Genomic DNA, 72,089 nt, shown 5'->3' with positions numbered 1-72,089 from the left:
TGGAACTGCAGGGCAGAACTATCAGTGGTCGAAGACATCATCTACAAAGGAAGTGAAATAGTTATCCCAAAGTGTCTGAGAAAAGAGATGCTAAAAAGGATCCATGGAGGACATCTGGGAATCGAAAAGTGTAAGAAAAGAGCACGAGAGGTGATGTACTGGCCACGAATCAACCAAGATGTGACAAATGAGGTGTCAAACTGCACAATATGCCTGAAATATCGAGCAAGCAATCCGGTAGAACCACTAAAGCCACACCCAGCGCCAGACAGACCTTACCAGAAGGTAGGCGCTGACCTATTTGTATGTCAAGGGAAGGACTATCTTGTAGTCACAGACTATTACTCCCTGTATCCAGAGGTTTGTAGACTGTACACCACCACTGCAGATGCTGTGATAACATGTATGAAAGCCATATTCTCCAGACATGGCGTGGCAAGCGAGGTCTTCACAGACAACGGACCCCAGTTTTACAATGCAAGTTTCCGACACTTTGCCAAAGAGTGGGACTTTGTCCACACAACGTCAAGTCCTCACTTTCCACAGTCCAATGGTCTAGTGGAAAAATCGGTCCAGACAGTGAAAAGACTGATGTACAAGGCAAAAGGCAGTGGAACTGACTTCTACCAGAGCATGCTTGTATACCACACAACGCCGCTCGAGTGTGGTATGTCACCAGCCCAACTCCTTATGGGACGTCTGCTAAGGTCAAACCTACCCATCCCGGAGAACCTCCTGAAAACAAAAGAGGGGGAGAAAGTGAGGAAGTTCAAAGAACAACAGAAAGAAAAGCAAAAGTACTACTATGACAGAGGAACACAAAACCTACCTGAACTCCACACTGGTGACCAAGTAAGGTTCAAAGACAAAACAAACATATGGACTCAGAAGGGAACTGTCCTGAGTGAAGTTCAACCAAGATCATACACCATTCAGACAGATGAGGGTGCTGTTCAGTGAATAAATCGTCGAGATCTTCTCATGGGACCAGCCACAGCAGGTCAAAAGACTGATACTGTTGAACAACCCGATCACACAGCAAGTCGAAAGACTGATACTGTTGAACAACCTGATCACACAGCTGAGAAATCATCATCTGAGGCAACAACTCAGATTCAAGGACAATCAATCAGAAAATCCTCAAGACACATGAAGCCTCCTGAGAGACTCATTGAGCAAGTTTAAGGACTCTTGTTATAGAAGGAAGTAATGTTATCTTATTCTTTCTTCAAGTTCTAGGTATTTACATATTTCATGTGAACACACAAAACAAGGTTAAAAAACCTTGATCATGATAATGATAATGTAAGTTCATTAAGTGTTACAGTTAAAATGCAGAGTAATACAAAGAAAACATGTTGTTAGATAAAAGTAAAATACTTTTGTTTTAAGAAAGGGAGATGTAATGATATCAGCAAATAGTGATGGTATTTGCCTGTTTGATTATGATGCCTTACCAGCATATTTGCCTGTTTGATTATTTATGCCTTACCAGCAGAGGGCATGTGAGAGAGGCAGAGTTTAGTTTTAGTTTCGTTTTTGATGGATCTCTAACATGGTGTCTCCTGTAATGCTGTTAACTGAGATGAACAAGCTTTAGATTAAAAGACATTCTATTTCATGATAGATCAATACATTCTCTATCACATTATACACTATTTTTCAGTGAATTTTGAAATGGGTAGCAGTCGAAGAGATGAAGGGAGGTGGAACCAACATGGATAGTAATGTGCTTCAAAAAACATAAAAAATACATTAAAAGAGAAAAAAGTACTATCCATTATAACCCCATTAAAAAATCTTACTATAATTTAAACTTTATCTTTCACCTTTTTGATAATTTATCAAATATATATGCGACAGCAGATCAAATGTTGACCAATCCATTCTGGTGATGTGTAATAATTCTTAAACAACTCCGAGTTTTTAGAGAAAATCCTGTAATATAAATTGTTAATTGTTGAGCATTTATTATTCATGGAACTTGATCTATAGGATAGTTTCAAATTCTATATTTTTATAGTAATAAGAATAATAAAATATTTGGTCAGATTGTCTTTTAAAAATATTCGAAGAATGATATAAAATAAGTTTTACAATAAAATTGAATGAATGAGCATATGATTGATTAAGTGAAACAAGTATTGAGTGATATGTATTGAACAAGTGAAATGGCTATTGAGTGATAATGTGACAGATGTGAGAGGATGACACATAGACAATTGTGATTGAGAGCTCTTACTTTTAAGTGCTCGTCAAGTTGAGGAATGTCAGTGAGGGGAACTGCAACATTTTCCACTTTTAGTATCCTGTATTAGGATGAAGCACTACTGGCAACAGCAAATATTTAGTATACAGTAGCGTTCCCACTACTAAATGAAAAATATTTGTATTTACAGAGCATCTTGTTGCACCATAACATTCCGAAATGCTTCACGCAATGGATCATTCCTGAAGTGCGCTGACTGATGTTACACACTGCTTCAACAAAGTGCCTCAACCCTAACCTCCAAAAAGCACCTCCAATGTACTGGTGGGACATTTCCCTTACCCACCCCAGGCATTTTGCAGCTACTCACAGTGAGATTGACAATTTGGTACTAATTTACTGCTGAATTAAAGGATGTTTTTCTTTTGCGGTTTCATGCCAAGCACAAATTCGGTTGAGCCTGCTCAAACTCATTTTATTTCAATTCCTTACATGCAACAGAGACAGGAGATGGTTTCAAACTCAGATTTCAAAAATGAAAGGACTATTTGCTAATCCACTGTGCCACTCAAATCCAACTATTTTGTTTTGTACAAAAACAATAGGCCTTTGGACAGAAATTGCAAGGCTCTGCTATTAGCACAGAGCCCTAGAAGTTGTGAGCATGGCACAGAATCAGGCCTGCAGTGTTCTAGCCTACCCTGCATTCATTGTCCAATATTCCACTGCTGCCATCTCTGCACATCAACAGCTTTGTTTCTGCATAATTTGGTACATCAGCCTATCTTAAAACTGTTGGTGGAGGGGAGGGGTGAAATAATCACAACATGCTGCTTAAGTTTGCTCTAGCCACTGGAACTTGATCAGGTGACAATTTGGGCTGGATTACAAAAAACTTTACTTTGACCATTGTATTATCCTATTCATTTCATTCATGTAGATTGCGTAGCTGGCAATCTCATGCTTGCATTTTAAAATGCAGTCTAATAACAATTTATATTTAACATTATTGTAGCTTCTTCCATATCAGAACACCTTCCTCAGAATAGCATAAACAACACAAATGATAACATTATCTGCTGACGCAGAGAGTGGTCTGCACAGAGTGATCTTAAATGGAATGCTTCTAAACAGAGTGTTAACTTTGGGAATTTGGAGAGAGTGGGAATTCGGAGCAGAGGGAGAAGGAGTTGCTGCTTTTTGCCTCCAATACTTGTAGTGCTTTGTGTTACAGGTAAATATTTAATTTAATCTACCTAGAACTTAAACTAGATCTAGTAATTAGTTAAAAACTAAACACTAAGCTAAGTTAATTAAATACATGGGCCTAGAAATTCAGTTGGTTGCGCCAGCCGCTAGCGCCTTAAGAGGGCGAGAAGTGGGGCGCTAAGCGGCTAGCAACAGGGCGCGGCGCGATCTGCGCCTCTCGCGAAATTCAGTAATGATTTAGCGGCGGCAATTCATGGTGCAACGCCCTTTGTGCGCCCCGAACCGGAAATTCAGTGGCGCCGGCCTATTGTGCGTCTGGCGCCCCCAGCGACTGGTAAAGGGGAATGGTTCCCAGTCGCTGCGGGGCGCGGGGGGCGCTAATTAAAGGGGACTCCTCCTGCAGTATAAATGTCAGCCATTTTGCTCCACTCCTTCTTTGTGAGACACTGATATTTGGAGAGAGACAAAGGGAGAGAGCTTTCTGGTTTGAATCAACACTCGCTCAGGTACTTCTGGCTTCAGGCTAGAGTTTTGCACTTGTAATTAACTTTCAGTGCCATAGCATTAATTCGATACATCTAATGGGGGCTGCAATGGGTGCAAATGTTGGCTTACTGCATTGCATTCAGAGCGCTCAGAGACGCCGTGAGAGACTGCCAACAGGCGTCGGCACAGGAGGCCTTACCCACCCAGGGTATACCGTCAGCAGTTCTCATATCTGAACATGTCTGAGGAGCAGTGTGCTTGGAGGCTGCAATTCAGAAGGGAGGTGGTCACAGAGATCTGCCACCTGCTTCAGAGAAATCTGCAGCCACAACTGAGGAGCAGGACGTCTCTGTCGGTGGCAGTGAAGGTGATGGTGGCTCTCAACTTCTATGCCACCGGCTCCATCCAATCCACTATTGGGGACATTTCCAACATCTCCCAGTTCACGGTACATTGCTGCATCCACCAGGTGACCAATGCCCTTTTCAGAAGGAGACGTCAGTTCATCTCCTTCACCATGACCCTCGACAAGCAGCAAGAGCGTGCAATGGGATTTGCAGCATTAGCGGACATCCCCATGGTGCAGGGCACCATTGACTGCATGCATGTGGCTTTGCGGGCACCTCTGGAGAATGCCGAGGATTACTGCAACCGGAAGGGCTACCATTCGCTCAACGTGAAGTTGGTGTGTGACCACAGGCAGCTCATACTAGCTGTCAATGCCCGCTTTCCAGGTAGCAGCCTTCATCCTGCGCCAGACTTCTGTGGCAGACCATTTCCAGGCCCAGCCTCACCCACGAGGATGGCTTCTCGGGGACAAAGGCTATCCTTTGTGCACCTGGCTGATGACCCCGCTCCGTGCGCCCAGCACCCCTGCAGAACAGAGATACAATGACAGCCATCAAGCAACCAGGAACATCATTGAGCACACAATCGGCGTGCTCAAGCAACGGTTCCGCTGTCTGGATCGTTCCGGGGGAGCCCCACAGTACTCGCCTGAGCGAGTCTCCCATTTCGTTGTCGTGTGCTGCATGCTGCACAACTTGGCTATCCGCAGGACTCAGCCACTGCCACCAGACATTGGAGGACCACCAGAGGAGGAGGAGGACCAGGATGGGAGGGAGGCAGGAAGTGCAAGGGCCGTCCGTCTGCGGCTTATTGCAACTCGGTTCTAGGCCCCCTCTCAGGGAATGGCTTGTGCCAATGAAGGAAGATGAATGTAGCCGCTCCGCAAGCCCTCAGCCGATCAAGGCAACCAATACTTCCAAAAGCAAACATGGACAGTGTGATTAAAGAACATTTTTTACTCTTATAACTCTGTGCCATTCCCGCATGACAAACTAATTCAGAGAAACCCCCCAAACAAAAACACACCAGTCTCGGCCTTTATATAAAAAACAAACACACCAGTCTCTGCCTTTATATAAAAAACAAACACACCAGTCTCGGCCTTTATATAAAAAACAAATACACCAGTCTCGGTCTTCATATAAAAAACAAATACACCAGCCTCGGCCTTCATATAAAAAACAAAAACGCCAGTCTCGGCCTTCATATAAAAAACAAAAACGCCAGTCTCGGCCTGTTTATAAAAAACAACAAAATTGGCCAGACCTTCTACTTTTTCACCTACGAGTGTGATCCGTCTCGCTTCCAGGCATGGCCCCTACTCGTCCTGCAGCTCCTCCTCAATGGGACCCCAGTGGCTGCAGCAAGGCTGCGGGAAGGCTGCTGAGGGTTAGTTGGTGAGACGGCAGATGCCCTTGGGGGTCGGCCTGGAGCAGCTCTGGGCCTGGAGGGCCCGGCTGCGGACTGCTCCAACTCAGCTTGGGCGGCAGCAGTCTGTCCTACGGGTGGTGGCAGCTGCAGTGCAGGAGTGACAGTGTTGGCTGCAGGAATGCTGCCAACCTGACAGAGCACAGGCACCCCCTGGCTGGCTGATTCACTGGCACTCGCACGGGCCAGCACTGCAGCATGCGCAGCAATCTGCTGAAGCACAGACTGCTGGGCTGCTGCGGCGTGGCGAGTGCCCGGCGATGCCTGGCCGAGCCAGCGAGGGTGGCAGCAGCTAGTGCCTGTGTGGCCCTGGTCTGTGTCTGGGTGACACCAGCCAGTGAATGCACGGCATGACTGAGCACTTGGCTGGAGGCCGCCTGTACTGCCGTGAAGTCCTGCAGACTCCTGGCCTGTGCTGCACTGAATTCTTGCCGACTCCTGGCCTGTGCTGCCCCGAATTCCTGAACACTCCTTGCCAGAGACTCTATGGAATCCGGCATCCTTGCCACTGCAGCCATGAGCTCAGTGTGCCTGCGCTCAGCCTGGGCGCCCATTTCCACAAGGAGCCGCACCTCCTCTGCGCTCACTGTAGCAGGACTGGAGGCCACACTCTCCCTCCGGGGAGAAGGCCGCCGAGCTTCCCCACCCCTCCCGCGTTGCTGCAGCCCATTTCCCCGGAGCATCATTCTCCTCCGACACTTCCCCCCTGCTCCCCTCCAAGGAAGACGTGTCCCCAGCATGGCCATGGGCTGCCTCGGCCGAGGGTGTCCCTGATGGGGCGGCTTCCTCTTCCTCCTCCTCTAGATCTGAGTCCGACACAGTGCCAGCTTGAGGGGCCGTCTCCTCACCTGGTGAGTCACCCTCTGAAAGCAGGGAGGCACAAGAGTTGCTTTAGAGTGAGGACAGGACGGCAGTGAGGGAGGCATGAGTGCTGCTATGCACTGCATTGGTTCGATAGTGGCAAAGGATGCTGGCGTGAGACGCAGGTGGAAAGAGAGAGGTCAAAAAGGTGAGGACCTTACCATTGGTGCCCAGAACAGGATCGGCATCTCCAGTCGCGACGGGGCCAATCAGCCGGCCTGCCATGATCTGCTCCACTCGCAGCTCTAGGTCACTGAGCTGCTTAATGTCAGGACGGCCTCCCCCGGTCTGGCGCTGCTTTCTCCGGTTGTGCGCCACCTTGCCCTGCAAGAGAGAGGACGGCCTCTAAGTACAGTGTGAAGCCCTGATCTTGCCTGCACAGCCTCCCATGGTAGAATAGCCCTGACAGTGTGAAGCCCTCATCTTGCCTGCACAGCCTCCCATGGTGGAATAGCCCTGACAGTGTGAAGCCCTCATCTTGCCTGCACAGCCTCCCATGGTGGAATAGCCCTGACAGTGTGAAGCCCTCATCTTGCCTGCACAGCCTCCCATGGTAGAATAGCCCTGACAGTGTGATGCCCTCACCTTGCCTGCACAGCCTCCCATGGTGGAATAGCCCTGACAGTGTGAAGCCCTCATCTTGCCTGCACAGCCTCCCATGGTGGAATAGCCCTGACAGTGTGAAGCCCTCATCTTGCCTGCACAGCCTCCCATGGTGGAATAGCCCTGACAGTGTGAAGCCCTCATCTTGCCTGCACAGCCTCCCATGGTGGAATAGCCCTGACAGTGTATAAACTCCTGAATATGCAAGTGCTTTTCATGACAGTCCCATAGCTGCTGGATGAGGGCTGGGCAGTAGGGCTTTCACATCTCTTTGGCCATCAACTGAGGAGCACATGCAGGGATGAGGAGGATACTGGAAAGGGTACTCACCCTGACAACCCGAGTGAGGTCGTTGAATTTTTTATGGCATTGGAGGGGAGTCCTGGCAACCACGCTGTTGGAGGCGACCCTGCTTGCCACCTCCCTCCAGGCTTTCCAATATTCGGAGGGCAGCAGCCTCCTGCCACTTTCAGGGAACAGAACTTGGCGCCTGCGCTCAACTGCGCCAACCAGCACCCTCAGGTCACCCTCGCCAAAGCGCTGCGCTCTCTCCCTTGGCTTCTCCATTCTCCTGGGCGTGGAGCAGTTGAATTAGCACTGTTCAGGCCTTCCCTCAGGGCTGCAGTGTGCAGGGCGTGGCAGCCAAACAATTCCATCCTCCCCCTTTAAGTGCTGACCGGCGCCTGACTGTCTGCCTTCAATCAATAACTCGCCGCACCTGCGCTGCGCCCGCCCTCGGTGGTAGAGCCCCGGATCGCCGGCTTAGCACCTTATGATACTCGTGCGTCGCCTGCTTTTGCGCTGCAGCAACCTCTTGGGGCGATGCAACTGAATATCGGCGAAGGTGGCGCTAAGTTGCGCCGGGCGCAAAGTTTTGCGACCGCCCGGCTGTAGCGCCCCAAACGCGGCTATACCGAATTTCTAGGCCATAAACTTCAATTAGCTAAATAAATAAAACAAGGTTATATAGGGATGGCAGTGCAGATGGTGTGCCGCATCGCAATCCCGGACGACCACGTCTGCAGTAAATGTCTGCATCTCAAGGAACTTCAGCTCAGAGTTGTTGAGCTGGAGTCCGATGTGCAGACATTGCGGGGCATCAGGGAGAGGGAGAGTTATCTGGATACTTTGATCCAGGAGGCAGTCACACCCGCTTAGGTTAATGACGTATGAGGAGAGATTGGGTCGATTAGGCTTATATTCGCTAGAGTTTAGAAGAATGGGAGGGGATCTCATTGAAACTTATAAAATTCTAACAGGACTAGACAGACTAGATGTTCCCGATGGCGGGGGAGTCCAGAACCAGAGTTCACAGTCTAAGGATAAGGGGCAAGCCATTTAGGACTGAGATGAGGAGGAATTTCTTCACCCAGGGAGTGGTGAACCTGTGGAATTCTCGCAGTTGAGGCCAATTCATTAAATATATTCAAGAAGGAGTTGGATATATTTCTTGAGGCTAAAGTGATCACGGGATATGTGGAGAAAGCAGGGACAGGGTACTGAATTTGGAAGATCAGCCATCTCATTAAATGGCAGAGCGGGCTCGAGGGGCCGAATGGCCTACTCCTGCTTCTATCTTCTATGTTTCTATATTTCTATGTAGTAGTACAGGTCTGGTTAGTGGTCAGGGACAGGAGGGTGTGACTGTGACTCAAGGAGGTAAGGGGACCCCAGGTGTAGTGCTGGAGGTATAGGAAGCCATTCAAATGGGGGAAGTGAAAAGGAATGCTGTAGTGTCAGGGGGATAGATACTGTTCTCTGCAGCTGCAACTGAGAGTTCCGAAGGCTGTGTTGCCTGTCCAGTGCCAGGATTAAGGATATCTTATCACGACTGGAGAAGAATTTGGAGTAAGAGGGGGCGGATCCCATTGTCATGGTCCATGTAGGAACCAACGACATAGATAGAACTAGGAATGAGCTTCTGCTGAGAGAGTTTGAGGAGCTACAGTCCAAATTAAAAAGCAGAACCTCAAAGGTAATAATCTCTGGATTGTTACCTGAGACACACACAAATTGGCATAGGGACAAACAGATTAGAGGTTTAAATACGTGGCTCAAAGAGTGGTGTGGAAGGAAGGGGTTTTAATTCATGGGGCACTGGCACCCATACTGGGAAAAGAGGGAGCTTTTCCATGGGGACGGTCTCCATTTAAACCGGGGTGGGACCAGTGCCCTGGTGAATCGAATAACTAGAGCTATAGCTAGGGCTTTAAACTAAAAAGGGGGAGGAGAGTCAGGTGAGGGGAAATTTAGAAATCTAAACAGAGAAGTGAAAGCAATGGAGCAGTGTAGCGATTTGGGTAAAAATAAGCAGAGTGTGACAGGAAGGGACAGACAGTTTAACAGTAATAGTGCATCAGTGAATAAGGTGAACGCAGGGAATAATGGTAAAATATTAAAATTAAAGCCTCATTATTTGAATGCACAAAGCATTCGTAACAAGTTAGATGAATTATTGGTACAAATAGAGGTAAATGGCTTTGATCTAATAGTTATTATAGAGATGTAATTGCAAGGTGACCAAGGTTGGGAACTAAGTATTCCAGGGTAGTGAGAAAGGATCTTGGCTTGGAAGATCACGAAGTAGAATTAGTATGGGGGGAGATAGGAAATAACAAGGGGCAGTCAACACTGGCGGGAGTAGTTTATAGGCCCCCAAACAATAGCTATACCATTGGACAGAGTATTAATCAACAAATAATTGGAGCTTGTAACAAAGGTAATACAATAGTCATAGGGGACTTTAATTTTCACATAGACTAGGCAAACCAAATTGGCAAAGGTAGTCTGGAGGACAAGTTCATGGAATGCATTCAAGACAGTTTCCTAGAACAATATATCATGGAACCAACCAGGGAACAGGCTAAAATAAAAAATAACAGAAAATGCTGGAAACACAAAGCAGGCCAAGCAGCATCCGTGGAGAGAGAAACAGAGTTAACGTTTCAGGTCTGGGACCCTTCATCAGAGCTGGAAAAAGCTGGAGATGTAACAAATTTTAAGCAGGTGCAGAGACAGGGATGGGGGGTGGGGGTCATGGGAGGAGAGGAAGGAATTGAAGGAACATTCTGTGCTAAGGTAAGAGGCAGGAAAGATAAAATGTTGCAAATGGGGATGGCAAAATCATACAGCATGAAAAATGAGAGCAGGGGTTGTGGTCTGAAATTGTTGAATTCAATGTTGAGTCCAGAAGGCTATTCCTTGAGGTGCTGTTCCTTGAGCTTATGTTGAGCTTCATTGGAACAATGTAAGAGGCCGAGGACAGAGAGATCAGTGTGGGAGTGAAGTGGAGAATTAAAGTGACAGGCGACCGAAAACTCAGGGTCACCCTTATGGACTGAATGGAGATGTTCCACAAAGCGGTCGCCCAATCTGCGTTTGGTCTCCCCAATGTAAAGGAGACCGCATCGTGAGCAGCGAATACAGTATACTAAATTGCAAGAAGTACAAGTAGATTGCTGTTTCACCCGGACGGGATGTTTGGGGCCCTGGACAATGTGAAGGGAGGAGGTAAAAGGGCAGGTGTTGCATCTCCTGCGCTTGCACGGGAAGGTGCCGAGTGAAGGGGAAGGGCTGTCGGGGGTGATTGAGGAGTGGATCAGGGTGTCGCAGAGGGAGCGGTCCCTTCAGAATGCTGAAAGGGGAGGTGAGGGGAAGATGCGATTGGTGGTGGGATCATGTTGGAGGTGGCGGAAATGGTGGAGGATGATCCGTTGAATGTGGAGGCTGGTGGGGTGAAAGGTGAGAAAAAGGGGAACCCTATCCTGGTTCTGGGAGGGAGGGGAAGGGGTGAGAGCAGAAGTGCGGGAAATGGAATGGACATGGTCAAGTGCCATGTCAAGCACAGTAGAGGGGAATCCTAGATTGAGGAAAAAGGAGTCATCGTCAGAACAGGCTATTTTAGATCTGGTATTGTGTAACGAGACAGGGTTAATTAGTAATCTCATAGTAAAGGATCCTCCGGGAAAGAGTGATCATAATATGGTAGAATTTAACATTGAGTTTGAAAGTGAAATACTTCAGTCTGAAATGAGAGTCTTAAACTTAAATAAAGCCAATTACATAGGTATGAGGGGTGAGTTGGCTAAGGTAGATTGGGAAATTAGATTAAAAGATATGATTGGTAGTGGCAAACATTTAAAGAAATATTCCAAAATTCTCAACGAATATACATTCCATTGAGAAATAAAAACTCTACGGGAAAAGTGATCCATCCATGGCTAACTAAAGAAGTTAAGGATAGTATTAGATTAAAAGAAGAGGTTTATAATGTTGCAAAGAGTAGTAGTAAGCCTGAGGATTGGGAGAGTTTTAGAAACCAGCAAAGGATGACCAAAAAATTGATAAAAAGGGAGAAAATAGAATATGAGAGTAAACTAGCAAGAAATATAAAACCAGATTGTAAAAGCTTCTACAAGTATGTAAAAAGGAAGAGAGCAGCAAAAGTAAGTGTTGGTCCCTTAGAGGCTAAGACAGGTGAAATTATAATCACAGAATCACAGAAACCCCACAGTGCAGATAGAGGCCATTTTGGCCCATCGAGCCTGCACCGACACATATCCCACCCAATCCCCGTAACCCCTACACCAACACATATCCCACCCTATCCCTGTAACCCCACGTATTTAATCCCCCTAACACTAAGGTCAATTTATCATAGCCAATCAACATAATGTGGAATAAGGAAATGGCAGAGACTTTAAACACATATTTTTTTAAATTAATTTATGGGATGGGATGCAACTCGCTAAGGCTTCTTCGGCAGCACCTCCCAAATCCGCAACCTCTTCCACCTAGAAGGACAAGGGCAGCAAACGCATGGGAATACCACCACCTCCGAGTTCCCCTCCAAGTCACACACCATCCTGACTTAGAAGTATATCGCAGATCCTTCATCGTCGCTGGGTCAAAATCCTGGAACTCCCTACCTAACAGCACTGTGGGAGTACCTTCACCACATGGTCTGCTGCGGTTCAAGAAGGTGGCTCACCATCACCTTCTCAACAGCAATTAGGGATGGGCAATAAATGCTGGCCTTGCCAGCGATACCCACATTCCATAAACAAATTAAAAAAGCATGATACTGAATCTGTGTTGTCAAATTTATAAACAACATCCTTTACAACCTACATACACTGTATCTTGATCCTTCTTAACTTCTCTTTTGCTTTTGACATTATTACACATTCCATGTTCTTCCAAAACCTTTCCTCCACCATTCATCTCTATAGCACTACTTTCTCATGGTCCCAGTCCTATCTATTGCAACAAAGACACTACATCTCCTTCAATGGTTTCTCCTCCCACACACATACCCCATAGCTATATTTTTCACTCCCTACTCTTCATCATTCAATCGCTGCCCCTTGGCACCTGCATCCATAACCTGTAGTAGTCAGCTTCCACAAACACTCCAATGTTATCCAGCTTTATCTCTCTGTTGCCATCATCAATTCCATTGTTGCTGCTACTGCTCCTCTCTCAAACTGCCTGATGGCATTAATACATGAATGGTCATAACTTCCAGCTTAATATCAATAAAACTGAAATCATTGGGGGAAAAATTCAGTATCGCCCCATTTGGGGCGCCATTATCGGCCGTGCGCAAAGTTTAGCACCTGGTGCTAATTATCGCCTCCGACAGCAAACTTGCCTTTTATCGCCCCTGGAGGTGATTGGAGCGCTATATCAGGCGCTTCACACCTGTCTTAAGGCGCAAAGGCCAAGGAGCGAGGCGCTACCTCAGAGCGCTGGCGAAGCAAGGAAGGGCAAATCAAAATGAACCTGCAAAGTGCTGCTCAGTACTCAAAACTCCTTCACACAGCGTTGGATCTCTCCAGAAGTCTCTCTCTCTCTCTCACAGAATGCGTGGTGCAAAAATGTCACCGGTAAAAAAAGGCAGGAAGCGGTCGCCTTTAAATAGTGCTCCCCCATTCCCTTTCTGACAGCAAAACGCTCCCCTCAACCTGTCATTGCTAACGGCAGGCGGTAAGGCAGGGGGCGCCACTCAATATCCGGTCTATAGTTTCCTGCTTTCTGTGTTCCTCCTTTCTTGAATAGGGGTGTTACATTTGCGGTTTTCCAATCTGCTGGGACCTCTCCAGAGTCCAGGGAATTTAGGTAGATTACAACCAATGCATCCACTATCTCTGCAGCCACTTCTTTTAAGACCCTAGGATACAGGCCATCAGGTCCAGGGGACTTGTCCACTTTTAGTCCCATAAGTTTGCCTAGTACTTTTTCTCTAGTGATGGTGATTGTTTTTAAGTTCCCCCCTCCCTATAGCCCCTTGATTATCTATTATTACTGGGATGCTTGTAGTGTCTTCTACCATGAAGACCGATACAAAATATTTGTTCAAAGTCTCTGCCATTTACCTGTTTCTTCTTCTTCTTCTTCTTCTTCTTCTTCTTCTTCCTCTTCTTTTCTTGGGTGTCTGAAATGAGCAAGGCTCTAGGGTAGGGTTGTGGTGAGTGGAGGGTGGGAAAGCAAAAGGTGCATGCATACACCATGTGCAGCTTGTACTTCAGAAGAGATTGTGGGATGAGGGGGAAGTGGGATGTGAGAAGGCGGATAATGTATGAGGATACCGGTATCTTGTATTCTTTCAGCCCCGCCGCTGGCCACGGGTTCAGCCATGCCCCTGCCAAGAATGGCCCGCACCGTCTCCTCCAAGGGGGTGAGTGTAGTGTATGTGCCTTTAAGTCAGAACTACTTTTACAGCTCCTGTATACTGTAGTACCGGCAGTGACCACACCGGTATATAAGCTTTGCGCATGCCTCTGTACCCCCAGTCTAGAGACTACCCTCCTCCAGTAAAGACCTGTTTATTGTTAATGTACAGCATCCGTGTGATTATTTAATAATAGCATATCCACTGAACCACGGATCCAACAGTGAGGTGAAGCTAGGATTCTGAGGTGTGCCGCGTGTTTGTTATAGATTTTTGGTAGGTGAGTGATTGGGGGGGTGGGGTGTTCATGTATTGAGCAGTGTGTGAAGCTAGTGCTGCAGTTGGTAGGAGATGATTTTGAAGATGCATTCACTGACCTTGACCACTTGTCTGAGGTCATGAAACTTCTTTGGGCACTGGAGCCAGATCCTGGGGGCGACGTTGTTCCCACATCTATCTTTCTGGAGGGCCTCCTCGCCCCCTGTGGGTAGAGGGCCGCTCTTCCAGTGTTGACCCTCTGCACAAAGCTGGAGTGTTGCGTGTGACACTCTGGGTGCCCTTTCCCTGGCCTCTTTAATCATTTGTGTTAGTGCTGAAGAATTCTGACCTTTTTTTTATATGCAGAAGGCAGTTCAGCTTTAAAGAGCTGCAGACTGCCTAATTTTGAATGATTTTTCATTTCTTTTCAGTGAAAAAGCAGTCTAGCTTTAAGGAAATGCACTTGGGCCTCCTGCTGAGCGCACAGCCTGTCAGCAGCATCATAGCTGTTGGGCCGTACGCTAAAATCATTTAAATTAGCAGGCAGGACCAAATTGATGTGCTGCTTGCACTTTCTAAACGGGCGTGAGCAAATTTCACCTCGCGTGCCTCTGCCTGTGCCTGTTTTTGGGCCTTATTGAATTTCCCAGCCGCTACCTTTAAATTAAAATTATCTACTTGTTGTATTTTGACAGAAGTACATCATGTATGCAAAAATAATGAGAGAAACCATATGGGCCTAGATCAACTATATATATATATATATATATATATAAACTTGAGCTTGAGCAACATTGCCTTTACTTACATTGGTCATAAAAAAGGTTAAGATAGTTTATAACAAATGTAGTCCTCTTGCAATGATACCTGTATTATAGAAACCTCCACTTACCATCGTCGAAGTTTGAACTCACAATATGCAGATATGCACAAAAGTATTCATGGATTTTAAAGTTTTCAGCTGATTAGACAATTGTGCTGTGTTGTTACTGTTACAGGGAGGGAAGAGGAGAGAATGGAATGGTATTGTGTGGTTTGCTATAGTGTGTTGTGTCTGAGTGGTCACAGTTAATTTAAATAAAAGAATATTGTGACATTGTCCAAATTAACAGCGTTCACAACATGATCCAACCAGAGATAAAGTCAGAAACAAGTAGAAAAGCCTACTTTGTTGCCCTGTACACCTGGAATCATTAATATTATACACAATAATGTCTCATATTTTCTTTTAATAATTTAATAACCACTGCCTATGTACTGTCCCATTGAACACATTTCTCCATCAAATACTCTGTTAAGTAGAAGGAAACAATATTTCATTTATTGCAGTGCCCTATAAAGCTGCTGTAGACCTTTGATAGTTAAAAAGCTTCTGAAGTGGTCTTTTGACTTAGAACATAATGTTTCTTTGTATTTCAATCTGAGATTCTTCAGCTACAAAGACATAAAATCCTTGTGAAAGTATATCTTAAACTGCCAGTCACATATCCTTTCACCTCTAGTTATAACCAGAACTTTGACCTCTGATTAGCTAATCTTGCCTTAGAGCTTTGTTGACAAAATTGTTGCCAATTACTTTATCAGGATTCCTTTGGAAGTTACAGCGACCATTATTTTCTTACCATTTCATTTGTAAATCTTAAAAAAGAAAATTCAGAGGGGTCAGCCAAAGGACAGTGCTCACAAAAACTATGAAAAGTCATAACCGTTTTATAGAAGAAATAAGAATGACTCCATCCAGCAGTTACATTGATAGGATTATAGCTAAGCAATCGTCAGAGTATATTCAGCCTTTTATTATCAAATCTCCTTTTTGAGAAAGACACCGAGTGCCTATTGATCTCCTGAATACAAATACAATGCTAAGGGTATTCTTTAAAAACAATCTCAATATTTTTTTTCTGGAAAATGGTAAAAGTTTATAACTAATAATAGCTGAGGCAAAGATCGTTATCAGAGGTGTGAATGATTAATTGCATCCTTGCATATTTGTTCCCAAGTGTAAGTAGAATATATGAAACACACTATGCCCCAAGGGTTAAAAAGGAGTGATTTATGTTCTGTTATGATACATTAAGTTAAAAGTTGAGGCCGGTATGACAGTCTATATGCCAGGGGCCACATCTATAGTGTGCACACAGGCACAATGACAACACAGGCTCTTTATGTCCCACTTTGGTGTCATAGTTCTTTGATATGGAAAAGAAGCTTACAACGTGTCCGATATTTATGCAGTTGCTTTTTACGGTTATGGTTTGCTAACAACTTACATGGCGGGATGTGAGGTTGGGCGTATTCCATTTACGAGTACTAGTTGTTAAGGGGTCAGCACTATACATTCAGTCCGTGTACTAAAGCTAAGCAGCAGAGTGCTATTTTCATCTATGATTCCTGGCAAGGTAAATTCTGCAATGAGACAGGGTACGCTCCCTCAGGGAGGTAGGCAAATTCAGAGAATGAGCTAATGTGGGCCACTCTTGCACACCACCTAGCAGCTGGTTCAGTGACTTTGACAGAAACCTGCCAAGGCATCATCATCACCTGCTGAACTAGGGATGCTGAAGCATGCATTAGACTAAAGAAAAGCTGTGGGCTTGTCCCTTGACACCCCATCACAAATTCTCCATGCTCCTAACAATCACTGAGGTCAATTTCATGGGACAGTTGTCCTTGTTGCAGTTTCCTTGATATTATGCCACCTAATTTTAAAGGCTTGGGATAAAGACACTTGTACTTTGTCTTGGTTGGTCAGTTGTGTGCCATGAAGAGAGGTAATAAAAGGCAAAGAATATTCTGCCTCTGAGCGGTTCAAATTAAACTGTAGAAAACTTGTTGAAAAGGCTCAGGTCGACTATAAAAGATAAAGTTTAAGGCCTTGACATACGGCACTTTCAGAATATACCTAAACTAAACCAGAGAGCCCTTTCTTATCATATCATTCTTGGATTTGCTGGAATACAGAGCAAGAAGAGGAAATAAATAGAAAATGAGAGCCATGTTTACACTCTGTAATGGGCTGTGTCGGCTACAATATTAGAGGCCATTTCAAATTATAGTTACTGAACCTGACTGCTTTTTACCACTATCTACATATGTATATAATATTGTATACATTCCTCCACCTAATTACAATGGAATGTTTAATCTAGCAGGGGTGGATATAAGATTTGGAAATGGAGAGGAGATGGGATTGCTCACTTCAGAAAGGTAGTAAATCAGAGGATACTTGATGTCAAGCTGTATTTTGTTTTATTCCACAAGTGTGGGATAAAATATGATAGAAGAAAATATTTTATTTTATTACTGTAACAATTTTATTTTAGTTTTGGCTAGTTTAAATGTGGAATCTGATTTAATATCTCCCATATCATTTTGTGAAGCAGCTAACATCTCTCTTAAGAAGATTATGCTTACCATCTTGAAAATCACATGACTGGAGATCAGAGGTAAAGGTGCACTGTCCTCATGAAAAAGTGTTTGGTAAAACTTTCCTTTTGTTTGGAGAGGGAGGGTAGCCGGAAGAGCTTTCTATCACACTGGCATCATTCAGATTGATATAAGGATGCTTTCTGATACATTTTATGTTGTGATTTTTGTCAAAAAATGTTAATATATTTGTCAAACACTTTTTCAGGAATACGGTGTCCCTTTGAAAATAATGTACAACCTCAGCAGCTGTATATTTTAACTTTCAGTTAATAAAGATGAAAAGGAACAATATGAACACTGGCAACCTGAGAAAAACCTGAAAATGCTAGAAATACACAGTAGGGTAATCAGTTCCCTGACTTCTTTGGCACTCACAAATGTAAATAAATGCTATCAGTGGTGATATGTGGCCTTATCACTGACTGCTGGTTTATACTTATGTGAGATTCACCAAGATAGATATTTAGACTGGCTGTAAGTTAGTTGGACTTACAAAAGACATGAAGAAATTGGCCTTGAATTTCCACAGAGTTTAAAGAAAGAGAGTCTTGCATTTATATAGTGCCTTTCACAATCTCAGCATGTCCCAAAGCCCTTTACAGACAATTAATTACTTTGGAATTGTAGTCACTGTAACTTTGGTGGAAGATTTGTGGGACCCCAGCGAAATGGTGTTAAACAGCCATTTGTGCCATTTCTCTGTGAGTTCGGCCAATCATTCGCCGAATTTGCAGCAGGAGATCGGGAGAACCCCCCACAGAAATTCAGGGCTATTTGTGTCATTGGAGAATTGAAAGTAACAATAGCTTCATTGTCCCATTGAAGGGCATGGAGAAGATTGTGATTTAATGATTCAGATTGTGTATATTGTGAGCATCTGATCTTAACATTTATGTCTGACTTGTAATCGAAGATGAAATCATTTGTTTTCCAATTATCTCCACTCCAGTCTGGAAGGCACTGTCAGCAGGTCCTCTGGAACCTTGCTAAAATGGTCATTCTTCATTTATGAGTCCAGATAATAAATGACAGTAGCCTATTTTCCATGGGGGTCCTCACAGTTATGGTGATACTGCTCTCACTCAGTATCTACACACTGATTTACCCATTGAGCCATGAGATGGGGGGAAATTAAAGGTGTAATTTTATGAGTCCATGCTGCTGACAGGGAGCCATATCCATTCTCCGCACAAATCAAAGATTCTGACACACACATCCCACCATTTTCTGACCATTAACATGAATGGCACCCAAATTTCCAACTTGCACTGCCAGTGGGTGAGGCTCCTCGCCGACAGCACAACCCCATAAGGTTACCCCCAGAAATGTTTTTTTCTTGTCAGAGAACATGAAATTTATTTTATAAATACCATTTTACATCACTCTGATATATGACAGCAGTTAATATAAGGTACCTTCTTCATGGCTTCCTAAGTAATGTGTACAACATTCTCTTTAAAATGTGCACCCCCTTTATAACATGTCTTTTATATACATTTATACACAATGACAGAATCACCACCAGTATGAGTGAATAGCATGTGCTTCCTTCATGAGGAGCTGTCTTACCATTTCAACCACATCATTCCTTTTCCTAGAATTTATAGATTTTGAAATATATATTTTATTTATTTTCATTCATTAATATTTTTACCTTTTTAAAAGTTTGATATGTACTGCAAGAATTTTTGTCCTTTCTCCAGTCAGATTTTACATCCAAAGTACAGTGGGAATTAGCACTATTGGATGGACTAATTGCGTCAGAAGGTTGTGGGTTCAAGTCCCACTCCAGAGACTTGAGCACAAAATCTAGGCTGAAACTCCAGAGCAGTACTGAGGGAGTGCTGCACTGTCAGGGGTGCCGTCTTTCAGATGAGACATCAAATCGAGGCCCCGTCTGCTCTCTCATGCGGACGTAAATTTTCCTATGGCACTGTTTTGAAGAAGAGCAGGGGAGTTATCCACAGTGAGCTGGCCAATATTTATCCCTCAATCAATATCTAAAAGCAGATTATCTGGTCATTATCACATTGCCGTTTGTGGGAGCTTGCTGTGAGCAAATTGCTGCCGCATTTCCTACATTACAACAGTGACTACACTTCAAAAAGTACTTCATTGGCTGTAAAGCGCTTAGGGACGTCTGGTGGTCATGAAAGGCGCTATATAAATGCAAGTCTTTCTTTCTTTCAATGTGACTTCATGATGGATTGTACATTCTCTTTGACCAATAAACTAGCTTTGTAGCTGGTAAGGGAAGGAAACAGCTCAAATATGGGTGCAGAATTCTGCTTGTTTTTGCATTGGGTACAAGTGCTCATTTTTTATATTTGTTATCTGGATGTATGCAATGCTTGCAAGAGGAAATTTATTGCCCACCCCTTGTTGCCTTAAGAAATTAGTGGTGGGCCTTCTCTTTGAAGCACTGCAGTCAATATGGTGATGGTGCTCCCACAATGGTGTTTGGTAGGAAATTCCAGGATATTGACCTTGTGACAATGCAGAATTGGCGATATATGTATATCCAAATCAGGGTGGTGTGTGACTTGGAGGGAAACTGAGAGTAAATGGCGTTCCCACAATACTGCTGCTCATATCCTTCTCAGTGGCAGAGGTCTCAGGGGAGGGAGGTGCTATCAAAGTACTCTGGTGAGTTGCTGCATTCCTGTAGATTGTACATACTGTAGCCAAGGTGCACCAATGATGGAGTGGATGGATATTGAGTTCAGAAGTAAGAGCTTTGTCCTGGATGGTGTTGAGCTTTTTGAGCGTGGTTGTGGCTGCATCCATCTAGGTGAGTGGTTAGTATTCCTGCACATTCCTGCCATAAGCCTTGTAAATGGTGGAGCAGGAGTTGAACCACTCATCGCAGATTTCTCAGCTTCGGCCCTCTTCTTGCAACCACAGTGTTGATATGGCTGGTGTAGTTAAGCTTCCGGTCACTGATGACTCTCAAAATCTTGATAGCTGGGAACTCAGCAACAGTGGTGCCATTGAAGGTCATGGGAAGATGGCATGTCCTTTTCCTGTTTGCGATGGTCACTACCTGACATTTATCTAGCATGAATGTTATCTGCCAGTTGTCAGCCCAAGCCTGAACGTTGCCCAAGTCCTGCTGTAGGCTGGCATGGGCTGCTACATTACTGGAGGAGTTGTGAATGGAACTGAACTCTGGAATCATCAGTGAACAGCTCTACTCCAGGAGTCTGGGTGTCCAGGATCAGGAGAAGAGGACACGGGGCTAGAGATCCAGGGGGTCAGGTGTCAGGGGTCGGGAAAGGAGGCTAGTGGTCCAGGATCGGGAGGGGGCCATGTGTCTGGAATTGGGGATCCGGGATCGGGGATCAACAGAGGAGTCCAGGGGTCCAGGAATGGGAGAGGGGGCCGTGTGTCTGGGATCAGGGATCCGGGATCGGGGGTCAGCAGAGGAGTCCAGGGGTCCAGGATCGGGAGAGGGGGCCGTGTGTCCAGATTGGGAGAGGAGGACAGGCGTCCAGCAGTCCGAGGTCGGTGGTCGGGAGAGGAGGTCGGGGTTCTAGGGGTCCGGGATCTGAAGCTGGGAGAGGGGACTGGGGGTTCAGGATCGGGGGTTGGGAGAGGAGACCAGGGGTTCAGGATCGGGGGTTGGGAGAGGAGACCAGGGGTTCAGGATCGGGGGTTGGGAGAGGAGACCAGGGGTTCAGGATCGGGGGTTGGGAGAGGAGACCAGGGGTTCAGGATCGGGGGTTGGGAGAGGATGCCGTGGGTTCGGGATCGGGAGTTGGGAGAGGGTGCCCTGGGTTCTGGATCGGGGGTTGGGAGAGGATGCTGTGGGTTCGGGATCGGGAGTTGGGAGAGGATGCCCTGGGTTCTGGATCGGGGGTTGGGAGAGGATGCCCTGGGTTCTGGATCGGGAGTTGGGAGAGGATGCCCTGGGTTCTGGATCGGGAGTTGGGAGAGGATGCCCTGGGTTCTGGATCGGGGGTTGGGAGAGGATGCCGTGGGTTCGGGATCAGGGGTTGGGAGAGGATGCCCTGGGTTCGGAATCGGGGTTGGGAGAGGATGCTGTGGTTTTGGGATCGGGGGTTGGGAGAGGATGCGGTGGGTTTGGGATCAGGGGTTGGGAGAGGATGCGGTGGGTTCGGGATCAGGGGTTGGGAGAGGATGCCCTGGGTTTGGGATCAGGGGTTGGGAGAGGATGCGGTGGGTTCGGGATCAGGGGTTGGGAGAGGATGCCCTGGGTTTGTGATCAGGGGTTGGGAGAGGATGCCCTGGGTTTGGGATCAGGGGTTGGGAGAGGATGCTGTGGTTTTGGGATCGGGGGTTGGGAGAGGATGCCGTGGGTTCGGGATCGGGGGTAAAGAGTCACAGCGTTGGGTAGGAGGGGTGAAGAGCGGCAGAGTTCAGAGAGGGTTTAAATGTGGGGTCGGGAGGAGCACTCCTCCTCCTATTGGCTCCACATTCAGGTAAGTAAATAAAAAAACTTACTTTGTAGGTCGCTGGCCATCCCAAGGTCTGGTTTCCCTGAGTGCAGCCGTCGATGGAAGTACAAATATGAAGAAAGACTTGAAAAACTGTTTCCTTTTCATTAGAACAACACAGATTATGGAGTGATATGTTAGAAGTGTGTAAAATTATGAACAGATAGGACAGGGTAGATAGAAGCAGACTGTTTCCAGTAGTTGAGGGATCAATAACAAGGAGCCATAGATACAAGAATAAATCTAAGAGAAAGGAGAAACATTTTTACACAGGGACTGTGAGGCTGTGGAACTCACTTCCAGGGTTAGTAATTGAGGCAGAAACTGATGTCAACATTTAAGATTAGATTGGACAGGTGAATGAAGGAGAAGGGGTTAAAGGGATATGGGATCAGGGTAGGTAAATGTGATCAGAACTATTTGCTTGTGGGGAGAGCAAATGCTGATTCGGACTGGTTTGAGTCAAATTACCTATTTCGATGTTGTAACTTCTATAAGTGCCAGCTGTGGCTCAGTTGGTTGCATTCTCGCCTCTGAGACAGGAGGTTGTGGGCACAATCTAGGCTGACACTCCAGTACAGTACTGAGGGAGTGCTGTACTGTTCGAGGTGCGGTCTTTTGGATAAGACATTGAACGTCTGTTCTCTCAAGTGGACGTAAAAGATCCCATGCCACTATTTGAAAAAGGTCAGCGATGTTTTCCCACTGCCCTTACCAATATTTATCCCTCAACCAACATCATTAAAAAACAGATTATCTGGTCATTTATCTCATTGGACTTTGTGGGATCTTGCTGTGTGCAAATTGTCTGCTGCATTTCCCTACATTACAGATGTGACTACACTTCAAAAGTACTTCATTGGCTGTAAAGCAGTTTAGGATGTCCTGAGTCATGTAAGGCGCTATGTAAATGCAAGTTCTTTCTTCTTTTCTATGTATTATGATGAAGGGTAGGTCAATGTTAAAGCAGCTGAAGTTGGTTGGGGTGAGAACACTTCCCTGAGGAAATTCTGCAGCGATATCCTGGGGCTTTGATGAATAACCTCTGACAACCACAACCATCTTCCTTTCTGTCAGGTATGACTCCAAACGCTGGAAGATTTTTCCTTTGATCCCCATTGACTTAAGGTTTAATAGGGCCACACTCAGTCGAATTCTGCCTTGATGTCAAGGACACTTACTCTCACCTCTCTTCTGGCATTCAGTTCTAGAAGAGCTTAACTAGGGGAGTGGCAAGCTGTGATGCACAGATCTTCAGCATTACAATCGGGGTATTGATTTGCATTGAACTGGCAATAGAATTGTTTAACATTTTTTGGCTGCTATTTATTTAAATATGAAATGTTTCAAGAAAGCAGAAAATTACTAAGTATAATTGTAAAGCCATTGAAACTATAACATTGTGGTGGTAATTGGCTCATCATGCAGCATTTGTGAAGAGATCTTTAATGGATTTCATGTTTTTATCTCATTGCAGACCTAATAAAATGAGACATTGTGTAGTTATGTATGGCAGCTTCATCATTTATGTTCTGACCAAATAAGGCAAAGAGGGAAGATTTTTGAATAGGTGGACATGTGCAAGACTCTTTAAAAGCTATAGCTTGTAAATATAGCCTATCTGCACTCCCCCTCCCTACCTTATCCAGGGAAGCATTAATCCAGCTCATTACAAAAGGTTGTCTTTGTGGTACTGGCTGTGTGCTGCTGTAATGAAAATATATAGGCCCAGAATTTGCGGTCAGCGGCAAATGACAGCACTCGCCACTGATCTCGAAGAAAGCTGCCCACAAAGATCTAGTGATCTCTGTGGTATGAATTTCAGCTCTCCTGACATTAGTTTGAAACTGGCACCAAATCAAACGAATCACCAGCATCCAGCAACCATGATGTCATCAAGCAGGCTAAGCACCCAATCACAATGAAGAATTGTCACAGAAAGCAAACCAGGAAGTAAAATGCATAGATTATAATTTACTTTTTATAAATTTTGCAGCGGGCAAAATAATCATTGGGACATACACATAGGATTAAGGTAGAAACTGAAATATCATAAACAAACTTTAAAAAAAAACCATTTTATTATATTAAAAACCACATGTAATTCTTAGCATACTAATGGAAAAATTTGACATTCCACAAATATAAAATTAGTTTCTCAGGGCCAAAACAGTTGATCAGCAGCCAATACACCATTAAAAACCCAGTTACACCTCTTTCAACAAGGCTTGATTTTTTTTGGGATGGTGCGGGGTCTGGGTTTAACAGCGATATTCCAATGTAATTGGGGAAGTTTTCATCATGTACTGTGATTTGAATTGATTCCCACTTCAGGGGAGTTCCAAAACACAATCTGTGGAGGAGCAGGGAATGACTGACAGCAACTTCTGGATTTCTGCGTTTATCTGTGCATGCGCTGATTCATGAAGTTGTTGTCACTTTCAGAGGAGTAATGATGGCGAATGCTTACAGTTTCACCGTCAATACTGCCGCAAAAGCCGGATCATAAAATTTACAGCGTTGAAACGGGCCATTCGGGAAGTCTATGCTGGTGTTTATGCTCCACGCAAGCCTCCACCCACCTTTCCTCATCTCACCCTATCAACATATCCTGCTATTCGTTTCTCCGTCATGTACTTATCTAGCTTCCCGTTAAATGCATCTATGCTATTTGCCTCAACTACTCCATGTAGTAGCAAGTTGCACATTCTAACCACTCTCTGAATGAAGATGATTCTCCTGAATACTATTTAATATAATGGAGCAGTGAAGGAGCAGCTTTGCCAGCTTCACAACCTAATGGTGGTGGACATGAGGCCCAGGGCACTAAAATTCACCTACCACTGCCATCGTGAGTAGAGCATCCAGCTGCACTGAAGTGTGCCACTTTCAGGGGAAGAAAACAAAAACTGGTATGGTAGATATATTAAATCGGTAGCCAGGAGCAGGAATAAATTATGAGGTGCCTCTTTTTTTATTCATTCATGGGATGTGGGCGTCGCTGGCAAGGCCAGCATTAATTGCCCATCCCTAATTGCCTTTGAGAAGGTGGTGGTGAGCCGCCTTCTTGAACCGCTGCAAACCGCGTGGTGAAGGTACTCCCACAGTGCTGTTAGGGAGGGAGTTCCAGGATTTTCAGATGGAATAAGCCCAGTGATGCACTAAAAAAAAGTGGAAAACTGTTTTATTTTGAAAAGGAAAGCTTGTTGCAGGTCCGGGGAAAAAAAACACTGCCATATAGCATGTACAGCATGTGTCTGTAATGTGATTATCCCATTCTGTGCAGTCAATTATAAACGATGTGGCTGAACCATAGCAAATAAATAGATCTGGAGTTTCCGCATGATTTCCGTCCAGATATCAGTGCAATCTGGGCGGAATCAAATTAAATGGCACTAATTAACCATTAAATAAAATATCACTTTTTGCCAATTGCACCCCTAGTGGAAACTTTATGCCATATAATGAATTCCCTTCCCACCGTATTGCAAGCATATGTTTGATGACCACTCACATTAGTAACATTACATGGAACACTGGGAGACTGCCAACCTTTCGCAACCGAAAATTGGTTACTCTGATTTCCGCTTGTTTACACCAATTTCTACAAGTGTATGTTAATGAGATTGGCAGGAGGTTTGGGTGCAAATAGACATTGGCAAAATGGGCACACAAATCGGCGTAGTTCACTGATTACACCCCACAGGAAATTCCAAACAATGTAAAATAAGAAACATTAGTACACAGAGTAATCTTTAAAACACTGATTTAATCTATCAGTGCTAAGTATCTAATGAACAGGCTAATTTTTCAAAATTTTTGATCTGATGCAAACATCTCTATTTATCCATGTTTTAAGGTAGATCTAATCAGCAACGAGATTGAGAAAGCACATGCTGAGACAGAGAGTAACACAGGAACACATACCTAAAGATAAAAACATTATGAACAGCAAGCACAATATATCTGTTTTTAAACATAAGTTTGTCCCACGTCCTTCATTCATTACTTACCCTTGCAAACCATTTTCATATTTTCATTTTGTTTCAGTGCAACTGAGGGCAGGATTAGTGCAAAACTTGTGTGAATCCTGAGGGTAGGATTGGAATAAAACCTTTCATTAAACTGTCTTCCCAAAAATGTTTCCATTAAACAGCATTTTTTGCTTACACAGTGTAAAACATGCCATTAAATTGATATTTATTTTTAGAAGCTGACTTTCCAGCAAAGAACCTAATTGAGGCCGTCCATTTTTGATTGATCTTGACCACACCCATGTCCCTCCCTTCCCACTATAATCCTCAATCCCATCTTTTTCCAGAAATTAATTTAAATGCTATTAAATCCACTTATCCTAGCTGTAGAAAGGGTAATACACTTGTACAATAAATAACCTTTTCTGATTACTTATTCTATAAGAGCATTACCCTTTGTGTATAATAGCTCCACCTAACTTCCCTTGTTCATGTTAACTTCTGACTTTTAAGTTTGTGTCACCTGATTTTCCACAGTGAAAATTTGTCTGAATCAACATTGGTCAACTCCCTTCTGAATTGTGATGAGTTACTGCTCTGGATTATACCACTTCCACCCCATTCATTAATTCAGGTCAGATAAGGAAGACATTTTCCTTCAAGTCTTTTCTGATAGTGTTAGAGAATAATGGATAAAATGTTCATACCTTCTATTTGCATCATCAGCAAAATATATATATTTGCATTAATTTCAAAATTAGTATTGGAACTAGAAATTTATGCCTTGGCAGAAAAATAAATATGATTCCCAAATTTGCAGGACCGGCAAAATCTGGATTACGTTTTCAGGGGATGGGTGTTCAGCGTGAGAAGGGCTAACTTTGTGGAATTTTGTGGGGGAAAACCCCTCCTCCTCATTATAATAGGCCATTGGGCAGAAAAAACAGGTATAGGGGCCTAACCAGCAGTGCTGTGAATAAAATGATGTATATTTGCTTAGATTTTGGTTTGGTGGCTGTCCCTTTAAAGCCCATCATAATACGTAACGAAATTAACTGCTAGATTTTGTCAATTGCAGAGATGAGCAAGGGAGATAATAAAATGTCCATGGTTGTTCAGTTTATATTTGACTGACAGTTACTTTTTCAATTTGAGGTGAGATATTCAAAATCCAGAGGTCCCAATAACTCTTTTGGGTTGTAAAAAAGACTGTAATATTTAATTGGGGTGGGGGCAGTTGGAAAATCCCATGAGGGGAAAATGTTTGGAATCTCAGAAATGCAACCTATCTGTATTGGTCAATTTGATATTCCTTAAAGAAAGGAAAAGTTATTTACAAGGGATAGCTTAGTTCTCAGAGTGCTGCAATCATTTTTATTATTTTGTCTATTCAAGGAGTTAGTTGGAAGGTTGTTTATTGTAAATATCTAACTATTTTTATGACTGTTTCTTACATGCTTATGCATCTTTTGTAAAATAAATTTGTATTATATTTTAAACTTATTCTCCTTTGGAAGATCACGAACAGGATCTTGTGAAGACATAAAGTAAGTCTAGTAGCTAAAATCAATTATCAAATAGGGTTTGCTGTTCTTTTCCTGGCCAAGTTACTAGAAGCTTACCCATATTTCAAAGTAAGGGTAGACACTCTCGAAGGGATGAGCAGTTGGAGCTTACCAATGAGAGAGTGGTATAAGATACGAGAACCAAAATAAGGTAAGAAGAGTGGAAAGGGTCCAAAAACAATACAAGTGCCATTAGCCTGGGGACAGGAAATCTGACCAGGCTCCAGCTCTTAAAGGGCTACTGCTTGCCATTAAAGGGAAGGGGAGGGGAACTTTTGTTGTGCCAAAACTGCCATCTGTTCACAGAGCACTTTGTGACTACTATGCAAAACATTTCCTGTCGTCGGGGTTGCAGAAAAGGATAGTGACTCCCTTTAGAGAAGAAGACCACTAGTCTGTTAAAGGAGAGGTGCAATTACACCGAGTAAGTGCAGCACATCAAGCAGGGCCAGGTGCTTGTCCTGGCCCACAAGGAACCTATTTTTAAAAAAGTTGCATTAATTTACCTGGGCCTCCTGTGGCCAGCGTGCTGATGCTGCCAGCTGGGATTGAGATTCTGTGGCCCTTGTGTGGGGCCCACAGTATTGTGTGTGTCCTGATGACATCATCACAATGCGACTTTGCCACGTAAATTAGGCCCCAGCTCCTCTGGAGTGGGCAGCCTTCCCATGACTGAATACAGGCTAGTTAATATTGTGAGGGGTGGGAAGCGAGATGTGGTAGGAACGTGGTACAAGCCCCCTTGCCATCGTGACCCCTTAACACCTCGCCCACACCGTTTCTGCCAGGCAGGGATTGGGGTTAAAATAACGCCTACTAATTCACAAATAGAAGCTACATTTAAGCACAGTCATGCAAACAACAAACCAGCTTTAAGAGGATCACTGAAGCAGGTGAGGCTTGTGAATCACTCATTTGCCCAATACATTGGGTAATGTGTACGCTGGGGGCGCAATTCAGGTAAACCATGAAATTTAGCAATGACCTAATTTGAATAATTATTTCATGGAACTGAGGCTTGCGTTTTGCAGCCTCCCTTTACCCACTAAAAATACCAATTCCAAAATCTGAACAGTGTGACTTAAGCACGCAAACATGCCCAATCTTACAAGTTCTGCATTCCCAAGTGAAACCTAATAAAATTAAGACTATGGTGTTAGCCTGCATTGTGCTTGCTCAACATAAACTTGGAAAATTGGGCTATAACTTGTCAATTATGTTATAAATCATATTGTAGGAATAGGTGTATTCCTAACCAAATAATTGAGGTCGACTCAGGAGAAACAATCCAACAGGTCTTTAATGAAGGATTTGACGAAGTACAGAAAACAACAAGGATCGATGCAGGAAAGCCGTGGAACAGGTCTTACCCAAACGGGGACGCCACGAGGACTGAGTAGGCAGTCCCATGGATTGCGTCATGATGTCATCGCGTTTTCCCGCGCTTGGGGCGGTCACGTGATGTGCGACGTGATGTCATCGCATTTGCCCGCGCTTGGGGCGGTCACGTGATGTGCGGCGTGACGTCATTGCATTTGCCCGCGCTTGGGGCGGTCACGTGATGTGCGACGTGACGTCATCACGTTTGCCCGCGCTTAGGGCGGTCACGTGATGTGCGACGTGACGTCATCGCGTTAGGTCACGTTCTTAAAGGGGCCCCGTACATGCAAACTCTATATAAACATAGTGTGGAGATGCCGGAGTTGGACTGGGGTGGACAAATGTAAGAAATCACACAACACCAGGTTATAGTCCAACAGCTTTATTTGAAATCACAAGCTTTCGGAGCGCTGCTCCTTCTTCAGGTGAAGTGGAGAAATGCATAAAGACACAGCTTTAAAGTCAGAGAATCATGTCAGATGTTTACAGGTAACCTTTCCAACTGCCATTTATCGCACCTCGGCAGAGAGATAATCACAGCAGTCAAAGGTGTGAATGGTGTCCAAACAGGTCAGTCAGGGAAACATTACATCAAAGAATAATGAGGTGGGGTCACAAGGGGTCAAATATTGCAGATGCTGGGGTCTGTATGAAAAACAAAAAAACAGACAAAAAACATTTTTTTTGGCTGGAAATCACAGCAGGTCCGGCCGCATCTGTGTAGAGAGAACAGCCCATGTCGACTCGAGTCTGGATGACCCTGCATCAGGTGGGGTTACATGTAGCGTGACATGAACCCAAGATCTCGGTTAAGGCCGTCCTCATGGGTGCGGAACTTGGCTATCAGTTTCTGCTCGACGATTTTGCGTTGTCGTGTGTCTCGAAGGCCACCTTGGAGAATGCTTAGCCGAAGATCAGAGGCTGAATGTCTCTGACTATATAAGCTGTGTCTTTATGCATTTCTCCACTTCACCTGAAGAAGGAGCAGCGCTCCGAAAGCTTGTGATTTCAAATAAAGCTGTTGGACTATAACCTGGTGTTGTGTGATTTCTTATATAAACATAGTGTAATGAAATCTGTTTGTCTTGCCTGTATTCGTTTTGCACTCATGTATATTACCCTCCCCCACACGGTGTATAGTTTCACTTCCTCTTTCCTGACTAACCTGGAAGGTTCCAGGTCTTGGCTCTTGGCTCCGCCCCTGACTTCTCTTACTTAAAGATCCAAGGATCTGTATGACTCATTCCTGCGAGCCAGTCGGTGTGTTGCGATGTTAGCTCTGATCTTAGTGATTAAAAGCCAACTTGTTAAAGTCTATAACTTCTAGTTTTGTGGTTATTGAAGGCACATCAATTTTAACCACTAAAGAATACTAGGATGGATCGACTCCTAAAACCAAAGCGTCTGGACTTGGATCCACATTCTGCTGGAGCATCAAATCAATTTGGACACTGGCTCAAATGCTTCAAACTCTTCGCGAGGGCCTCATCCGCTAGCGAGGTAGATAAACTGAGTCTACTGACTACTCGCGTTAATCATCAGATTTATTCGTTCATCCGGGGCGCCACCTCTTACACGGAGGCCATCACTATGCTGAAGGCCCAATACCAGAGGCCAGTAAACGAAGTGTACGCCAGACATCTGCTGGCTACACGCAGGCAGCGACCTGAGGAATCAATGGACGATTTCTTACAGGGCCTAAAGGACTTGGTCCGGGACTGTAACTGCAAGGCCGTGACGGCCAACGTGTACTCTGATGAATTGGTCCGCGATTCCTTCATCACGGGCCTCAAATCGAATTATATCCGGCAGAGACTGCTGGAGAAGGAGGTCCTGGACTTAAAAAAGGCAGTGGCCACTGCGCGATCGCTGTACGTGGCCCAGAAAAACTCTGACTCTTATTCGACGGCCATGCGGCCCTCACCGCCTCGTGCGCGCCGAGCGGGCCGCCATCTTGGAATCAGCCATCTTCCCCATCCAGGTCTCAGACCAGCTCTACACCGCCGGAGTCCCCACACAGAAGTTCACCCAGGAGTCCTACTACAGCGGCAATGTCTCGAGGCCCGAAATGCTACTTCTGCGGCCAGGCCAAGCACCCCAGACAACGATGCCCAGCGAAGGACGCTACATGCTTCAAATGTAAGAAAAAGGGGCATTTTAGCAAAGTCTGCAGGGGGAATCCGATTTCCAACTCCGTCACCACCTCGTGCATGCCGTGCGGGCCGCCATCTTGGGATCCGCCATCTTTTCCCGACTCAACGGCCGCCCAGGGCCCAACAGTGGCTTCGATCACGGTGGATCAATCCAGGCCACACCTGTTGACAAAATCCATGATGGACATACAGGTAAACGGGAATTTAACGAAATGTTTAATTGACTGTGGGAGTACCGAGAGTTTTATCCACCCTAGCCTGGTACGGCGGCACTCATTAACGGTAACCCCTGCACGGAGCAGAATTGCTATGGCTGCTAAGCCCCACACTTCGGACATTTTGGGCTACTGTGTGGTAACACTGACTGTAAAAGGCACGGACTACAAGGATTTTAAACTCCTCGTGATGCCAGAACTCTGTGTTAATGTAATCTTGGGCCTGGACTTCCAGTGCCACCACGAAAGTGTCACGCTAGCATATGGCGGGTCCCAGCCGCCACTCACAGTCTGTGGCCTATCAAGCTTAAAAATCAGCCCGCCCTCTTTATTCGCTAATCTCTGTAGGCCCATAGCGACCAAAAGTAGACGGTACAGTCTGGAAGACAGGCACTTTATCAAGGCGGAAGTGGACAGACTCCTGCGGGAAGGCATTATTGAATGCAGTACCAGTCCGTGGCGTGCCCAAGTAGTCATAGTTAAAAATAGCGAAAAGAAACGGATGGTAATTGACTACAGCCAGACTGTTAATATTTATACCCAGCTGGACGCCTACCCTTTACCCCGCATATCAGAAATGGTCAACCAGATTGCGCAATACCGAGTCTTCTCGACTATCGACCTCAAATCCGCGTATCACCAGCTCCCCATTAGAACGGAGGACCGCCCATACACCGCCTTTGAGGCGAACGGACGCCTCTCCCATTTTCTCAGAGTGCCCTTTGGGGTAACAAATGGGGTCTCGGTCTTCCAACGTGAGATGGACCGCATGGTTGACGAGAATAAACTACAAGCTACCTACCCCTATCTGGACAATGTCACTATCTGCGGGATCAACCAGCAAGACCAAGATCTAAATCTTGCGAGATTTTTAAAAACTGCCCTAAAGCTGAATCTAACCTACAACGAAGACAAATGTGTCTTCAACACAACCCGTCTCTGTATCCTCGGCTGTGTGGTGGAAGATGGGGTAATTGGACCGGACCCTGACCGATTACGCCCCCTAAAGGAACTGCCCCTGCCACACAATCCCAAAGCTTTAAAAAGGTGCCTGGGATTTTTTTCGTATTATGCCCAATGGGTGCCCAATTACTCTGATAAGGCCCGACCCCTCATTAAATCGACGTCCTTCCCACTATCAGCTGAAGCTCGGGAGGTTTTCACCAGTATCAAACAGGACATTGAAAGGGCTGCACTGTGTGCAGTGGACGAAAGCATTCCCTTTCAAGTCGAAAGCGATGCGTCAGACTTTGCCTTAGCTGCGACCCTCAATCAGGCTGGGAGACCTGTGGCCTTCTTCTCCCGAACCCTTCAGGGACCTGAAATCAGGCACTCTTCTGTTGAGAAGGAGGCACAGGCTATAGTGGAGGCAGTGCGGCACTGGAGACACTACCTAGCCGGCAAACGTTTCACCCTGCTCACCGACCAGCGGTCGGTGGCTTTCATGTTTAATAACAAACAAAGGGGGAAAATCAAGAATGACAAAATATTCAGGTGGAGGATCGAACTATCCACGTTCGACTATGATATTATGTACAGGCCGGGAGCCCTTAATGAACCCCCAGACGCCCTATCGCGGGGAACGTGTGTCAGCATTCATACGGACAAATTACAGGGTCTCCACAACGACATCTGTCACCCAGGGGTCACCCGACTATACCATTTTATAAAGTCCCGCAATCTGCCCCACTCCATCGAGGAGGTCAGGGCAATGACCAGAGCCTGCCGCATCTGTGCGGAATGCAAGCCTCGTTTCTACAGGCCTGACCGTGCACACCTTATCAAAGCCACACGGCCATTCGAGCGCCTAAGTTTGGACTTCAAGGGACCTCTTCCCTCTGCCGACCGTAACGTATACTTCCTCAATATCATCGATGAATATTCCCGCTTCCCCTTCGCCATTCCCTGCCCAGACATGACCAGTGCCACGGTCATCAAGTGTCTCTGTAATCTATTCTGCATGATAGCAAAATACGGCAGATGTTGGAAATCCGAAATAACAACAGAAAATCTATTCTGCATGTTTGGCATGCCGAACTACATACACAGCGATAGGGGGACGTCATTTATGAGTGACGAACTGCGCCAGTTCTTGCTCTCAAAGGGGATAGCCACTAGCAGAACCACTAGCTACGACCCCCGGGGTAATGGGCAAGTGGAAAGGGAGAATGCTACTGTTTGGAAGGCTGTCACGTTAGCCTTAAAGTCAAAAGGCCTTCCGACCTCCCGCTGGCAGGAAGTCCTCCCAGACATGCTCCACTCCATAAGGTCTCTGTTATGTACAGCCACTAACGCTACCCCTCACGAAAAGATGTTCGTTTTCCCCCGGAAATCCACCTCGGGCATATCTCTACCCGCGTGGCTGATGTCTCCGGGGACAGTACTATTGCGGAAGCACGTGAGAGGCCATAAAATGGACCCCCTTGTGGAAAAGGTACAGCTCCTCCATGCAAACCCTCAGTACGCCTATATCGAATACTCTGACGGGCGAGAGGACACTGTTTCCATAAAAGACCTCGCTCCCTCGGGGAGCGGAGAGAACGATGAGAGACTACCCGAGGAAGACCTACACCAAAAAGAGACAGGACGCCCAGAGGTATCAATACCCAACTTTAACCTGGAGGACACTGCAGATAACCTGGAAGACACTGCGGAGGCCCGGACAGCGGAGGAACCAGAATCCACTCCCCTAGAGGCACCCTAACCGGCTTTGCGCCGATCACTGAGCACCGTAAAACCTCCTGACAGACTCACTTATACCAACTTTTAAGAAACATCACCCCGATGGACTAAATCTAAAGAAGGGGTGAATGTAATGAAATCTGTTTGTCTTGCCTGTATTCGTTTTGCACTCATGTATATTACCCTCCCCTACACGGTGTATAGTTTCACTTCCTCTTTTCTGACTAACCTGGAAGGTTCCAGGTCTTGGCTCTTGGCTCCGCCCCTGACTTCTCTTACTTAAAGATCCCAGGATCTGTATGACTCATTCCTGCGAGCCAGTCGGTGTATTGAGATGTTAGCTCTGATCTTAGTGATTAAAAGCCAACTTGTTAAAGTCTATAACTTCTAGTTTTGTGGTTATTGAAGGCACATCACATAGTTAAAGGGAATTATTTACAGTAAGTAAGAGACACTAGGTGGAACCGCTACATACGCCCCCCCAGAATTCTCTTTAACGGACAAAGTCAAATGGTGAAGTGGTCTGACGAGCCTGTCCGAACGACTCCTGTAGTCTCGAGGTGGAGACTGCTGGGTGGCTGGCGGTCTGGCGGGCGGTCGTACTTGGTCTGCCGTAACGACAATGGGTGTCCAACCTCATTGCGGCGATTGTGCTGTTCCGACGGGGCGGTGGAGGTCTAAATGTGCTGGTCGTGAGCGGATCCTTACACGCATCGTGGTGAATAAAATGTATTCAACCTCGTGAAGGATCGTAGAAACGTGTGACCTCTGCAGCCCGTGGTTCGAAGCGGGCGCCGGTGCGAAAAATCTGGCCGCCTTTTAATGACTGGCAGACTGGGTAGATGCAGACCATTGCCCTGTCTGTGTTGTTAGGAAGTCCCCATTTGAACGAAATATCTGTGGGAATGCCAAAACGGGCGATCCAGGAGGAAATTAACGTGGGTTTTGCCAGTCGGGTAACTCGCCGAGCAGGCGAACGAACTCATCGAAATTCGAAAATGCACTGTAGACGGTGCGCGACATAGTGCTACAATGGTAACACTGAAGCAAGTTAACAGTTGCTGCATTGATCAGTGATCAGGTATGGTCAGCAATTGTCCTGCGTGGCCGATCGTGGCCGTGGGATGCCCGTAGACCCGTACCTCATTGGTCACTGTGGCGCTTGTTATTTCATTCTTGGGGGAAACTGTCAGGAGGGCGGCAACGCTTTGCTTTCGCGCGGAACTGCACGCAGTAGATTACACAACCCAGCAGGCTGACGAGCTGGGGCGGCATCTGCGGGGGATGAGTGTTCGTGTTTCGCGAGGGATGGGTCCTCGTGGTTTGCGAGGGAAAAGTCTTCGTGATTCGCGAAGGATGGGTCCTCGTGGTTCGCGAGGGGCAAGTCCTTGTGGGTTGCGAGGTGTGGTTTGCGAGGACATGCTCCGATCTTGTGGGCCCGAAAACCTGCAGCACCAGCGCTTGGAGGGGTTTCATACTTGCTGTTCCGTTGGGAGATGTCGAGGAGGCGGACGATCCGAGCAGCGGTAGAGCAGTCGAGTACGGAGACCGTATACAGGTACGTGGCCTGCGCCGCCTCGATGTTGCACAGGGTAAACGGGGCTTCTACCAGAATAAAGCACGAGGGCGGTTGTTGCTCCCTGAATTGTGGTAGCGACAGCGAAATGGCTGGTGCTTCCATGGCGTGCTTCTTTCGTGAAAATTGTTCACAAAAATCGGAGTCCGGATGCGCTTCTTTCGTGAAAAACATTCACGAAACTCGGGGTCACCAATGTAGGTATTGATGAGCTCCCGTCCTCACGTCGTTGGTCACCAATTGTAGGTATTCAGGTTCACCGATTGTAGGTGTTGGACGAATGCCTATCAAATAATCGAGGTCGACTCCAGGAGAACAATCAAATAGTTCTTTAATGCAAGAATAATCAAATTCCAACAGCTGGCTGAGATCGGTACAGGAGAGCCATTAAGTAGGTCTTAACCAGATGGAGATGCCACGAGGACTGACTAGTCAGTCCCGGGGATTGCGACGTGACGTCATCGCGTTTGCCCGCGCTTGGGGCGGTCACGTGATGTGCAATGTGACATCATCGCGTTTGCCTGCACTTAGGGTGGTCACGTGATGTGCGATGTGACGTCATCGCATTAGGTCACGTTCTTAAAGGGGCAACGCCCCGTACATGCAAACTCTATATAAACATAGTTAAAGGGAATTATGTACAGTAAGTAAGAGACACTAGGTGGAACCGCTACAATATTAGCCCTTAACAGCTGGGGTATTGGTTGTGCACTTAAAGTTTTGCTTTGGTGTATTTAAAACACATGGTTTGTGGTTTGATAAGAAACAATTTGGTACTACAAAATGGTTAAGCATTCAAAATAAGCAATTACAGTCAAGATGATTACAAAAAGTTCAGAGTTCAAAGATCCAAACGCCATAACTAATCCCAGTAAAGAAAGTCCAGTATTCCATTGATTTTGTGGGGTAGTATGGGACAGGCTATCACAGTTCATGCCTTGCAAAATGCCAGGAACTTAAAGTTAGTTGCCATGCCTACTGAAGTATTAGCAGTAGTGGGCCCCCGGGTTCATCTTTTTGAGGCTATAGGAAGTCCCCTGTGACCTTTTCCATGCATCCAGGCTGTTTTAAAATAGAGCTTTGACAACTTTGAACTCTCGTTTGACAGTGCAGTTTAAAAAGAATGAAATATTAGATTCTTTTTTGTATTTTTGCAAATGGCAAAATAAATTAGATCAGATTATAATTCAAACAGGAAAATTATTTATTTTACATTCCTTGTCATAGAGTCAGCCTGTATAGATCATTTAACTGTTTCATATCTAGACAGTGCACAGCACAGACGTCCAGTTATGGTAAAATGAAAAGTTGTTCTAAGTGGCAGATATATTTTGTCCAGACTTTGGCCACGATTTTGCCTTCTCTCAGAGTGCGGGTTTGGAGGCGGGTCAGCTGTTAAATTCGAATGATTGACAGCGGGTTGGGAACCCGCCATGAACCCGTCTCCATGTAAGTTTCCAAAGTGTCGGGTCTGCGATTTCAGAACAGACCCGACACCAAGTGGCGGGTGAGGCATTTAATCACAGAATCACAGAATCACAGAAACCCCACAGTGCAGATAGAGGCCATTTCGGCCCATCGAGCCTGCACCTACACATATCCCACCCGATCCCCGTAACCCCTATACCAACACATATCCCACCCTATCCCCGTAACCCCACGTATTTAATCCCCCTAACACTAATGGTCAATTTATCATAGCCAATCAACCTAACTCGCACATCTTTGGACTGTGGGAGGAAACCGGAGCACCCGGAGGAAACCCACGCAAACACGGGGAGAATGTGCTATAGTTAACTGCTTGTTTTCCCACATTTTTAATGGGGTTCCCATTGTTTGGAGATCATGTCAGCTAATAGGTCAGTTTCTCTATGTCTCCCCATTGATGTGAATAGGTGACAGCTGCAAAAGTGGTATGAAAGCTACCATTTCACAGCTGGTCACTTTCCAATGTCAGAGGCTTGAGCCTTCAGGACTTGGAAGACACTTTGGAGCTGTATGCAGTTTGGAAGTGTTTGGAGTAAACTCTCTATCCACTGTCACCTCCTTGGAGCAAGCTCTCTCACCACTGACAGATCGCTTCTGTCATCTCAACTTCAGCTGCCATCTATTCCAGCAACATCGGTGCCCTTGAAAAAATCTCACCTTGGTCCTCCGAATCCCTCCACGGTCAGCCCCAACACCAACATCACCAACAACTACACCAACCTCCTTCGCAATCACCTGATGCTGCACAGGACACAGGGCATCAGCACCCGACAACATTGCTGCCCAGGAGGCCAGTGATGGCATCACTATGGCCAGATTTATTTCACTTGACGCTGTACACCCTGGCTGCCACATGATGCACCAGGTTAACAGCACCCCACACCAGCACCATACAGTATCCCTACAATGACCAAGCCATTCCTTTCACACTCATTACCATTGCGGGGGATACCGTTATGTCTCACCATTCACTGCAACTCACTAAGACACTTCCAAAGGTGAGCACAGATCTGTACAATAAGGCAAAGTGTTGAAAATAAAGATTTCAATGTTTGACAACACATTAACAGAAAATTTACATGAACATTGCATAAGACACCCAAATGCCTACCCTTGTGTGTTGTTAGTTGGTATGATTGCAGTAGGATGAGGCTGAGTGTGAGGGGTGGCTAGTGAGTCATAGTCATAACCGCACAGAAGGAGGCCATTTGGCCCATCGAGTCCATATCAGCTCTCTGTAGAGCAATCCAGTCAGTCCCATTCCCCCGCTCTATCCCTGTAGCCCTGCAAGTTTATTTCCCTCAAGTGCCTATCCAGTCTCCCCTTGAAAACATTGAGTGTCTCCACTTCCACCACTTTCGTCGGCAGCGAATTCCATGTCATCACCACTCACTGCATAAAAATGTTTTTCCTCACGTCCCCCCTGCATCTCTTGCCCAAAACCTTAAATTGGTGTCCCCTAGTCATTGTACCATCAACAAGTGGGAACGGCCTTTCCCCGCCTAGCCTATCCAAACCCGTCATAATCTTGTACAACTCTATCAAATCACCCCTCAACCTTCTTTGCTCTAATGAAAATAAATCCAGCTTCTCCAACCTGTCCTTGTAGCTAAGATCCCCCATCACCAGAACCATTCTGGTAAATCTCCTCTGCACCCTCTCAAAGGCCTTCACACCCTTCCTAAAGTGTGGTGACCAGAACTGGACGCAATACTCCAGTTGTGGCCTAACCAGTGCTTTATAAAGGTTCAGCATAACTTCTCTACTTTTGTACTCAATACCTCTATTAATGAAGCCCAAGATCCCATATGCTTTGCTAACCACGCTCTCAATATGTCCTGCCACCTTCAGAGACCTGTGCACATTAACTCCCAGGTCCCTCTGTCCCTGCACACTCTTTAAAACTGTGCCATTAAGTGTATATTGCCTCTCCCTGTTCCTTCTGCCACGAACCCGCCTCTGCTGGGAAAATCCAGCCCTTAGTTTCTGGCTTTGTCTCAGTGATATAACAGGTGACACTCGCTAAGATAGTCATTAGACAGATTCTACAAAGTAAATTAATTTGTAAACTAAATAAGGAACAAAAGGGGTGAATTTCCTTTGAGCTTCCCCCACTCCACATAACTGCATCAGTGTGGCAGAAACCACATTTCTGCCCATAAATGGGTTTCCGCTGCAAAGTTATGGCAGCAAAGCAGGAGAAGCTCCAAGGAAATTCATCTCCAAATCTACCAGAAAGGGATCAGTTTATTTCAATTGCGCAAACTATGCAAACACAAATTAAAACGTCTGTCAGTAATCGTTTTGGCGCATGTGTGACAATAACCTCACAGAGCTTTATTGCAGGGATATGTTATCTGCACAAGTGGGGCTCAGACTGCGTTGCGATGATCATAAGAGACAAAAAATTAATTTGGAAACTACCTACAAAAAGTAATAGAAAATTGGAAATTTGTTATTCTTCAGCTATTCTATTTCTTACAAAATAGAATCATAGGGAGAGAAATTGGTCCTCGTGTAATGATCAATAACATGTCATTCTATAGTGGACACTAGGTGGAGCCGTAGAGCTGTATATAGCTGTATGTATAAGACTACACTACCCAGCTGTATAGATATTAAGACTACATTACCCATGAGGCACTAGGCTACCCACAAGGCAACAGTCAAGATGGAAGCCTCTACAGATATTGTACCAGTCCACATGTGCTCAATAAAGTAACTAGCAAAAACTAGCTGTGTTCATAATAAGAATGTCTATTTATTAATGAACATAACATGGTACCAGGGTGGTGAAGATCTGCTGAAAATTGTGTAAAGCGACATGGAGAATTTGAAGACACCAGAGCGTTTGAAACTCACAGAAAAAATCGACTACAATTGGCAGACTTTTAAACAGCAATTCGAACTCTACATTGCAGCCATCGGATTCGGTACGAAGCCAGACGCAAGGAAGATAGCGTTGCTGCTTACGGTTGCAGGCCCACAGGCGATAGAGGTATTTAATACATTTGTATTTAATCCAGCGGAGAACAGAGAAAAATTAGAAGATGTGCTAAAAAAATTTGATGCACATTACTCTCCCAAAAAGAATGAGACGTATGAAAGATACATCTTCCGTTCTCGGACACAGCAACAAAATGAGACTTTTGATAGCTTTATAACTGATCTGAAACTGAAAGCACAGACATGTAATTTCTCTGAGCTGAAATCATCCATGATTCGTGACCAGAGTGTGTTTGGTATTCATGATAAAAAAAGTCAGGGAACGTCTGTTGAGGGAAACCAAACTAAATTTGGAAAATGCAGTGAAAATATGCCAAGCCAGCGAGCTAGCTCAAAAGCACGCAAAGACTTTCAGTGAAATCAATAATGATGCGATTGTAATGAGTGAAAATGCTGCTGTCGGTGCTGTGTCCTACAAGGGGAAGAAACGTGGGCAGAACAGAAATGAAAAGCAATCGGAGGATGAAATTTTTAATTGTAAACGCTGTGGTTACAAACACCAGTTAAGACAATGCCCAGCGTTTGGAAAAATGTGCACAAAGTGTAATGGAAAGAATTACTTTGCCAAACAATGCTTTTCAAAAGTAAAAACAACGAAAGGGCAACAAGTTAATGTGATTGAGGACACTGATTTAAGTGAGACATTTTTTGTACGAATGGTGTCATGTGACGATATCAAAAAAGATACAGAAAATGTGCAGCCCTCAGAAATGGTCAATGCTAAACATAAAGTCAATGCAGTAAAAGTGGACAAATGGATGATCCCACTGCAGATAAATGGAGCATTAGTTACATTGAAACTGGACACTGGGGCAAAAGCAAACTTAATCAGTATGAGTGACATAAAAAATATGAAAGAAAAGCCCAAAATACAGAAAAAGTCAGTACTACTGAAGGACTATAATGGACAGAAAATAGATAGCTTAGGTGTATGCAGACTTAAAGTGACAGTCAAAGACAAAGTGCATCATCTCATGTTTTCTGTTGTGGCTGAAAGACTTGATTCGATACTAGGTGACAAAGCTTGTGAGGACTTAGAACTAGTCAAAAGAGTCTACCGTATAAACTGTGCCATAAGCAGACCAGATGACTCAGGTGATGAAGCAGAGAGCCCATCAAGGATGAAAAGGCCAAAGGGTATCCATGTCTTCAAAAAGCCTAGTTTCTCCAAGAAGAAAGAAAAAGACTTTAAGGTCAAAGAGAAGCCAAAGGAAGAAAAGCACAAAGAGGAAAAACACAAGGAGAAAAAGTCCAAAGATATAACCACAGCAGATGTTGTTAAGCAGTGGAAAGAGAAAAAGAAAAAGAAGAAGCCTGCACCAGAGCAGGAAGCAGTTCCGGTGGATACTCCTTCTTCCCTCAGGCCAATCTTTGGTGTTTCATTAGCCGAGGCTGCTGAGAGGACTATGCTTTATGATGGGATCCAGCTGCCAGCAGTTTTTCGAGAGTGCATTGACTACATTGAGAGTTATGGCATGAAGAGTGAAGGAAACACTGAAACCCTCTCCAAGCAAAGATCGCAAGGAGACCTCGATCTATACAAGAGCAGATTGATGACAATGCCGCAACTGCATCTTGTCATTCACCGCCAGAACAATCTCATGAAGACACATCAGACTTACCCGTGTTGAGAAGATCCACACGTGAAGTAAAAGAGCCTGATAGACTTCATCTTTGAGTACAATGTGAAGCTTTGAAAATGTGTTGACTGTTTTGAAAATGTTTATGTTTATAGAGCACTAACAAAAGTGTTACTGATATTATCTTTATTGTTTTCTTGAAAGTTGATTGATATTGATTTTGTTAAACCTCAAAGAAAGGGGGATGTAACGATCAATAACATGTCATTCTATAGTGGACACTAGGTGGAGCCGTAGAGCTGTATATAGCTGTATGTATAAGACTACACTACCCAGCTGTATAGATATTAAGACTACATTACCCATGAGGCACTAGGCTACCCACAAGGCAACAGTCAAGATGGAAGCCTCTACAGATACTGTACCAGTCCACATGTGCTCAATAAAGTAACTAGCAAAAGCTAGCTGTGTTCATAATAAGAATGTCTATTTATTAATGAACATAACACTCATTGCATACTTTTTCCAAGTGCAAAATGAGATCAATAATAACCAAGTTCATGTCCGAGCCCTAAGAATTTCTCAAAAGCATCTGACTCCATATTGGGCCAGGCGATTTGTCAGGCATCTCTGATGGCAGCTTGAGACACAGGTTATGCACCACACATATGCTAATGAATGGCCGAACATGTTAGAACCTGTTCCTGAAATTGGGCTGCCTTGGCCAGAGCAGGCATCGGGTCTACTGTGCAAGTGGCTGCCAACAAAAGGTGTATTAACAACTTTCATGTGGAGCCAGGGGGATCAGGAGTGCTCCTCTTTGCTCCACACCACTTTTGTGGGATGCTACCCGCCACAATCACTACCTTCGCATTCTCCTTCCCAGCACCACCACCATCCGCCCCACCCCAGGGACTTACCTGAGGGCTCCAGTCAGTGTCTCAGTGCATTTAAATTGATCTCTGCTTCGCCAGTGAGCTACCTGGGGACACGTTGACAACTCACTGAACTTTTTAAAGTGAGGGTCAAGGACCAATATCAATCGGGTGGCCCCAGGGATCGATCTACCCCATAGAATTTAACAGCACATAAGGAGGTCATTCAGCCCGTCATGTCTGAGTCAGTTCTCTGATAGAGCTATTCAGTTAGTCCCATTTCCTCATAACTTTTCCTATTTTTAAACAGCACGAATATTCAGCAATTACGGGGTACATTTTCCACTTTTAGCTAAAAATATTATTTTTAAAGCTTTTTTTCTGTTTTATCATAAATACCCACCAATCAAAATAGCAGCCAGCAATGATTTTCCTGGGTTGAAATTTCAGAAACTCATTATTTGAAAAGTGTTAATGGCTGCATTAAAATAGCAAATAGAGGAATTCCACCAAATATGTTAATCAATTCATTACAAATAGTGCAAAAAAAATCTACTTCTTAACAATAGGCACATTTTATATCCTGTGTACAAGCAATATTTCATCATTGTCAAGGTCCAATGATGAGCTAGCCAACTCCACGCAGCAGATTTTAGAGGCACGTTCTGAATCTTATAAACAAAACCAAAGGCTGCCAGCTGAAGTACTTCATTGAAAAGGACATTTTTACTGCACATAAATAACTGCTTGAGAAATTGATGGGAGTGAATTTCGGCGGTGGTTCTCCCACTAGTCCGCTGTAGCTTTGGCAGAAGAAAACACTGGAAAAATGGCTGTTTTTCCAGGGAGTCTGCGGCTCTTCTGCTGACATTATGGTGGAATAGAGGTAGAATCCCATGGAAATTCACCTCCTATGTAACTTATAAATGTAATCTAGATGTCTCACTAAAGCACCTTTGTAAATAAATTAAATTTTGTAGGATCTATATGATACTGAACTATCTGTCCTGGCATGTATCATAAACTAGATATAGAAATGAAAGACTTGCATTTATATAGCGCCTTTCACGACCACCGGACGTCCCAAAGAATACGTCAGCCGATGGTCTAAATCATAGAATCATAGACCTGGATTTTAGCCCGGAGGGGTGTTCCATGCGGGGGTGGGGGGTTGTTTTGAGGTTGGGAAACCCGGAAGAACGGGTTTCCCGAATGTCCTGCAGTTTTTAACTGTAGGGCTTCTTCAAATTTTTTCTGTCGGTTTCCCGCCCACAGCCAGCCTGTCGGGCGGGAAACCTGCAGCACAAGGCCGCAGCCAAGGAGAGCAGGTAGATCTATGGGGGCAGTGTTACAGACCGTGGAGGGGTCCCGATCACAGGGGGCACCCCGATTGTGGGAGGGGGTCCCGATCACCAGTGGGGGGGGGGCAATTGCGGGGGTGTCTCCCGATCGTGGCAGTGTCCCAATTGCGGGGGTTTCCTGATTGCAAGGGGGCGGGGGTCCGATGATGGTCATGGGGGAGTCCGATTGTGGGGGGGTGGGTGCAGACAGATTACGGGGGTTGCTTTACTGGTAAGCCTGTTGGGCTTGGAGGAAACACTCCTGCTCCTCCTGGTCCAAAAGGAGTGCTGTAAAAGCACTTACCTCATGGATTCAGCCCTTCTCACCTCCTTTCACCTGTCAGGTTTCCTGAGGTATGGCCGACATGAGTTGAAAATAGAATGAATGTTAAAATGAAGGCAGGCAGCCTTATTATAATATTTAACTGGCCAACCCACCTCCCATGAGTGGATTGGCCGACAGCCCCTCGACGCACCTCCGTTAAAACCAGATGTGGGCAGGTTCAAGGCGGGTTGCGTTCCTGTTTTAGATTTTTTGAATTGCAGCTTTGACACGACCCCAACCCACCTTTGATTCAGCCCATAGAATTTTGCAGCACAGAAGGAGGCCATTCGGCTCATCATGACTGTGCCGACTCTTTGACAGAGCTCATTGGAAATAGATAACAAACCAAGATTCATACTAAAAATCTTACTTTGGAAAGTGATGAAATAAAGAAAAAACAAAACATTTCTTTTCATTTATACCGTCTGATGAATCTGCATTGTTTAAAATATTTAACTTAATGGCCCAGTAATTCCTGTCACAACGCGTGAGTACGGACAGGGTACTCACGCGTGTGCCAGGAGGAATTGCCGGTTTTCAGCATGCACAGCGCATGCGCTGAAAACCGGCATTTCCTGTCCTCTGACCCAAGGGGTTAAGAGGCTGAACGCATGCGTGGTATTGGGCAGCACGTGCGACTTGGATTTCCTGTATTTTTACAGATTTGCGCATGTGTAAAGGGCTCCGGTTTTTACGCATTGAAAAACCACACGTAAGTACTTAGTTTTACAGGTAAGTGGTCTTTTAGTACAATTTATGAATTTTTTTTTCCACAGGTTTATTATTTTTAAAGAATCTACAGTAAGGTAAGTTTAGTTTTAGACCCTATTTTTTAAAAATTTATTTTTTTCAAAAATGTTATTATGTGGCGGTACCACTGGTTGTCCCTTACATTGAGATTCATAATTCCCTTTAACTTACCTTACTGTATGTGTCTGTTACTATACTCAGGCTTCTCTCCTGTACTCTGCGTCATGACGTCAGAGCTCGGAACCTTCCAACAGTAGAGCTCGGAACCTGCTGGCAGTTGAGCTCGGAACCTGCTGGCAATTGAGCTGGGAAACTTCTAGTTAGTCCTCATGGTGTCCCAGCTGGGGAAAGACCTACACCACGGTGCTCCTACAGTCAGCCATCTTACCTGCTACCTTACCTGTTGTACTTAACCTGTTCCTGTAAATAAACAACTTATTTATAGTTCGTCGAAGTCGAACTCGATTATTTAGTGGCGATGCACACGAATTGCTACATTGGTGACCCCATGACGTGAGTACGGGAGATCATCAATTCCAACGCTACAATTGGTGAACCCGTATCTGTGAACGATTTTCACGGTAGCAACGCGCGCCTGAACCTCGTCTTCACTCAAGACGACCAACGCACAACCGACGAACAACCACGGAACAACAACCGCCTAACACCGATTCCACCAAAAGCGACCCCGTCTTTGCGAATGTCTTCACAAAGGAAGCGCAGCTTGGAGGTGAGCCCGTTTTTCACGAACGATGTCACAGAGGTAGAGCACGACCAATGGCAACCGTCATCCACCAGCGCTACAATTGGTGGGTTTGTGAACGTCTTTCACAAACGAAGCACGCTATGGAAGCATCAGCCGTTCTGCTGTCGCTACCGCAATCCAGGGAGCCACGGTCTCCCTCGTGCTTTATGAAGGAAGAAGCCCTGTTCGCCGAGAACATCGATGCGGCACAGACCACGCACGTGCTCACGGTCTCCGTATTCGACTCTTCTACCGCCACACGGATCGTCCGCCTCTACATCCAAAGCAACAGCAAGTATACATCTCTCCAAGCGCGGGGTACAGCATGTTCGGTCCACAAGATCGGAGCGCGCCCTGCGGGGATACCACGAGGACTCACCCCCACGAAACACGAGGATGCACTCCTCGCGCATGAGGACTCATCCCTCACGAACCACGAGGACCCATCCCTCGTGAAAAACGACGACTCTTTCCCCGCCGACGACGCACCAGCCCATCATCCTGCTGGTTGTGTTACCTACTACACGTTTTGGCATGAACAAAAAGCGTTGCCGCCCTCACGGCTGTTTTCTCCTAAATCTACAACAGTTACAAGTATTGCCGCCCTCCAGGCAGAGTTTACCCCTCCCAAAAGCAACAACAACCTGGATCGTTGCCGCCCTTTCTCCAGTTTTCCCTTTAACAAACACAAACCTCTACTGATGCTTCAAACATCGAGGACGGGTCCAACGGGCATCCCACGGCCGCGATCAGCCAGGTGAAAATTGCTGGCCTCACCGATCACTGATCAACGCAGCAACTCTTCACCCTCTGTTGTGTTATCGTCGTAGCACTATGGCACGCACCGCTCCGTGCGTTCCAGCCTCCCGAAGGTTTCGCTCCCCTGTCGGCGAGTTCACCGACCTCGCCTGTCAAGTCCTTCTGGATTGCTCGTTTGGCGTTCCTGCAGAGTTCGTCGGAACAAGGACTTGTTTCAAATCAACAGAGACATCGCCCGCGTCCGCCCAACCTGCCCGTCACTCTGACAAGGCCTGCTGTTTCTCACGTCTCCACGGTCCTTCGCCTGACGGATACGCTTTATTCGCCAATACACACGTAAGGATCCGCTCACGAGCAGCATCTTCAGGCCTCGCCTACCAAGTCGAGACAGCACGACCACCGTGACCACCAGCTCGTCAGACCATCTCATCCTTGGACTTTCGTTAAAGCGAATTCTGGGGGGGCCTATGTGGCAGTACCACTGGTTGTCCCTTACATTGAGATTCATAATTCCCTTTAACTTACCTTACTGTATGTGTCTGTTACTATACTCAGGCCTCTCTCCTGTACTCTGCGTCATGACGTCAGAGCTCAGAACCTTCCAACAGTAGAGCTCGGAACCTGCTGGCAGTTGAGCTCGGAACCTGCTGGCAGTTGAGCTGGGAAACTTCTAGTTAGTCCTCATGGTGTCCCAGCTGGGGAAAGACCTACACCACGGTGCTCCTACAGTCAGCCATCTTACCTGCTACCTTACCTGTTGTATTTAACCTGTTCCTGTAAATAAACAACTTATTTATAGTTCGTCGAAGTCGAACTCGATTATTTAGTGGCGATGCACATGAATCGCTACAATTAATTGTTTAAAATAGTTTTTTAAAAGTTATTCATAGTTAATTTAATTATTGGGATGCTTTTTAAAATTTTATTTAAAGTTTAAGTAGTGTTTTGGGGTGCCGTACTTTTCATGAGTTTGACAGTCTTTACTATCAAACTTATGAATGAAGTTTCCCCTCCCCTGATTGGCTGAACAGTGCTCACCTGATCCCAGCCGGCACATCGCACTAACTACGCTGCTGGGTCAGGTTAGCACAGCGCGCTGAGATCAGAACCGGGCCACTGACAGGAAATCCACTGCGGGCCAGGTTTCAGATGTCGGCGCGCCGGGTAAGTGCACATCGGGGGCTTGCACGCGCGGCAAGCCCCCGACAGGAATTACTGGGCCAATAACAGATTGTAAGATATTGAAATATCAGTATATCATTTATGCCTATTTCCTCTTTTTACCCCTTAATTCTGATTGTACCACCCCACCCATAAGGTAGTCAGAATCCCCTCCAATATGCTCCATCCTTTGTAATGCTTCTTTTGTCCCTAAAAGGATTCAATTTCTTGTATTATTTCAGTTGTGATTCCTCATAATATTGGGACAAATAAGAGATTTCTGCACATTCATCATACAGTTTTAAAATAACTAAAATTAAAATGGAAGTTGTCTTCCCTTAAAATGGAGAATAAAAGCCTGGAACTGGATGGTGTGCGGGACTAGACCATGTTGCTTGATCTATAAATTAGTCAGGATACAGAGCCTTTATCTTAGAAGCTAATTAAGTATCAAAAAAAGAGAAAAACTGTAAACGACATGGGGAAAGGGTAAGGAAATTGGATTAAGAGAACAGGCTCGTGTGTAATGGATCAAATGACTTCTTTCTGTGCTGTAAGTGTCTATGGGGGAGAAATTCGGTATCGCCCTGTTTGGCGCTAATGCTTTCCAACTTTTAAAACATTTGGGGTTTGCGTTCCAGAAAGGAGCAGGCGGGGCGGTAGGTGAGCAGCGCTGCACAATGGGCCGTGCAGCACTGCTGCGTTGGAAGGCTCCTTCCCTCCCTTAAAGGGAAGGGCCATCGCTGCAGGCTCTGCAAGAGGAAAGCTTACCTGGTCCCTGACGACAGCCGTGATACAGCCCGATCAGCCCAATGCACTGCAGCAGGGTGCTGGGCTGATTGAGCACTGGCAAAGAGAAATGAAAAAAAAAGATAAAGAGCATTTCCCAATTTTTTTCACTTACCTCGACTTTAAGCATCGCCCCCGAAGTGCGCAGCCTCCCGATGAGCACTTCCTGCAGCTGCCGGTGTTTTTACCCGGCGATGCTGCAGGTGGCGGAACCGAAGTTCAGGTCCAGGGTGATGCGCACGGCGATGACATCATGATTTCCAGGTGAAGGAGATCGGGGCGCAATGCCATACCGCCACCGCAAACCTCCCACCGAATATAGCAGGAGTTGACCTTCTCGCCGTGCCCAGTCGATAAGTGCTTAGCACCCCATTATCGCCCTCCTGGATGCAGTAACGGGAGGCGCTAATGAGGCCAATTTCTATCCCTATGATTGAAAATACTTACAGGTCCTGGATAAATTGACTATAGGCGACCACCTGCTCATCAGTCATTCTAAGCAGTAGTATGCTCATGGTGTCCTTGATCTTGGTTGTTTAATAGCCCAGTCTTCAGGGTCCCTTGGTCTGAAATATATACCAGAGATTCCTCTCAATAACTTTAGTTCTGTCTAGAGATCTAAACTCCATGGACTAGTCAGTCATATCATTCATGTACAGCTTTGCACCACACCATCTACAAAGGACCAGTTCACTGCTTACCAAACTGTGATACAAATACATTCCATAATAGGTGAATGAACTATCTGTGAAATGATTCTATGTTTATTGTATTTTAAGTTACTTACTACTTCTTTGTATCCTATGTGTAAATAAATCTGACTACTAGTTTTAGCCTATGCTTTTTAGTCTGATTATGTGGTAATTGCCATCTTTTAGCAAATATGGGAAAATGTGGTGGGCAGCTCATTAATCTCACTTGGCTAATGTCAAAATAAAAGGGTAATACTTGATCTAGGAACCATTGGGGAAAATTTTTCGGGGGTCTGCGGGTGCGATCAGTGGTGGGTCGGGATGGAATTTTTTTTTGATAGTGTGTAGGGAATCCGCTGTCAACCCACCTCCATGCTAGTCTCCCAGATATCGGGTCTGTCAGTGCTGAACAGACCCGACAACAAGTGGTGGGGGAGGCAATTTAGATCATTAAGAGATTGTTAAGAGGCAGTTAAATGCTATTTTAAGCTTACCTTTCAATTTTACGAGATCCCCACAGATTATATGCTGCTTGGGGATCACGTCAGCTCAGCAGGTTGTGAATGGATTCAGCATTGAATTATCTGATTACTTGACAGCTGCAAAAGTGGTCTAAAAGCTCCCATCTCACAGCTGTTCACTTTCCAAGCACAGAAACTGGTGCTTACTGCATTTAGAAGACAGATTGAGCTTTATGTAGCTTGTAAATGTTTGGAGCCAACTCTCTATTCAGTGCCACCTCATTGGAACAACCTCTCTGACTAGTGACAGATTTGCTTCTGTCATTACAAGTTCACCTGCCATCTATTACATCAGCATCAGTGCCCTTGAAATTATCTCACCTTGGTCCTCAGAATCCCACCACAATCAGCCCCAACACCAGCAGCACCAGGCACACCAGCAGCACCAACAACAACACCAACCTTTTCTGCAAATAACTGATGCTGCACAGGACAGAGGGCATCAGCACCCAACCACATTGCTGCCTTGGCGCCAGGGATGGCCTCACCATGGCCAGATTTACTTCACTTGATGCTGTACACCCTGGATGCCACATAATGCGCCAGGTTGGCACCACCCCACACCAACACCATAAAGAATCCCTACAATGACCAAGCCATTCCTTTCACACTCATCACCATTGCAGGGTGGGAGGGGGGTACCCTTATGTCTCCCCAATCACTGCAACTCACTAAGCCACTCCCAAAGGTGCGCACAAATCTGTCCAAGAACTCAAAGTGTTGAAAATAACAACACATTAACAGAAACTTTACATGAACATTGGATAAAACACCCAAGTGCCTACCCTTGTGTGTTGTTAGTTGGTATGATTGCGCTAGGATAAGTATGAGTGTGAGGGGTGGCTAGTGAGATGGGGAAGTGATAATGTAGATAGAGAGGGATGGGTGGAGGTGCAAGATAAGTTGGTGTGAGTAAGGATGTGCAGGAGTAGGGTAGGGAAGGCAGAGTGATGGGAATGTGATGAGTGGCACAGCAGGATGAGGTTGAGTGTGGCTTTGCAGTAACGTTTCGTGATCTACTGAGATCATTGAAATGTTTGCGCCACTGCAGGCTGGTCCTGCTAATGACATCCCTGCTTCTGCCCTCCTGTGCAATGTGCAACCAGGCTGCGTTGATTTCCTGGGGATGTCTCTTCCGCCCATGGGAAGGGAAGAGAACCTCCCTGCGTGCTGTGACTCCCTCCGAGGGAGCCATGGGAGAGCCTGGGTGCAGCCCTGCACCTTTGTGCAGTACTTGTCAGTGTTTGCACCACCTCAATGCAGCAGAACACTGACAACACAACTGTCAAGATCAATTTGTGCATGGTCCCTTTAATGAAACTGTCTGATGACACGTCATCATGTGACGTCATCAGACCCGCTTCCTTCAATTGGCCGGGAAACGCGCAGGGCGGGCTTAACAAGCCCAGTCTGCGTAAAATCTTTTCACAGAGCGGGCTGGAGCCAGCAGCGGGGTCGCACCCCGCCACTGACCCCGGCCGCGCCAGATCCTCCTCAGTAGGTGAAATCATGGCCATTTCCTTAGACATGACATAAGGTTGCAAGTCTGGTTCATAGGGGATTGAGACTGCTCATGGAAACTGCCTTTTTGCTGTGAACACAAGACAAAGTGCAGAAGAAAGACTAACACACCATTCAGGACTTCTACAATGCAAGCCCCAAATCAAAACCTGAATTATGAAATCATGTGAACAGGTTTGCATACTGTCAAGATATGCTGATAATAAATTGCCATTTTCACCGTTGGCATCAAGATGGCTCCAAATTTTGTGCATATGTTCTTCTTATGCATGCATATAGTTCAAAATACTTTGTGTAATGATAATACCAAGTTAAAGCAGGTTTCTATTTAATTCCTTTTCATTTGTATGTCATTCAACCCCCTCCTCTGAATGGGAGTTCAGGAGTCAATTTTCATTTACCTCAACCCCCTCACAAAAATCTGCATGTGTTTCTTAACATGAGCCTTAAACCAGACCTTCACAGTCCTCACCAAGCCCTTTATAGCACCTTTATTTCACTGTTCTCTTTAAAACTATTTTAGACTGTGAGCAAAACTGGAACTGGCAGTAATAGCGAAAGAAATGTCTGTTACTGCTTCCACTCATGTCTATTTTCTTATTCCCGTTACCACCCACAGGAAAATAGGCCTCAAAATCTCTGCCTTCTAAAGAATTGCAGCACATTGAAATAAAGTTTGATTCCTGGGAGTATTTGTACGAGTCCATGCTGGGGGTGATAGTATACAGGTGCAGCAAGTGATTAAGAAGGCCAATGGAATGTTGGCTTTCATTGCTAGGGGGATAGAATATAAAAATAGGGAGGTACTGCTTCAGTTGTACAAGGTATTGGTGAGACCGCACCTGGAATACTGCGTACAGTTTTGGTGTCCATACTTAAGAAAGGACATACTTGCTCTCGAGTCAGTACAAAGAAGGTTCACTCGGTTAATCCCGGGGATGAGGGGATGGACATATGAGGAGAGGTTGAGTAGATTGGGACTCTACTCATTGGAGTTCAGAAGAATGAGAGGTGATCTTATTGAGACATATAAGATTGTGAAGGGGTTGGATCGGGTGGATGCGGGGAGGATGTTCCCGATGATGGGTGAAACTAGAACTAGGGGACATAGTCTTAGACTAAGGGGCTGCTCTTTCAAAACTGAGATGAGGAGGAACTACTTCACTCAGAGGGTGGTAGGTCCATGGAATATGCTGCCCCAAAAAGCTGTAGAAGCTACATCATTACATAAATTTAAAACAGAAATAGACAGTTTCCTAGAAGTAAAGGGAATTAAGGGTTACGGGGAGCGGGCAGGAATTTGGACATGAGTCTAGGTTCGGATCGGTCATGGCCCTGTGGGTAGCGGAGCGGGCCCAGGGACCGTGTAGCCTGGTTCTGCTCCTATTTCGTGTGTCTAATTCTGTTAGATTCAGGAGATGGTTCTGTGATAGTGGATTGGCGGTTAGGATCAGATCTGCCATGATCTTATTGAATGGCGGAGCAGGCTCGAGGGGCCGATTGGCCTACTCCTGCTCCTATTTCTTATGTTTTTATGTTCTTATGAACTGCTGCTACTCACAATTTTCCAAACCTAGTGAGCAGCCACCTTTCCTTCCCATCCACAGCACTTGTTAGAGTTTAACATTTATTTCTTCATATTTTAGGGAAAATGGTCAATTAGTCTACTGTATCTGTACAATTTTTATCCTGCAAGTATCAGATTTTGACCCATTTATATTGTAAAAATCTTTCTCCTTTAACACATCTTTTTTGATTACATATGGTGAAAACAAATCCAGTGTTCGGTTTCAAGACATTCCATCAGTAGGTTTGTTCTAAGGTAAATGTGAAGTGTAGGTGTTCATGACATTTTTCAAAAAGCATAGAAATAAGTATTTATTTTTCAGTGCATAATGTGTGTTTTTACTTTAATGCGCTACCAGTGCTGTGTAGTGCTTTGATGTAAAATCCAATATAAAAAGTACATTTAGAAAATAAGCAGCAAATCAGTGTTAGCTGCAAAACTCAACATAAAATGTGCATGGTAACTTTATATCGTACAATGCGATTTATATGTGCTTATAATAAGCAACAAGAATGAAACTGATTTGTATCTCTGGCAGTTGTGGTAATGTAAGAAGAAAGTTCATTGTGTCGTAATTTAAACACCATACAGTAATTTTATACAAGTGTAGAAAGTGTCATTAATAATTTGTTTATTTTTATTTACTAACATGCAATATTTTGTATTATATAAGCAGAGGGTGTAGGTGGTTACAGAGTCTCCTTTATATCTACTGTTAAAACTCAGCCAAATCTAACAACACCATACGTACTAGACAAATAATAGAAAATTTAAACGAGCAATGTCTAAAGGATTTTGTTAAATGTAAAGTGCTTAAAGTAAGATGTCATACCTATAAAAATGCTACCTCTTAAACAACAACAAAAAGCTCTTTCAGACATAATTTATAAAATGTATTACAGCAGCCTCTCGTGATGGATTAGTGATGCCACAGAAATACCCAATATCCCAACTGCCTTGTTTTACTGTGGGACTGACTAGTTGCTCTACTTTGCTGTAATTTGGGTGCCTTTTCCTACAGTTGCTCTGGACCTGTTCTAATTTTATTTTGCCCAGCTGACAGTACCTATGATTCTAATATGGTAAGTTCACTGGCTTATGTGAAATTCAAATTGGTTTAACATTAAAAAACACATAATTTGCACTGTTGACTTCCCATTACTGCAGATGGCACTGCAGCTATAGTGTTTTATGAAATAGAGTTTCAGGTATATACATAAGCAGCCAGTATTCTCAGAAATAACTTCGAATGGAAGAAAATGTGTTTTTAAGTGCCTTGTCACAGCCTTTGATAGGTATTGGCTCTGTGCTAGCACTCTTGCCTCTGAATCAGAAGGTTGTGGTTTCAAGGCCTTTTCTGAGGGAGTGCTGCACTGTTGGAGGAGCCGTCTTTCGGATGAGGTGTTAAGCTGAGGCCCATCTTCCCTCTCAGGTGGATGTAAGAGATCCAACAGCACTAATCAAAGAAGAGCAGGGGGGCTCTCTCGATCAAGCAATGCCTAAAAGCAGATGACCTGATCATTTATTTCATTGCTGTTTGTGGGACCTTGCTGTGCACAAATTGGCTGCTGTGTTTCCTACATCCAAAAGTACCTCATTGGCTGTTAAGCGCTTTGGGACATCCGGAGATCATAAAAAGCATTATATAAATGCAAGTTCTTTCTTCTTTCTTTGCCTAGGACATCCAAAAATGCATCACGTATGATATTTTTAGTAAACTGCAACCGAGCTTATTTCTACTTTGATCCAAACCTGCCACTTTAATCACAGCAAGAGTAAAGTTCCAGGTTAATAGTCCCTTTGCAAACCTAAGTGTTTGGAAATATGATCTGTGTGCATAATGTCATTTAAAAACATCAGGTAACTATAGGATTCAAGTCTTGAGGTGCTTTACGATCGTGACTATATGAAATAGATGCATGTTGCCATACTGCAGGAAGCAAAAGAATTTGCAGCCTCTAAAATGTTAATTGAAAGCCTGTTGGGCTGCAGTATAGCTGACAGTCAGCTGTCATTCATTGTACATTGTCCTGAAGGCTTCAGCCATTCAGCCAACGCTTCACTTGTTTTCCTCTTTTGGTAAGGGGGAGGGGGAAGCAGGGGGATGGGTGAGCATATCAGAGGTTTCAGGGCTGAATAGACTTTTGTTTTGCTCTTTCTTTTGCCTCCTGACTGTGTCAAATGCAGTATGTCTCTCATGCAGTTTTGTTCTTTAGAGGATCCCAGTCTGCTGAGTTAGTTAGTATGCAGAAACAAGCCAAAGCAGATGAAAGTCTTGCCTCTTGCTTGCTGAGACTGCAAATAAGTGATCAGTCTGAAAAAAACAAAGGTTGCATATGTGAAAAGAGAATCTTGCCAGCTGAGCCTATCCCTTTAGTGGCTTTCTGCTCATACAAGAGTTTTTCTTCTTTTCTCACTATCACACAGATATAAAGCAAAACTCCATTCTCCCTAATAGAGGAGATGAAGCATGCTGGTGCTTTGCCTAACTGATCGTGACTCTTTGTTACAGTTTGTACTAGTTTGTGAACTGTGGGAGTTATTTGTGCTATCTAATTTACTCATTGTTATTGCATATGAGCATGAAGCCACAACAGATTTGAAATAATGCATCTGGCACAAAAAATGAAATGCTCGGGAAACACTTGTTTTTATTGTATTTTTCCTTGTGGCGTAAAACATTATAATATTTGGATAAAAATAGCTATTAAATTACTCATAGGCAGTTCCAATGTACCCATTCTGTTTAGTGGTTTGGTTAATGCTGTATTGTGGAGCAGCTCTTAACCAACGTTCCCTCTAAGCTGTGTGGCCACGTGGCCGCTCAGCTCTCTGCTGGTCCCGTGCAGCCCGGTACCGGCTTTTCTAATGTTAAATTTTACGCATGTACAAACCTGTGAATGGGCCACGCAGATCCTTAAAGGGGCTGCGTAGCCAAAAAAAATTAGGAGGAACATTGCTCTTGACACTTCACTTTTACTGTTAATTTAAGATTCTAATCCTGGAGTTCCAACTGCCAGTATTAATTGGGACATTTTACCAAAGAGCAACAAAAAAATGTTTCAGTGTTGACATGTCCTTCTACATATTCTCTTATTCCAATGTAATTATATTGAACATTAATGCAGCATATTGCAGTAATTTCCTCATCTTGTATTCAAATCCTTCCATGAACAGCTTGATGACAGTTTTCTGCAAGGAAACCATGTCTCCATGTGTGTCAGCCATGGCTCAGTGGGTAGCACTCTCGCCTCTGAGTCAGAAGGTTGTGGGTTCAAGTCCCACTCCAGGGACTTGAGCCTATAATCTAGGCTGACACTACAGTGCAATACTGAGGGAGTGCTGCACTGTCAGAGATGCCGTCTTTAGGATTATAGAGTGTCCTCCCAGAGTCACAATGCGGATTCCGCCCTCTAAGGGGCACAATGGACATGATCTTCACCGCACGTCAATTACAAGAGAAATGCAGGGAACAGCACCAGCCACTGTACATGGCCTTCTTTGACCTCACAAAGGCCTTCGACACTGTCAACTATGAGGGATTATGGAGTGTCCTCCTCAAATTCGGCTGCCCTCAAAAGTTTGTCACCATCCTCCGCCTGCTTCACGACGACATGCAAGCCGTGACCCTGACCAATGGTTCCACCACAGACCCAATTCATGTACGAACCGGGGTCAAGCAAGGCTGTGTCATCGCACCAACGCTCTTCTTGATCTTCCTTGCTGCAATACTCCATCTCACCCTCAGTAAGCTCCCCACTGGAGTGGAGCTAATTTACAGAACAAATGGGAAACTGTTCAACCTCCGTCGCCTCCAGTCCCGATCCAAGGTCGTCCCATCCTCTGTCATCGAATTACAGTATGCAGATGATGCTTGCGTCTGCGCTCACTCGGAGGTCGAACTCCAAACCATCGTCAACACCTTCACCGAAGTGTACGAGAGCATGGGCCTTACACTAAACACCTGTAAGACAAAGGTCCTCTACCAACCTGCCCCCGCCACACAGCACTGCCCCCCGATTATCAAAATCCACGACAATGCCTTGGACAACATGGACCACTTTCCATACCTCGGGAGCCTACTGTCAACAAGGGCAGACGTTGACGACGAAGTCCAACACCGCCTTCAGTGTGCCAATGTGGCCTTCGGTCGCCTGAGGAAGAGAGTGTTTGAAGACCAGGACCTCAAACCTGGCACTAAGCTCATGGTCTACAGAGCAGCAGTGATACCCGTCCTGCTGTATGCCTCAGAGACATGGACCATGTACAGTAGGCACCTCAAAGCACTGGAGAGGTACCACCAACGCTGACTCCACGAGATCCTGCAAATCCATATGCAGGATAGGCGCACCAATGTCAGTGTTCTTGCTCAGGCCAACATCCCCAGCATCGAAGCTTTGACCACGCTCGATCAGCTCCGATGGACGGGTCACATTGTCCGCATGCCCGATACGAGACTCCCAAAACAAGCGCTCTACTCGGAGCTCCGGCACGGCAAGAGAGCCCCAGGTGGGCAGAGGAAATGCTTCAAGGACTCCCTCAAAGTCTCCTTGAAAAAGTGTAACATCCCCACCGACACCTGGGAATCCCTGGCCCAAGACTGCACAAAGTGGAGGAGAAGCGTCTGGGAAAGCGCCGAACACCTCGAGTCTCTTCGTCGGGAGCAAGCGGAAGCCAAGCGCAGGCATCGCAAGGAGCGCACATCAACCCAAGCACCCCACCCACCCGCCCCTTCAACCACCGTCTGCCCCACCTGTGACAGAGACTGTAGGTCCCGCATTGGACTCATCAGTCACCTGCCAACTCATTTTTAATGTGGAAGCAAGTCATCCTCGGTTCCGAGGGACTGTCTAAGAAGAAGAGGAGACTTTCAGATGAGATGTTAAACTGAGGCCCCATCTGCTCTCTCAGATGTGTATTGATTTCTTTGTGGGTTCAATGATGAGACATTTATGAAAGAGAATGGCCTAGAAATTGAGTGGGCTTAGCGCCCAATTAGTGGCGCTAGAGGGCCTTGCGCCGGACTTATAGCCGTTTTGCAAATTGACTTGGGCCTTACCATCGGCATTAGCCGGTAGCGCTGCGCCGGCACCGATGACGTCATCGGTGTGCGCAGCGTCCCGGTTGCCGTGGTAACCCGGCCCCAAGCCCAAATTCAGTTGCGCCCGCCTCGCCCGTGGCAGGCGCAACTAACGAATGTGAAAAGTGTTCTTACACGCCTTTGCGCCGGCGCATAAAGGTGGAGCGGCGGCCGGCCGCGTTCCCGGCGGCCGCCTGCCCGCACCTCCCTTCCCGGACTCCTGCATCACCCCCCCCGCGGCCCTGATGAGTGTGTGCTGCGAGCCCGGCACTTCCCCGAGGTGCCGGGCTCAGATGTCGGGGGAATCCGCCGGACAGTTGTCGGCTGCAGGCAGCTCCTCCTTAACAGAAGGAGGAGGCCTGCAGTTCCCCAGCCTGCCGCACCGTATCGGGTGCCGCAGCGGGGGATTAGCGCCGGGAAACCCAATTCAACGCCCGTTTTCAGGCGCTAAAACCCTCCTTTAGTGCCCGCCGCCGTCTGGGGCCGGCGCAACCGAATTTTCGTCGGGCGCTGCCGCATTAACGCTGGCGCAAAATTTCTGGCGCTACAGCCCTGGCGAGCCCACAACCCAATTTCTAGGCCAATGAGTTTTAATCTAAAGTCTGTTCAACTCTTTATACAGCATTCAGGAGACACCATTATGCTAGTGATGCATCTAGAACGAAACTGAAACTAAAACTAAACTGCCTTGCTTGTCTCGGTCACATGCCCTCTGCTGTTCAGGCACAAGCAATCAATCAGGCAACTATGCTGGTAAGACATGATAATCAAACAGGCAAATAACATCACTATTTGCTGATATCATTACAAGATGTACATAAAAGATCCCATGGCACTATTTCCAAGAAAAGCAGGGGAATTATCCCCGGTGCCCTGGCCAATATTTACCCCTCAATCAACAAAACAAAAACGGATTATCTGGTCATTGTCACATTGCTGTTTGTGGGAGCTTGCTGTGTGCAAATTCGCTGCTGTGTTTCCTACATTACAACAGTGATTATACTCCAAAAGTACTTAATTGGCTGTAAAGCGCTTTGGGATGTCCGGTGGTCATAAAAGGCGCTATATAAATGCAAGTCTTTCTTTTTTATGACCTGAACTGAAACTTGTGGTCCCAGAAACTTGTTGGTGCTGCACCCAATTTACAGGCATTAAACGGGATTCTAAGCATTCAATATGGCAGGCAATGTGTGTGCCACTCATGTTGTAGGACCTTTTTTTGAAATTGGTCTGCCGCAGTGCCTGACTCGACAAATAATAAACTAGCTCAGCAACTCGTAGCAGCAACAGGCCGCAAGAACCCTTCAGCTCTATTTAGGTTTGTCCATTTATGCTGCTGGTTAACTTCTGGGTATTTTTTATTGCCTATTTTCTAACTTCTACAATTGATTTCTGCTGAGAAATGGACTGCTTATGGCTGCCTTCAAAAGAGTTTCACTGCAGCAATGGCTGGTCTGGTAGTTCTGCCTTTGTGGCTGGAGGACGAGGGGAAGCAGTCAGGAAGGCAGGAGAGAGCAGGAACAGCTGGGAAAAGAGGGAGGAGGAGGTCTCTGTGCAGAAAGCCATAACCACAGCGGGTCTACAGGGAGCACATCTCCCACCTTATCTCTGCTGAGGAGCAATGTGTCAGGCACCTTCGCTTCACAAAGGAGGCTGTTACCGAGCTATATCACCTGCTACAGCCAAAACTGGAACCTCAGACCAGGGCATCGACAGCACTGCCTGTGGCTGTCATGATCCCCATGGCCCTTAACTTTTATACAACAGGCTCCTTCCAGGCTGCAGCAGGTGACAGCTCCCAGTTTGCTGTTCACCGTTGTATTAGGGAGATCACCCAGGTTCTCTACACCAAGAGGAACACCTGTATATCTTTCCCAATGGACAGAGCGAAGCAGAACGAGAGAGCACTAGACTTCACCCACATTGCAGGCTTCCCCAGTGTGTAAGATGCCATAGAGTGCACCCACATTGTCTTGCATGTTCCCCATCACCAGCCTAGCATTTTTCTAATTAGAAAAGGATTCAACTCCCTCATGCTGCAGCTGCTTTCTGGCCACCAGCAGTGCATCATGCAGGTCTGTGCTCGGTTTCCTGGCAGCTGTCATGATTCATTCATCCTGTGTCAATCCTCTGTGCTGCATTTATTTCCACCAGGCCGTGTCACAGGCTGGCTACTGGGTGACGAGGGCTATCCCATTCAGACATGGCTCATGAGATGTCATGAACCCGGGCAAAGCTGCAGAGGTAGCCTACAACAAGAACCATGCTGCCACCAAAAACGTCATAGAGCAGTCGGCATTCTCAGTGACACTTACGCTGCCTGGAACTTTTGGAAGGAGCTTTGCAATACAGCCCTGACCCTGCATCCAGATTTATGGTCGTTTGCTGCCTAACTTTGCCATAATGACGGACCAGCCCTTACCACAACCTGGGCAACAAGAAGTGCTGCAGGAGCAGCATGAAGAGGAGAGGGAGCCCTAGCTGCCAGAGCTCTTAGAGAACAACTAATCCCAGGGCGTTTCATGTGAACCACCCTGCCCACTCCCAATACATTATACCAACAGTAGGTCAACAGTCCTGTAATCCTTATTACCACCATCCATACTAGTACCATCCAAATGCATTCCTTCCTTATGGATCTTGCCCTCAACAAACTACAAATATTAACACCAACTCAATTCCATCTGTGTATAATATTTAACAGGAATAATTAAGAATCACCACCAGGCAACCCCTTAGTGCCTGTCTTCTGTGCTCGGTTACCTATCCTAGTGCTCCTCCAAAATGTATTCCCAGTGATAACAGCCTGGGAGGTGGAAGGTTGCTGACCTTCCATTGAAGAGACTTCAGATGGCCGTGGTGTGTGGCCTCGAGCAGCTCTGGGACTTGAGGACCAAGCTGCAGCACCTCAGTGTGGACCTGGCAATCTGGACCAACTGACTGGTCTAACAAAGCACTGGTGGAGTAGGCAGGAGGGAGTAGGCATGCTGTCCTCCTGAGAGAGGACAACAAGTGCCTCTCCCGTGGAGCAAAGGCCACTATCCTGGGACAGCGCCTCACCACTCCTATGGCTCTGCACGAGAACAGATTGCAGGAGTGATGTGATGCTCTGGAAGCCCCTGTCAATACTGGCCCTCGAGCCAAGATGACAACCATCTAAGCTCCCATGACAGCAGTGTGAGCTGCCAGGAAAGCTGTCGGCAGAGGCTCCATTATGGTGGGCACCACTGTAGTGTTGATAGAGTTGACAACTTGCTCCATGTTGGACAGAATAGCCCCCATGCTCTGTGTGAAGCCCCGACACAAGTTGGACCTTGACTCCTCCATTCTCTGACCAATTGTGTGCAAGCTCACTGGCAGCCTGCCCAGTACACTTTCCTGGTGCATGCCCATCAGCCTGGGCCCTCTAAAGTATACGTGGTGTCAGTCTCTGAGCTGGTGCTTGCTAGCGTCAGATCAAGTGATATTGAATCTTCAGGAAGGCTGGACTCCTGATCCTGATCCTGAAGTGACAGAGTGGCATCCACATTTTCAGCACCTGAAATAGAAGAGAGGAACAAGGGTTAGCTTTTAGTGTAGTGGGAGAACAAAGAGAGCTGAGTGGCTGCTGAAAGCAGCCGTAGTTTGTCATGCAGTGTGTGGGGGAAGAGATAGAAATAGTGTGAAGAAACCCTGCACGATGTCTCCTCTAGTGTTACATTCGCCACCATCATGACTTGCCCATGATGACCAGCATGTTTTCTTCCACTGAGGAGAGGATGTACAGTTGGGCTTGGATTCCTTCAATTGCGGCCTCCTGTCACAAATTGTGTGTGACCTTCTCCTGCAAGAAAGAAGGGAGTTTGCTTGTGACATCCATGTGAGGTTCTTAGGGAATATGCCTGTCATAGTCAAATAGTTTGTATGTTATATGTAAGATGTGAGGTGTGGGGATATGAGGAGAATTAAACTAGAGAAGACTTAATCAGTCCTGGAGTATCTAATGCAGCAATGAATCCGGGTCATCGGATGCTCACTGCATTCATTGGGGAAAGATTTAGTGTTGTCTACAGTTGCTTTTGAAGGAAGGATTCAGCCACATCCAAGATCATCCATGATCGGGTATTTTGGTTGTGAAAATGAAACAATATAGAAAAGGATCTGGTCTTCAGATTTACCTTTGTGAGGAATTTTATAATTACTGAAGTCAAATGCAGCAAGTTTCAAATAAACAGAAACTGCCATCTCTATTGTTTATGTACATATTTATATGCACATATGTCAATGGCAGCGGGATAGTCTTACATAAACATCAATTGGACCTAAATGCTTCAATACTTTTCATAGCATAGAGGGCACTTAGTGGGTTTTGCGCCACTGGCCATGCCTCCCGCTAAATTTAGCGGGACGCTAATGGCGGTGCTAGCCGTTAGCGCTGCGCCGCCACCGATGACATAATCGGTGTGAGCAGCGCCCCACTACCGCCCCGATCACCAAATTTGGTAGCGCCCCCTGTTTTAATGCCAGTCGCAATTTGCGACCGGTTCAGGGGGACCTACCTGCAGCGGTAGAGGCGCTGAGGTGCGGGGCGGCCATTTTTTTGCTGGCCGCCTGCCAGCACCTCTCCGCGCCACCGTCCCCAGCCTCCTGAGCACCCCCCCCACCCTGTGGAGTGCCGGCTGTGTACCAAGAGCTCGGCACTTCTCCTCGGTGCCGGGCTCTTTTGCCAGCACTCACGCTCTTCGAGCGCGCTGCAGCAGGCCCTTTCCCATTAAGAAGGGGAGGAAGGCCTGCAGTACCGCAGCATGCCGTGCCGCAGCGTGTGGCGCTGCGGCACGTTGCACTGCGAACTTCAGTTGCAGCGCCCCAAGAGGGATGCGGGACACCTCGAGTAGCGCCGCGCTTCCCTCTGGGGCGTGCAAACTGAATTTGCGGCGGGCGGCTGCGACTTCTTCCGGGGCGCTACTTCCAGCGCCCTGGCGAGGCTGGCGCCCCATAATTTCTGTCCACAGATCCATTTACTCATAAACTCTAACAGCATTCACCTCTTCTATTTATATAAGACTAGCTGGGGGGGGCCCCGCGTTGCCAGGGCTGTTTTGGGCCGGGTGGTTTAAATCGAGTCCCAGGCTTTGGGCCCTGTCTCTCTGTCCCTCTGTGAATCTGCTGCCGGGCAACATTTGTACCTTTTAATACCTTCAAAGATGAAAGTGAAAGTACTTATAAAATGTTTTTGGTAAATGTTATGTTATTTTTAAAAGAGATACTAACTTTTTCGAAGCTGGATTAGCAGATTTTGAGCTGGAAGTAGTTGAAGCAATGGCTGCCCGATGCCTGAGTTCAAAATGATTAGTCCCGCCCATAGATGCAGCGATTGGCCAACCATCAGGTGACTGAACTGTAGGATTGGTCAATCATGACGGCACAGGATTGGTCGACCTTGACGTCAGCCAATCAATGCTAATGAGCGGATAATGAGTGGAATTTTGAAGGTTTTTTGTATAACGCTGCGAACAATTTTTGTCCGACCGAAAAGTAAATACGCTTACGACCGTCCTGGAATGGTATGCTTTCTTTGGACGCAACGCACGTGTAGGTACGCTCTATAACTTTCGAGTGTATAGCCGGACAGACACACCGAAGGACAGACAGACAGATAGACAGACAGACAGACAGACAGATCTATCCTTTTATTTATATATATAGACTAGCTGAAGTGCCCGGCGGTGCTGAGGGGATTTTTGAGGGAATGTTGTTGTTGGAAGAGAGAGGGAGAGCGACTGGGGGGAAGAGAGAGAGAGAGAGCGAGCGACTGGGGGGAAGAGAGAGAGAGCGAGTGACTGGGGGGGAGAGAGAGCGAGCGAGCGACTGGGGGGGAGAGAGAGAGAGAGCGAGCGACTGGGGGGGAGAGAGAGAGAGTGAGCGGCTGGGGGGGAGAGAGAGAGAGAGAGAGCAACTGGGGGGGAGGGGGGGTGGGGGTGGGTGGGGAGGGGGGGAAGGGGGTGGGGGGAGGGGGGGGAGGGGGGAGGGGAGGGGTGAAGGGGGGTGGGGGGAGGGGTGGTGGGGGAGGGGGGAGGGGAGGGGGGAAGGGGGTGGGGGGGAGGGGGGAGGGGGTGGGGTGGGGGAGGGAGTGGGGGAGGGGGTGGGAGTGGGGGGGAGGGGGTGGGGGAGGGGGTGGGGTGGGGGGAGGGGGTGCGGGAGGGGGTGGGAGTGGGGGGGAGGGGTGGGGGTGGGGGGGAGGGGGGGAGGGGAGGGGGGAATGGGGAGGGAGGGGGTGTGGGGGTGTGGGGGGAGAGGGGGGAGGGGAGGGGGGGAGAGGAGGGGGCAGAGGTGGGAGGGGAGGGGGGAGAGGAGGGGGCAGAGGGGGGAGGGGAGGGGGCAGAGGTGGGAGGGGAGGGGGGAGAGGAGGGGGCAGAGGGGGGAGGGGAGGGGGGAGGCAGAGGGGAGGGGAGGGGGAGTGTGGGGGGGAGAAAGGGAGGGGGGAGGGGAGGGGGGGTGTGAGGGGAGAAAGGGTGGGGGGGGAGCTAGCAGACCCGATGGCTCCGCGGAGCTCCATGCCGCCCCACACACTGACATGGCTCAGCCCGAGCCCCGCCCTCCCGAGCACCGGCCTCCCGCTCTCCGGAGCCCCACCCTCCCGCTCTCCGGAGCCCCGCCCTCCCGCTCTCCGGAGCCCCGCCCTCCCGCTCTCCCGAGCTCCGCCTTCCCGAGCCCCGCTCCCCACCCGAGCCGGCTTCAAGACCGGAGAGACGCCACCGCGCAACCTACCGCGTGAGGCCCGGCCGGACTCAAGTCGCACTCTGGGCGGAAGATGACGCGGATGCTGACTCCCACCCTGCCTGCCTTTACTAAGATGGCGGCGGGGTGGCGACGCTCGGCTCAGGCCCGCCCCCTCCAGCCTTCACAAAGATGGCAGCGATCGCTGGCCTTTTGTCGATCGCGACGGGAGGCGCCTAGCTCGGGCGTGGCTGGTCAACAGACACCCAGGCTTTGAGGCCTGGAAAAACGGTGAAAGGTAGGAAAATTATAGAGGTTAGACAAAAGATTTACAAATTAATTAACTTTTTTTAAAAACAATTTGTCTTTTCAAAGCAACTTTTTTTTTGCTGGAAATGTAGATTTGAAAAGGAACACGCAGAAAGCGGGAAAAAGAAATGATAAGTTTGGAATCAAGATGGCGGCGACTCACCTCGGTTCAGAACAATAAGGCCCGCCCACACACGCACCGATTGGTCGACCGACAGGTCACCGAAGCGTAGGATTGGTCAATCGTCCCGTCAGTCGACTGTAGGAGGGCCTGCCCGCACGCGCCAGGAACCCGGCGTACGATTGGTCGACCTCGACATCACTCTATTGCTAATGAGCGGATAATGAGATGCTAATGAGCGGAATTTTGAATGTTGTTTGGATACCGCGGGCGCAATTTTTGTCCGGCCAAAACGTAAATACGCTTACGACCATTTTGGAATCGTAAGCTTTCTTTTGATGTAACGCACGTGTAGGTACGCTCTATAACTTTAGAGTGTATAGCCGGACAGACACACACCGATGGACAGACAGACAGACAGATAGACAGACAGACAGACAGATGTATCCGTTTATATATATAGATTATTATCTACCTTGCATTTCAGGGTTTCTAGGATCTCTTGCTCACCCTTGGTCATCAACTCTGGGCTAAGGCCAGCTTCAATCTTAGGGCTGGATTTTGCGAATGGGGAGCTTTTGGAGGCGGGACTCCCACTTGTCGGGTTGCAGTCCCACCTCCATCGACTTCTGGCCAACCCATGTTATTTTCGCTTGATTGACCTTGTTAAGCCCGCCCAACTGGCTTAGCAGGCCAATTAAGGGGAAGCCAGTTACAGAGAACGTCAGCGTATGATGTTTCATCTGTCAAAAATGTTTGCTCTGTGAAGCTGTCAGACACTGACATTCTCTGTAGTTTGATGAGTTCTTGTATTCAAGACTCATCAAACCTCTTTCTTTAACAGAAATTCGATGGTTGTTGCATTGGAGAATGCAGCAGTGTAAGGGGTGGTGGTGTGGGTTGTTTGTCAGCTTCGCCCTCTGACTCCTTTGAGCAGTTCGAATTGCTCCCACTCCCTTTTGTTCTAGACTTTGGACTTATTTGGGGGTTGTAATAAACTTGCAACAGACACCTGGGTTAGTCAAAAGAATTCAGATCTTTATTTTGAGACAGGAAAATATACAATACAATAAAACTTATACTTTAAAAGGGTGGGGAACACACGGAATAAGCGAGGGAGAATTACAATACAAAATCCCTTACCCTCCCAACCCCACTACACTAGCTAGGCTGGAATCCAGAGGACCAGGAAATACTCACCAAAACAACTTTCTTGACAGACTGTAGAGGTTCACAATTTCGGGGTTCTCTTTAGTTGTGGCGGTTGGGGCCTGCCGTACCTCAGACGTGGTAGAAGACTGCACCTGCGTTGGGTCTTCATTTTGGGTTGGTCCGCAGATGCGGTTAGTCGCACTGTTGGATCTATCGGGTAAGTACCCAATTTTCTTTGGTTAGGGCTAGTTTTGGGTCTTTTGTGTCCAAATCTTACCCAGGGGTAAGTCAGACTAGCCTGTAGAGTGGAAACAAATCTTTGGTTCAAGAGTTTTTCAGCGGTTGGTTTCTTGTTGGTCGCGGTGGCCCAATATTACCTGGTTGGTGGTAATATTGGCGGTTGTTGGTTTCTGCAGGCCTTTGGTTGCCGTGATCTCTGTTTCTTCTTTCTTCCTTTGAGCCTCTGATGATGATCTCTCTCTTGAGCTGGTTGGCTGAACTTGAACTTCTGTCTTCTGAGCTGACCTTCTGACGAGCTGACTGACTGTGTGTTGAACTGAAAAGGCAGGCCTCAATTATACTAATTTGGGGCCTGGCTTATCTGACCGCCAAATCTCAGGTTTCTTTGTTAAATTTGGCGGGCTCGTTATTTTTAATGTGTTTTAAAACTTTAACGAGCTTCGGGGATGGCCCATCCAAACTTAATGAGTTTAGGGGATGGCTCATCTAAACTTAATTGGCCTTTAACTGGTTTCGGGATTGCCTTGAAACCAGTTTTAAAATGCAAAACGTCTGTCAGTCTCTTTAATTGGTTTTGGACTGTGGTTTGTTTGTGGTAACCTGTAGGGCTAATGTTCCTTCCTTTGTATGGCTGGGGACATGTCCTGTTTATTCGATAACTGGCTCTGCGACTTCTCGGCGGGAAAACAGGCTTCATTGTCCTTATGTAAAACTGGGGCGGCCCTGGACATTCCTTAGACAGTCCAATATCCAAACTCGGGTGGCCCACTCTCCTCCCCTTTGTCCCAGCCTTTTGCAGCCTGAACATGTCTTTTTAAACCAGCCAAAACTTCCTGGGATTTTTATTTTAAACCCCTTTGGCCCAAAATTCCTTACAACAGTCCAAAAACCTCTTCCTTAATTTAACTCTTTGAAATTCTTCTGTCTGGCCCAACCACACTTTTATCCTTTTCACAGATTTCTTCTGTAATGTTCAAAAATCATTTTTAAATGATGCTATCCTTCTGTTCTGGGTTTGTGCAGAAATTTCAAACCTTACACACCCCCCTGTGATACTTTCTAACACTATAGTATCATGCAGGTGTGAGCAAAATTTCTGATCCTCGGGAGGCAACCTTCCCCTGTATTACCTAAACTAATAATACCCACAACAAAACACTCTCCCATTCCCATTAGGTGTAGTGTTTATCAAAAATACACAAAGTAAACTTTTATTACATTCACATTCAAGCACGGAGGGTGTCCAACACCCCTGCACCACTTGGAAAGAATCACACACAGGAAAAATAAATTGACACACACACTTGTCCAAATTTATTCTTAATCACATTCACAGTTGTTTTTATACCTGGTCATAGACTTTATTTTTGTTTTTGTCCCATGCTCCCTCATGCTGAGAGTGTAGCATTTGGTCCCTCCCTTTGCACTTCGCACACAACAGATAGAAAACTATTCCCAGCTGGCAAACCACTAAAATGTGCGAAGCCAGGCTTCTATATTTTCAAATATGTCCAACCAGGGTGGAACCACAATATCCAATATCTTGGCCCCTATCTCTACTGACTTCTGCTCCAACGTATAGAGATGTTTCTGTGAGATGACCACTGCTTTTAATAGGGTGGTAAGATGTTCTGGGAGAGGGGGAATCTCATAGCCAAAATGTGTTACATAACTTTGCAGGTTGGTGATGTTTTCCCTGACAGTGAGGTGAACAGTTGAGGGTTCAGTGATGGGTACAATCCGTTCCTGGGCCACTTGAACTTCTGCCTCAGGTTTAAAACAAAAACTGCTGTCACTCAGCGGACACCAGATGTACTATCCATGCCGGTAGTGGGGCGCACTTGTGGTGACACAATATGTCCCACCCCCTATGAATGCTACCTGTGGGGAAACATGGTCTTTTGCCATTACCTCCATGGTACAGTTCACAGGTCGTGCATCAGCAGCTTTAAACCCGCACTGTGGTCTCGAATAGGCATTCAAGTGCTGGGGACACAGGATTATGTGTGCTCCCCGGCTCCGACACCCAGAGAGGTCTGTACCTGTCATAGCGTGCTCCCACTTTATGACATAAGGTGGGACCTCTGCAGAACGGACGTGTGCACCCCCTTGAATGATCCCAATGTTCTCCACCCTGTATACCAGTGCGGGTTGGGCTGTCCCACCCATGACCGGCATCCTCACTACTATCCCCATGATAGTGTGATTGGAACGTCCACAATCCACTGGGACAGGGTAGGCCTCAGAAGCTAGCCGGAGTTGACACGGGCTCAGCGAATTACTAAACGGGTGGAGGGCTACGAGATGTTTGTTGCTAATCCAGGAAGGGGCTAAACCTTGTTTTAAATCCTCCAGGTTGCTGCGGCCCTCGCCCAGCAACCATGCCCCGTATAGCACGCATACCTCATTCTGTGCAGCTTGATCCGAAGCATTTCTGTCCTCCCGTACAAGTGCATTTACTGTTTTGGCGTGTCTTTCCAGCTCAGCTATTATCTCCTTTAAATGGACCGTCATGCACTGGTCCTCATGCAACTCTGAACCCACCACTGTGTTCTCCTCTGTTAGGAGTTTCCTTAACTGGGTCTTTGAACCATTTACCTGGGTTTGTAACTCTATATCATCTAGGCTGTATATCACTGAGGACCCTGTACTATAAGCTGTAAAAATATCATTCCAGGTCCCCCTTCTTTGTCTCCCCACACCCATATTATGTTCAGGGTGTAAACTGTACAGCTTTGCTTTGTCCACATTAGCAAAGTTGAACTCGTAAAACTTTCTAAACATTTCCTTCAAAAGAGCTTGGTACAACCGTTCTGTCTCTTTAGGGCACCACTCAGGTAAGTGTACCTCGGTCAGGTTCTGATCACTGAGGCCACTGCATAGTGTACCCCCTGGTACAGCAGCTTATCTGTTGGTACTAGGACTAAACCATTCCCTGGTCCCTTGGTGGTGGTAGGACACCACTGGACTATAGTCCGTGATGTTGTGGTCGTGGGCAGGGGTTTTCGGGGGGCGGGTCACAAGTTCAGTGGCATTCACTAGGATTGGGGAGTGTGGGACTGTGCGCGCATGCAGGCTGGAATCCCATTCCACCCCCTCCCCGGCATCTTGCCATTGCCGGTGGAAAATGATGGATATGCCTGTGGGGCATACAGACATAAATCCCCTGATCCGGCTCCCACCACTTGTCCCAGCACACACTCAATCCCCCTCGGGTCCCTGTAATCGTCCAATGGGTATTGTTCCCCAATCATTCCCAATCGACTGCGGGGTTTCCTATATCCTTGCTCAGCTTTCTGAGACACCACCATCAATCCAAAGGAATCTGTCCATTACATGTCAAACACACACGTTTCCCCTCAGTGACAATGACCCTTGTAGCAACGACCTGTACCCTGGGGCACGGGATGGAGGCCTCCCCATACGTGAACCCGGTCTGGCTGGAGTACTGAGTCGAGTTAGACCCCAACCACCCTGGCCACCTTCCCTCATGGAAGTAAATGGCGAGCTCCTCCACACCCCGTTTGCCACCCACTGCGGTAATGATCGGTGCTCTCTCTCCTGAACACCCATAGATATGGGAGTTCTCCACGTCTCCTTGATCACTGATGCTCACCCCTGCCAGGGCGAACAGGAGCAGAACCTTCCTCATCCCGATTTCCTTTCTGTAGGGACACACAAACAAAATAGTCATGTCCCGAGAAGGTTCTCTGGCCTGACACAGTTATCAAAATTCAAACTTCAACTTATACTAAACCAAAATTAAACTATTAATTTCCAAACTTCCAAACTGTAAAAACACACTTAAAATACTTCAGAAAGCTATATACATCTGCCGCCCATCTCCGGATGGCCAGGCTAATTCCTGATTGGCCTGTACCTTTTGTGGAATCTGGGCAGCTTGTACGCCTGGACGTAAGGTGACCTGTGCCACCGGACTCAGAGAGTCCTCCTTAAAACAACTGGGAGCTTCCCTGTCTCCCAGTTAACCAGGGGAGTGTGCCTTCCTGTGCTGCAGCACACTACCCCTTTTGTTGTGGCTGCCGAATCCCTATCCTGTCCTGTGGGTTCCCTGCAGCCTGATGCCGCAGGCTGGGGACCCTTCTCTCTCTTTGCCTAACACTACCTCGCCTGTGTAGGGGGTGGTGGGGTTGGCGCGTACGCCCAGTCAGTTATGCCTCTGACTGTTTATGAGCGGTTCGAATCGCTCCCACGCCCCTGGGTTCTAGACACCAGACTTAGGCACAGGCGGCGATACAGAAAAGACTCGAGTAGACAGGTGGTTTGGATGTAAGCAAAACCAAGATTTATTGAAATAGAAATTAACAATCTTATGAAAAGTTACTAGTATAAAATTACAGGCAAATACAAAATAACTAAACTTACACAGGGAATGGGGAACACATGGCACATCGAGGGAAAATGACTATCTTAACAATCCCCTTATCCTTATCCCACCCGCTATACCTAACTAGATTAAGCTATGAGGGGCCAGAATTCATGCTCACCAATCCAAAGATAAAAGCCAACTGTTAACAAGTGCGAGTTTTGAAGTCTGGTTTCTGGTCCTTCTAGGAACCCCGTCGCCACGTGGTCTTCAGGAGTGCGGCACTGGGTCGACTACTGCGACACACCTTCTCCCCTCCGCTACCGTCGTCGTCTCGTCTCGATGGGTTCTCCTCTTCCTCTCCCTCAGGCGGTCGTCGGCGGTAACGTTATATTTATCGGACAGTCACCAGTCGTTACCGTTTAGATTTTACTAGCCATGCAACAAACGCCTGTGTATTCGTCGTGGCGTAGACACCTGCGTTATCGCATTGTTCAACAAGGTATTTGTCTTCACCGTCCTCAAAGACTTTCTTCCCCAAGCGTCAGCTTATAACTAGGCGCTTGGTTTACTTATCGATACGTTTTTCGCTGCCCTGCTCTGCCTTTATCGAGTTATTATCGTCTTCTTCGTCTCCACTCGTCTCGTCTCGTCAGACTACTATACGAGTCCTGGGCTACCTGCTCAACTTCGTCTCACCCCTTTCTGCGGCCTGGGTGTCCTGGATGGCTGTGGACTTGGGCCTCGCTCCCCTTCCTAGCAGTTGGTATGGTGTTACTGGCTACTGAAAATTTGCTCCGGGGAGAGAACCCACCACGAGGCCCGGGCACGAGTACGAGCGGCAGCCCAAGAGGCCGGAGCCACGAGAGCAGAGTCAAGGGCAAGAGCAAGAGAGAGAGATTGCTACCCGGGGCCTTCAGTTATTCTCCTCCCGATAACCCTTATCTGCGCGCCAAATCAGGTTAGTCCATTGTCCCAATCTTGGCGGGCTAGTTTAAATAATTGTAGCAATCTAAACTAACTGTTTTTAGATGGCCGGTAATCGCACCTACTGGCCCGATTCCTGAGTTGTTTTGATATTAATACATGTTAATCGGCCTGCCCAGCTTCGATGGCTTCCCTAAGCTGTTTCCGATTATTTATGCAAACAAATTGATGGCCTTAAGTATAGGCCTCACTGGTTTTTGATCTGTCTCCGATTTGACTTAATGCATAATTCAATGTCCTGTCTGCTTTCAAAATACAAAAGTCTCTTTTCACAGAAACTGCAGCTTGGGTTTCGATTTCCCAAAAGCTGCTTGTGCCACAGAGTCCAAGCTTTTAGAATCTTGCAGGCTTTTGGCCAGGAGGTGCAGACACCATCTTTGGGTACCCTTTTCATTAAAATGTCCTTGCAGGGTCCCTTTTATTACTAATAACCTTTGGGGAAATGTGGAAATTTTGTGAATCTTACACTCCCCCCTGTGATACTAAAACTTGCTTGAAGTATCATTCTTTACAAGGTGAGCAAAATTTTTCTGACCCTCCATAGTCACCCTT

General features: G+C 46.4%; 1 protein-coding gene across 1 annotated transcript; it reads right to left on the bottom strand.

Moving 5' to 3' along the window:
- Positions 1 to 35,119: 35,119 nt before the first annotated feature.
- On the bottom strand, positions 35,120 to 69,007 carry LOC147124535 (uncharacterized). Its single transcript, XM_085980203.1, has 5 exons — positions 68,065 to 69,007; positions 61,123 to 61,243; positions 54,905 to 54,939; positions 48,307 to 48,381; positions 35,120 to 35,535 (listed from the first exon to the last, which is right to left on the bottom strand). The coding sequence occupies exons 1-5, from the start codon at positions 69,005 to 69,007 to the stop codon at positions 35,120 to 35,122; spliced, it is 1,590 nt and encodes a 529-aa protein (XP_085836329.1).
- Positions 69,008 to 72,089: the final 3,082 nt, after the last annotated feature.

The sequence above is a fragment of the Somniosus microcephalus genome, chromosome 1, assembly GCF_052327205.1.
Source record: "Somniosus microcephalus isolate GS21.2 chromosome 1, FLI_Smic_1.0, whole genome shotgun sequence".
Lineage (NCBI taxonomy): Eukaryota > Metazoa > Chordata > Chondrichthyes > Squaliformes > Somniosidae > Somniosus > Somniosus microcephalus.
The sequence above is the reverse complement of the archived record's forward strand: the minus strand, read 5'-3'. Positions and strand labels throughout refer to the sequence as shown.

Coding starts and splice junctions, on each gene's coding strand:
- LOC147124535 (XM_085980203.1), bottom strand. CDS start 69,007: ATGTTTAGAAAGTTTTACGAGTTCAACTTTGCTAATGTGGACAAAGCA. Junction 61,244..68,064: donor GACATATTGTGTCACCACAA/GTGCGCCCCACT, acceptor CTTCTATTTCAG/GTGCTGAAAATGTGGATGCC. Junction 48,382..54,904: donor GCAGTCTCAGCAAGCAAGAG/GCAAGACTTTCA, acceptor TCTCTTTGCCAG/TGCTCAATCAGCCCAGCACC.